Source organism: Chenopodium album, chromosome 15, assembly GCF_948465745.1.
Source record: "Chenopodium album chromosome 15, dcCheAlbu1.1, whole genome shotgun sequence".
Taxonomy (NCBI): Eukaryota; Viridiplantae; Streptophyta; class Magnoliopsida; order Caryophyllales; family Amaranthaceae; genus Chenopodium; species Chenopodium album.
Window position 1 is genome coordinate 38,318,081 of NC_137848.1, and position 72,089 is coordinate 38,390,169.

Sequence of the window (72,089 nt, forward strand, 5' to 3'; positions counted from 1 at the left end):
CAATTTTACCGTGACACGACAATTTCTAGGTTTATTTTCTTTGCGACGATTCAATTCTAGGGTTCCATGCTTCACCCCTCATTTTTTCTCTATAAATAGAAGGTTGATTTCCTCAGCTTCGGAGCACTAAATTATTGTCTCTTCTCTCTCTTATGCTCTAGCCTAAACACAAGCATACCTTATCCTTCCACAATACCTCCCTTAAGCACTTCCTAGAGTCCGTACTTTACCCGTAGTTCCACACTTAAACCAAGGCGTGGAAGGTAGAATAGTTTGAAGAATCGGTCCTAATTTAACAGTTTATTTTAATTTAATTCCATTATTGTTTATTATTTTCATTGAAGTTATTAATGCGTTTATTGTTTTATAGTTGTGAGCAATCAAACACTACTACAAAATGAGTGCTTTCTCGACACTAAACCCTCGACGCTAGGTAAGGAACGTCAACTAATATTCATACTATGCGTGTATTCGCGACGCTTTTCAGGGTCGAAACTAATTTTCAACTCTAAAAAGCGTCCAGAGCAACTAGCACGTGCTTACACGTATATAAAAAAACCCACGACTGCCGTATTTAGGGAAAAATGAACGGTTGAACATAAACACAAACCCTAACTATTCTTCTCTCTTCCATCAGAGTACAAACCTACTGATGGAGCCATGGATTTTAAATCCAGATCTTTGTTCCTATACTAATCAATCTCGAATGAGGTACTCTACATCAGTTTCAAATTCAAATGTTCGAATCTCTCTTAATCAATTTCGAGTTTAGATCTTTGTCCCTGTGATTTAATTTTGAAATAAGGTACATCAATTGAAATTTCAGATCTTCGTATCTCTGAATCAATTTAGCATTCAGGTATAGCAATTTCAAATCTAGATCTTCATCTACAATTGAAATCAATTTCGTCCCTTTTACTACCGATAATAATGAGGTATCCTTTCTTTTTTGGATTCGATTTTTTTTCTAGTTTCGTGGATTTGTTTTTTAATTTAATTTTTTAATAATGTTAAAAAGTTATGGTCATTTACGAGTTTGATTCATGAACAATAGATATTATAGGTTTTTTTTGTGCTACTTTTTTAATTCAATTTTTAAAAATTAGCCTTTTATTACAGTTGAAGCGCAATTTTGATGGGCTTAGTGCTGTTTGAAGCATAATTTAGTCGAAGTGCTTCTTTTCTATGATTTTTATATGTTTATTAGTTTTCTTATACTTAAATGTTATTAAAATTCTATGATTTTGATTCCGTGAGCTTACATTGCTAGAAATTAATGGAGCTTTAGTTTTATATAGATAAATCGTGTAAGAAGTTGTATTAATTAGCTTATTTGATCTTGGTGGCAATAGTTATTTGGGATAAGAAAATAATAAGTTCCTTGAACAACAACATATTATACGATTAGGTGGTGTAGTAGAGTTTTCACTACAATTTCCATCCTTAACTCAATTTATAAAAGTTCACTGTAGAAGATTTATACGTTCGATTAAGTTGTGCTTATTAATTGAATTAATATTAGTCTTGATTCAATCAACCAAATCTAGAGTGTTGGGCTGGTTAAGTTATTATTCAATGTGGCTTTGTTTCATATGGTTGGTGATTTAATGAGGATTGATATAATGAAGGGTTGTTAAATTTCTATGATCGATGGAAATTCGGATTATGTGTTAAGCCGTTATTATTTCAGTTGGCTATGCTAATTTTTTTTACTAATTCCCGTTTGATAGCTAGGCTTAATCATTCTAATTGGATAGAGCAGGTATACTTTGATTCGTTTCCACAAGAGGCGATTAGTTTGGTGGAATTTGATTGTATTTGACTGATATTTAAATTTCAATATGCTCACTACTTAACCCCTCTTATATTCTTTTACATAGAGTTTTTTCTCTAAATTAATCAAGTAAGTGTAATAGTTTTGCTTTTGCTACGTAGCTTAATAAACTTAATAGGTGATTAGGGAGTAGAAATATCTGAAATTGATATGAAACTTTGCTACAGTCCTTATTGCTACAATCCTTCAGTGTGGTTCACCATGTTTTGTCTGTGCAGTTGTTGGTTACATCCATAGGATATGTGTAGACAATTGATTGGTATCTCTTGAGTGGAGGCTGCATATCCCTTTACGTTAATGTTTTTGCATAAAGTTGTTTATGACATTACTTTATGGTTCTCTTTTATGAGAAGCGAGGAACTGAGATGTAGAATGTGACATGGACAATAGAGTGAATTTATTTTCTTGTAGCTAGTCTATGTAAGTTGTAGATGTTTGATCATAACTGCATTGGAGTAGGATCTATCTCTTGGATTTTGTAAAAAAATATTTTTCTTGCAAGAGCCTTGGTGGCCATATTAGAAAGGATATTTACTAAAGCCATTGTACTTTTTGCCTCTTGCAGGTGGTAAAGAAGGTTCGACTAAGCAAATTAATGCTGCACTAGCTTCGTGCACAACTTTGAAGCTAGATGGCCTAGTAATCATTGGAGGTGCTTCTAGAGCTCTAGTAGAAAGATTTTCCAAACGACTAAACTCAGCTTCTTGTAATGATTGTTTTCTATTTTTTTTTCTTTATTTTGAAGGTGTAACATCGAATTCTGATGCTGCTCAGCTTGCTGAAACGTTTATAGAGGCAAATTGCCCTACAAAGGTGCCTCAATCTTTTGTTTTCTCTCCCTTGAGTTAAATTTCTATCATCAGTTTAATTGCTAGTTTCTTATGCTTGAATACCCTTATTCTGAAACAAGAGGGTGGCTTCTAGTTATTGCCTTATAGTAATGCATATTTATATTACTATTTTAATTTCTATCTTCATTTTAAATGATTAAATTACCCAAAACTGATGTGATGCGCTGCTCCCAACACCATCACTTTTGGTGCTTCTTCAGTTCAAGGTTGATTTTTAACATAGATATTTGCCTAATGATTCAAGAGGGGGATCCTTCCTGATAAGGTAACCTGTAATTTGTTGCTTAGACCTTTGGTTTTTTAATTTTTTTTTATTTTATTAATGTGCAACTGGTCAACAATAAAGGCTTCTTCTTTTATAGGCATGATAGTAGTGAAGTTAGCAAACAAGTTTTAAGTATTAGGCTTAGCCTTGATGTATACATCTGAGTTTGCTGAAAATATGATATTTTGCATATAGTAATTTGTAGTGATATTGTGCTGTAACTATTTAAAAATTGTACATGTTATCATGTTGGCTATCTAGCTCTTTTTTCCTTGTATTTTATCTTCTGGAGTTGCGTTCTGCATACTAATGAGTCTAAGACTCAGTTTGAGCTGGTGATGAGTGACATTTATGTCACTCCTAGGATAGTGTTTATGCCTTGTTTTAGCTTGTCTTAGGGTGTTTTGTTCAAATAATGCGTGCATACATGTCTCGATGTGATTTTAATGAAATCGCGTATATTGTTGTATGCTTGCCTTCATTGCGTGTTTGCACCGTTCCCTATACCTTATTTCTTCCCTTGGTGTTTGTGCTTAGGTATTTGAAGTCTTGGATTGCAAAGAAGAAGCCAAGGAATCATGAGAGAAGAATCGAAGAAAGCAAGGTGCAAGGGCGCGAATAATGTGCGGGCGCGCAGCCCTGTGAGAACCCGCGCAAAATTGGCAAAATTGCAGAATCGAGGCAGAAAGTTTTGCGCGACATGTGCGCGGGCGCGCAGCTACGGTGCGCGGGCGCGCAGCCAGCAGCACGGGCGCACAAACCAAAGCACAAGCCGCGCAACCCACAAATGCGCGGGCGCGCAGCTACTTTGCGCGGGCGCGCAGGCTGCTGCGAGGGAGCGCAGGCCGCTGCGAGGGCGCACAGACCGCTGCGAGGGCGCACGCGCGGGCGCACAGCTACCATGCGCGGGTGCACAGATCCTTGCGCGGGCGCACAGCGGGTCCTGTTCAGCGTTTTTGCGCGATTCTTTATATATTGCGGGGCTTGTTTTGTAAGAAGAGGAACTTCATTCTTTTAGATATTTTTCCCTAGTTTTAGGAGAGCTTCTCTCTCTAGGTTTAGCTTAGGATTAGAGTAGTTTAGAGAGAGAAAGTGAGGGTTTCACCATTGTTGAGCTTGGATTTTGAAGAAGAAGATTGATCATCTTGTTTGTAGACTTTCATCTTCAATCAATGAGAATCTCTAACTCTCTCTCCTCTATTTTTATTGTTTTATTTTGATTATTATTTTTGTTGTTGGTATTGCTTGTTGATCATGTTGATTCTTGATTATTTGTTGATTAATCTTGTTATTATCATGATTAGTGAGTAATTTCCCCATTAAGGGGATGGTTGTGGTGTAGTTGGATCTTGAGCATGTTCTAGGTTTAGAGTTGATTTATTTGTGATTAAAGTCTTTATATGCTTGATATTCTTTAATCTTCTTGCAAGTGCACATTGTTGGTTGATTAAAGGTGAATCTTTGCTAACAAGGAACGGAAGTTGACTTAGTTAAGGTTCATTATAATCGATTGTTATTTAGTACTACCTCCTAGTATATGGTTCTAATGTGGAAACATAGAGGCTATGTTAGGAGAAGCCAATTGACCCCGGAAGGCGGCTAGATTGGATCCTTTATTTCGATATTTGAGCATGTTTAGTTCATAATTAATTCAATTTCTATGCCTTTGTTTATGTTCAAGTGAATGCTATTCCTAAACCATTTCCCTTAATGCTTTATTTCTTGTTTTAGCATATTTAGACTTTAGTTTATTTATCTCCTATTCCGGACTAGCTTAATTGTCGATAACATTTGGTGGTGTTTAACCGTTCTTTGTGGTTCGACCCCTATGCTTGCCTTATACTCGTATTAGGTTTGTTTAGGTTGTATAAATTGTATTTGATCTAGGGATAGACAATTGACGACGCGTTTATTCCTTCATCAAACTGGCGCCGTTGCCGGGGAACGACTTCCATTACCATTGTGTTATCTTATTGAGACTAGTCCAATGTGTATATTTATCTCTCTTTTTGTTGGTTTTTATTTGTGTTGCTTTATTTGAAAAAATGGCTTGTATTTCTATTCCTCAATTTGATAATGAACCGTTTTGGGTGTATTTTAATAGACTTGAGGATTTCTTGGATGGTGTTAAGGGTTTTACCAAGGGTGATTATTGTGAAATCATTAATTTGGGATTAAATGAGCATTTTAGAGGAGTGGTTGATAATATGTTAAATGGTGATCTTAAAACTATGTCTTCGGATGAAGCTTGGGATTTCTATTCATGGCTAGCTAGGGATAATTATGATTGGGAGAGGGCCAATCATGAGACTTATGTTCGGGATTCTCATGCTTTTAATGTTGATGCTAATTGTCATGATTTGTCTAATATAAATTCCCATGATGTGCTTGATGCTCCCCATAGTGACCATGTAATGCATGATTTCAACTCCCCTCCCTCTATAGCTCAATGTAATGAGGTACATTCTAATGATGATGAAGTGCATGTTCTTTCTCATATTGCATCCGATTTTTGCATGAATTCTAAAGGTGTGTCCCATAGTTCCCTAGATGATTCCAATGAGCAAGCTTTTGACTCGTCTATCCATGATGATTTGGACTCATTTAAGATTATGGCCCAAATATTTCTTGCATTTCAAACGAAAGCCCATAACCTTTTGAGTGAGTTCATTGATAATGCTTCATTAGAAAGAGATGAGTTTGAGAGGAATTTGCCCCCATTCACTCTTGGATTTGAGATGGTAGGACTTGAGAAATGTATGGGAGATGTTGTTCAAGATGATGAAGAGGAGGTTGAGGTTGAACCGTTTGGAGTTTTTGAGCTTGAGGGAGATGTAGATCATGAGACTTCTTCATTTGAGGATTCCATGATTGATTTCCATGCCCTCATTAGTGATGTGAGACCTTGTGGTGAGGGAATAGCTACCCCTTTTCCCCTTTCTCATACACCTTTCTCCCAAAGGTTTAACCATATCCCCTACTATCCTATGTTCCTCCCTTCTTTTCTCAAAGAACCGCTTAGGAATCCTCTTCCTATCCATGCTTCCGAAGCCCCCAACTCTTTTATTGTTGATGAGGAAAAGAGTTGTAATGCCAACCAAAAAGATTTTTGTGAGGATAGTTGGAATATTGTGTGTTTGTGTTGAATAAGCTTTGGGGAATGGCATTAGTGGTATTTTTGCTTGATATTTAGTGAATTCTTGAGTTATTTTTGAGTGTCGGCCGCACTTTTTGCTTCACTTAGGAATTATCACCAAATTTAAAATTTTTACCCCGCCTTAACCCTTAGCCTTACGTTACAACCAATAAAAAGACCCTTAGACTCTAGTGGGTTAGGTCAAAAGAACGGTGGAGGGAGATAGACTTCAAACCTATGGAAAGAGTATGCATAGTTGAGACGTCGGGATTACCTTCTCAAAGTTTTTCATTTCTTTATCTTTTTCCGGTTCCTTCGTGGAATCTTGAGAAGCTAGCTTAAGGGTTTATTTGAAGCTAGTGGAGAGAACGTGGCCCGTTTGGTTGGGGCTAGGGTGGATTGAGTCCTAAGTAGTTCTCTATGCTTAGCATGTGTTATGTTTCAATCAACCACTGACATCTTGGAACGTGCATACATTTGTCCATTTAGAAAGGTTTGCATTCATTAGTACTTGTCCTTATCTCTTGTCCATATATGAGCTTGTGTTTTGTTTTTTCTCTTTATGTTTCTTTTCCTTTTCCTTTTGTTGCCTTGCCTTGGTTTTTCTCAAGAGTTGTGGGGTAAGCTCTTAGGAAACCCTCACGAGACCTCACTCGTCCTCATAGGCGACTTTGGGGTTTTAAGGGCTTGTTGTAGCTAAAAACAACCGTGATTCCTACGATAGTGAGTTAGTGTACATTCTTTCTCCTTGTTTCTATTTTGTTTCTTTTGCTTTCAATAATTTCCTCTTGTTCTCTTTTGCTCTAGCTTTGCTCGAGGACGAGCAAAGGTTTAGCTTGGGGGAATTTGATGAGTGACATTTATGTCACTCCTAGGATAGTGTTTATGCCTTGTTTTAGCTTGTCTTAGGGTGTTTTGTTCAAATAATGCGTGCATACATGTCTCGATGTGATTTTAATGAAATCGCGTATATTGTTGTATGCTTGCCTTCATTGCGTGTTTGCACCGTTCCCTATACCTTATTTCTTCCCTTGGTGTTTGTGCTTAGGTATTTGAAGTCTTGGATTGCAAAGAAGAAGCCAAGGAATCATGAGAGAAGAATCGAAGAAAGCAAGGTGCAAGGGCGCGAATAATGTGCGGGCGCGCAGCCCTGTGAGAACCCGCGCAAAATTGGCAAAATTGCAGAATCGAGGCAGAAAGTTTTGCGCGACATGTGCGCGGGCGCGCAGCTACGGTGCGCGGGCGCGCAGCCAGCAGCACGGGCGCACACACCAAAGCACAAGCCGCGCAACCCACAAATGCGCGGGCGCGCAGCTACTTTGTGCGGGCGCGCAGGCTGCTGCGAGGGAGCGCAGGCCGCTGCGAGGGCGCACAGACCGCTGCGACGGCGCACGCGCGGGCGCACAGCTACCATGCGCGGGCGCACAGATCCTTGCGCGGGCGCACAGCGGGTCCTGTTCAGCGTTTTTGCGCGATTCTTTATATATTGCGTGGCTTGTTTTGTAAGAAGAGGAACTTCATTCTTTTAGATCTTTTTCCCTAGTTTTAGGAGAGCTTCTCTCTCTAGGTTTAGCTTAGGATTAGAGTAGTTTAGAGAGAGAAAGTGAGGGTTTCACCATTGTTGAGCTTGGATTTTGAAGAAGAAGATTGATCATCTTGTTTGTAGACTTTCATCTTCAATCAATGAGAATCTCTAACTCTCTCTCCTCTATTTTTATTGTTTTATTTTGATTATTATTTTTGTTGTTGGTATTGCTTGTTGATCATGTTGATTCTTGATTATTTGTTGATTAATCTTGTTATTATCATGATTAGTGAGTAATTTCCCCATTAAGGGGATGGTTGTGGTGTAGTTGGATCTTGAGCATGTTCTAGGTTTAGAGTTGATTTATTTGTGATTAAAGTCTTTATATGCTTGATATTCTTTAATCTTCTTGCAAGTGCACATTGTTGGTTGATTAAAGGTGAATCTTTGCTAACAAGGAACGGAAGTTGACTTAGTTAAGGTTCATTATAATCGATTGTTATTTAGTACTACCTCCTAGTATATGGTTCTAATGTGGAAACATAGAGGCTATGTTAGGAGAAGCCAATTGACCCCGGAAGGCGGCTAGATTGGATCCTTTATTTCGATATTTGAGCATGTTTAGTTCATAATTAATTCAATTTCTATGCCTTTGTTTATGTTCAAGTGAATGCTATTCCTAAACCATTTCCCTTAATGCTTTATTTCTTGTTTTAGCATATTTAGACTTTAGTTTATTTATCTCCTATTCCGGACTAGCTTAATTGTCGATAACATTTGGTGGTGTTTAACCGTTCTTTGTGGTTCGACCCCTATGCTTGCCTTATACTCGTATTAGGTTTGTTTAGGTTGTATAAATTGTATTTGATCTAGGGATAGACAATTGACGACGCGTTTATTCCTTCATCAGCTGGTCGGTGTGAAATATAAATGGCTGTGTGGGGATATCTGAGTGGAATATCCCATGTATTGTCTTGGTAATGCATCTCCACTATTCAACTAGATTTTGTCATCGATATTTCTCAACATCCTTGTTCCTTCTTAACACTTATAACACCAAAATTAGAACAATAAATTGTAGAAAGATTGATGTTGTTGTTGCAGGATGCTGATCACACTGTTGTCGCTCCACCTTGCGTTGTTGCTCCATAATATTGTTGCTGATGTTGTTGGTCCATGATGATGTTGTTGTCTGTCTTCCCGGGCCACACTAAATCACTTAGTTCCTACCGAATGATCTACAAACATCAAAGGGTGTGCTGTGAATTCAAGGCCAACAATGATTCGAAACAATATGAACTTTGCTTTACGCTCCTTGCAAGCAGATTAAGGAGCAGCTAATTGAAGATTGATGGAATTTTTTTTTTCCTTTTTGTGAAGAAATGAGCAGATTTGTTCCACTAGTACTAGTCTTGAATGAAGTATAGGTTGGAATTATATTTCTTGTACTACCTAATAGAAAACTCATTACAATGAGATATTGTACATGTAGTATAACATATTTATATGCAATAAAAAAAACTGGCTTTATTTTGCTGTGTATATATTGGTAATACTAGTAAATTGTTAGTGTGAAATAATTTTTTAGGTAATTATATTCTAGATATTTTTGTAAATAATCTGGACAAAAAAAGTCGCAAACAATGAGAAAATAGACAGAAATAAGCGTCGCCAAAATAAAATACATCTAATATATAAGACTATGGACACAATATAGCGTCGCCAAACTTGAGGTTTTAGACACAAAAAGCGTCGATAAACTTGAGAAAGTGCGCCAAAACTGCAAATTTCGACACTTCGTATAAAAATTTGGACGTCTTATAGCGTCGAGATTTGTGACGCTTTTTTATGACGTCTATTTTTCTCGACTCACATATTTTCGACGCTTTTTTGAGGCGTCGAGAAAAATATTTTCGACGCTTTTTAGCGTCGAAAAATAGCCTGAAAAGCGTCTAAAAAGGACGGATTTTCTAGTAGTGAAAGTAAGGAATCATGTTCCTTTGTTCTTATTATATTTCTAACGATTTTTGTTATGTATGACATATATTAATTGTTGGATTTATGGTTAAATTGCTTCCAATGTTAATATAGATTCTATTATTGATCACCATATTGCATGTTTAAAGGGAATATGTAATTGAAAATCACGCTTAATAAGATAATTTGGACGACCGGTTTAGGTTCCATATTAATCTTGTTATTAGTTAAAGTGATCACGATATTTTATAATTATCTGTTGCATTAATATTCAACCAATTTAGCCTAATATTAGTTTGGATCAAATTGAATCTTTGTTTGCATGCCTTTGAGATCACATGAAATACTTTTCACAATAAGAATCGAGTAGAGGCCAATACGGGCAAATGTGACTCCATGACTCACTTCGTACCATCATCCCCGATCCTCCTTTCGTGGTTCCGAACCATATGGAGTTAGTAATCTCATGGATTATGAATGGAGTGTAACATTCACGGGCCAATCATTGTTGCCTATCGTTGTCCCTTATCGTGGTTGCCTTATAATAATCCATGAACGGTTTACAAGTTCCTTAAAAACTTGTTGGCGGCTCCCAACTTTGCTTTGTCCCTAATCGTTTCCCTAATTGTATGTCAATTCCCACTTCCTATGAGTACCAAGCATATTCACTACATGCTTAACATAGGTGCGCTTCGACAGACGCCTACAATTTGGCGACTCCACTGGGGAGGATTCTTGCACAACTAAAAATTAAGGTTTTTGCGACCGTCTCAAACGGTCACTGAAAATAGCAAAAAGGTCACAAAATGTAATTGCGAACATTAACGGTTGTAAAATGACAATCGTAATTCACAATATGGTCACAAAAAAACGTAATTACGACCGAATGATGGACACAGATTTATTGCAACCATTTTTATTATTTTCAACGATCATTATCCAAACGGTCACATATGTTAATAATTACGACCGTCTTTTCAGTGGTCGCAAATCTAGAAATTAGCGACAGCTAGAGACGGTCGCTAAAAATTAAAAAAAAACAAAAAAAATTAAAAGAAAAAAGAGGCACCCAGTAATGCCAGTAGTTCACAACCAGCCACACCGCGGCACCGCCAATTCCCACCATCACCTCCCACGAAAATTCACACCTCCGCCACCTACCACGAAAATTCACTAAAAAAACACAAAAAATAGATCTAAAAAAACCCAGAAAAACCCACAAAATACAAACCTAAAAGAACCCATAGAATGCTTAAAAATTCGAACAAAGTTAACGAGAACTCGAAATCAAACCCAAAAACAAAGAAATTCGAACAAAATATGTACAAAGTTCATGAAAAATCGAACAAAATCAACGAAAACTCAATATCAAACCCAAAATAAATGAATTTGAACCAAAACTCAAACAAAAATAGAAAAAAAATCATATAAAACCAAACAAACATGGAAATTTGATTAAATAACAAAATCAATCCATAAAAATCGAAAATAAACAAAAACAAACAAAATTTTCAACAAAACAACATACCTTTTCCAATACTTCTTCCTCTTTAGGTTTATATGGTCAAATTCGACCATAAAAACTCCAGATCTGGAATTTTTATGGTTAGATTTGACCACGAACACCAAACTTCGTTTGTTGACGAAAATCCACACACCACAACTCATTTAATTAATGACGAAAAATATTAAGAGAAAGAATGAATGAAGAAGAAAAGGAGAGTGAAAATGGAGTAGATACGATGAAAAAGAAAGAAAGACAAAGGAAAGAGAAGAAGGAGAAAGGAAAGAGAAGGAGATGGAGGGGCGTGAGAAAGGAAGGAGAAGAGAGAGAAAGAGAGAAGAGAAAGAGATGTTGCGGCGTGTGATGAGTGAAAATAGATTAGCGTTTAGCGGTCGCAAATTGCGACCGATTCGTTAACGGTCTCCATTTACGACCTTTTTTGCGGTCATAAAGGTGATATTTTAATTTAGATTTAAAAAAAAATTGTTCAGACTTCTTTGCGACCATTTAAAAGATAAAAATGGTCGTAAATTTGAAACCGCTCGGTCATAAAATTGCGACTGTATAAAAATCGGTCGTAGATTTTATAATTTGCGGCCGTTTTCTTGACGGTCGTAGAAAAACGGTCGCAATTTGACCAAATTCTAGTAGTGTTGGTTACTTATCAATTTGAGTGATTAGTATTTAATTTAGATGAGTGGATGAGACTTGAAAGATTCCTGAATCGTATTCCTGTGATTAATTTGGCATTTTTGCATATGCATTGACGTTTTAACGTCGTATTTAGGTTCGTCTCTTAGAAAAAATAGAATAACCTGATTGCGAATGAAAAAATAAAGGCACAAGGTTAATTTCCTGTCTACCGCGCCACAGCAAGCTTGCCGTGTCACGGCGCAGTATATCGTTATGCAGCATTATGTACCGTGACACGATAATTCTGCCGTGTTGCAATAGACCTGACATTTTCCCAGTGGCTCTATAACTTTCTCGTTATTAATTAGCTTCCTTCGTTTTTTCTAAAAAACCGTATGTGTTCTACATACGTTATAGCCCCAAGGGATTTAAGCTCTATCAACCAAAAACGCTTATGATAATAAGGTTTCATCCGAGTTATTAAATCCACCCAAACCATGGAGTCGAGTTCGATTAATCACGAACTTCCGGAGCTGCCCGTTGGCATACAACTTCAAGGGAAGCTGTCTTGCTAACGCGTCCAAACTCTTAACCATGATACCCTTTTGACACCAAATAAACTTGACCATAGTAGAACATAAAACATGACCTTAGGTTGCGAACTCTTCTTTGCATCATTGTGCCTATGTGTGTATATTTGATCGTCTTGATCCTAACGTTAATGATCTTTCTTTGTCTATGGTGGTTTATTTTAAGACTAATTAATGCCAATCGACCGTACTCACTTAGTAATTAGCTCATTCTCTAAAATTGACAAAAATCTGGAAAAAATAACGCACAAACTAACATGGAACTGACCACCATGCCATGGCAAAATTGTCGCGCCACTGTAGTCAGCGTCAAGTCACGGCAGTCTTTACTGCACCACGGTAAAGATTGTCGTGCCGCGACAGTTGTATCGTGTCACAGACACAGTTTTAAGGTCCGGTGAGTCCATAATTTGGTATTCAGTTCTAATTTGGTCCTTGGTCAGTTGCTTTGATACCGTTTACATGTCTAGCCATGCGATCATACCACGAGTCTTATAACTGTAGGACTTTGGACTCTAAGTGGAATTGCTTGAATCATATTCATAAGAATCTAATAACCAAGATCATTGCATAACACATAAAGAGCATATAATTGTAACTTTGAAGCGTAAATCCACGTGTGATCGAGCAAGAACAATAGGAGATCAATAATCCCAAGCGTGATTCCTCTACTTGGTCCACGGGCACAGATTAAACCTCCACTAATGCTAGTTAGTTGTGATTGAATGCGTCAACCAACCTTCTACGGAGAAGAGAGACAAACTAACCACGAACCACTGAAGGGCGCCGGCCGTACTGACGTAAGGGAGAGGGGAGGGCCGTGAGTGAGGAGAGAGAAAAGGGAGATTAGGGTTTTGGGAAAACTGGTTGCCTTGTTTCACAATTCACTGATTGTTAATTGTGTCTTCTATCAACCCTAGGCATGGACTTTATTTATAGATAATATCTCTAAATAAAAGTCCATGTCAAGCCCAAAGTCCTAATCCTAATCAAACTACTCTAGCCCAACACCTTTCATGGTATGTCATAATCTCATTAGGCCCATTAATAGGCCTCTTACTTGTTTAACCCAATACCCTTGTGTGTGACCTTATAGGATTCATTATATTGGGCTTTGGACTATTTTACTAGCCCAAAGATCATTTATTATATCTAGCAACAGACAACGACGACCCAAAAGAATGAACTCATTATCTACATAATAGTGATCCTTGATATATCTAGTAATTGCACTTATCGGAGACATAATTCCTTCAATCTATATATTATACTAAAAGACAAGAGCCTCGATGTGAGGCCGACAAATGTCTCTTTATGATTTGCCGTCTTTTTTTTTTTAATTTTTTATTATACATTTATGTTTCCATATAAAAAATATTCTAAATAACTTATTCTAGATAACTACCTAAGCTATTATAGTAAAGTCTAGAAATATTATTTCTCAAATAAAAAGAAAGTGCTAGGATTATATTTTAGGAAATTGCCTTTGTCAATAGCTTACTAGCATAGAGTGATATTTCTTTGCTCATAATGTAATCAGTTACAATAATAGATGGTCGTGATAATGGTCATATCATCTATTATAGTAAAGTCTAGCAATATTATTGCGACATAATGAGCAAAGGAAAGATTTATACAAGTATTTCAGATTACATGATATGACCATAATGGTTAGAGCATCTATTGTATAGTGTAGTTTAGAAATATTATTTCTCAAATAAAAATAAATCTAGAAATATAATGGTAACATGATACGATAAAAATAAAATATTATAAAAATATTAAAATTAAATTATAATATTCAAATATTAAAAATAAAAAAACAATATTTTTTGTATTATCATACTACCACAGTTCCTGAAAGTTCGCCCCACTTACTATTCATGTGGTCAAAATAAAATAACATTGACCACATATTATGATTTATACAATGAAATAAATTAGTACAAGGGATCTTATTAGATTCCCCTTATTATAAAATTTTCAAATATCTACTTTTTACAATTTTCACTTATACATAACCGAAGATCGCACAAATGCAAAGTGAGTCAAACTTTTAGAAATGGAGGGAGTATATATAAATAATAGCCATGGTCATAGCCATATAAGTCTTTATAGTTTTCATTTCACGGTCATATTATATATCTATATTACGTAAAGGTTAATATATCACTCTTCAATATGACATTCACTAAGATATTTGACCTCACTCCTCTTAATAAAGAATAATGGTGAATAAATTAAATTAACTTATATTAAAAAAAATATAAATCTAATGTATTGTGATTATACAAATTAAAGTGAAATTAAATTAACTTAGATTTTAAAAATATATATCTAATGCAACATTTTTCCTAAATTAAATAATATTTTCCTAACAATAATTATGCCAAAAATTTATGCATATATAATGATTAAAGATTCCGTATAATTTTAAAATATTTTTTTATTAACATAGATTTCTAATGAACTTTTTATGAAGAATATTATCATTTCTATAACCATTAAATTTTCATATTTTCGTACTAATGTAATGCTAATATTCAAAATTTAAATAATTAGAGTATATGAAAACATGTCTGTAAAAAAATATATTATATACATGATTGAGTAGTTGATGAAATTTGTCTTTTATTCTTAAAAATCTTAATAAATATCTTTTATTCATACAAAAATTAACCAATATCCATATATATATATATATGGATGTTGTATATTCTATCAGTTGTTGTTTGGTTGTATAGATATTATGTAATTGTTTTTAACACAATGCTTTGCTTAGGGAAATGTATATAGTGGTGGGTCAAATATAAAGTTATTATTTTGTCTAAAAAGTTGGTGAATACGACGGGTAAAGCAAATATTCGATTGTATAGCTGTTGAAGTGAATATTATGGTAAGAAAATTTTAGTTTTTATCTACGAGAGGTAGGAAATGATTTATTCTACTTCTCTTATATAGTTATGTGGAGTATAATTCATTAATTTTTCAATTAAAAAAATAACATTATAAAAAAAATAAAAGGGAATAAAATAAAATATATACAAATGACATAATTAATATGTTAATGAAATGGAGCCCTTTATTACTAATTGAATTGTGTTAGTTTTTTTTTCCCTACATGATTAATAATAATGCTTTTTTTAAAAAAATTAATAAGTTGATTTATAAATCGTGTATCGCACGGGCACTATGCTAGTCTCCAACTATTCTAAGACAAGTGTGCAATATACAAATTCCTTAAGTCAATGTTTGTCGATTTGATAATATGATTGCATCTCATGTTGTGATCATATTAATCTAGTGTTGGGTTTCGGAAAGTCCGACTTTCCGCGGAAACAAAACCCGACCCCAAGACCCGATCACAATTAATATAACCAATAAGCATAATTAACAAGATAAGGCGAAATACAATATTACCCTTGATGCGCGCTTCGCTCGTTTTACGAGCTCTTACTTCAAAAGTTTCAAGTCCGGCAAGTGCGTAGACCTCCAACGGAAATCCACCCGCAACACGACTCGTCCGGTTCTTACTTGAAGTTTAGCCGAGCTAGACCAAAAATAAACTTACTCGAGTTTTTATGAACTTAAAGGTTTTCTAAATTTTAGAGATGCCTTATTGAGTTCAACTTAAGTGTATAATCCCATCTCCTAAGGTTGGTATTTATAGGCAAATGCTCCCAAAAATTTCAACCATAATCTTTCCATGTAGGAGAAATGATATGGTGAGAAAAGTAAGCTATTAATTTAATTCCAAATTAAATTAAATTAACCATGCAACAGTCAAATGACAAGTGTCAATATGTGGGAGGGAGTAGGTAAGGACCCTAAACCCATCCTTGGAGGGCAGGCATAAACTCACAAACCCCATGTGCATGGCACACTTGGTCAAACAAGGGATGATCAACCCCATGTGCACGACATTCTCCAAGCCTTGGGACTTAAGGTATGCCATGTTGCATCCTTGGCCCATCGGCTAGCTTTGCTAGCATGCCGCAAGCCCACGCGAGCTAGCGGGCTACTGCTAGGCTCACTTTCATGCTTGCGGGCTGGTGGTAGTTCTGCTAGCTCGCCCAGCAAGCTATGCTTGCACGGCCTCGCTGCTAGCTAGCTAGCTTCGGCCAGCATCCCCGGCCAGCGCACATGGGTGGCTGTTGGGCCTGCTGTTGAGGCTAGTCCATGGCTAGCAACCAAGCTAGCTAGTGAGGCCTAGTTCTCGATTGGCTCGGCCAATCCGAGGCTAGGTCCAATGACTTGTCATTTGAATTATTTTCTCGTTGTCTCGATTCATAAAATCGACTCGACTTGCGACGCTCGGTTTCGACGCTCTAAGTTCGGAATCCGACGTCTTTGTTCATAATACTCGAGCGACTCATTAATTCCTTTGGATTAATTCGTCGTGACGGATCGTTAGTTTGCTTGGGTGTGACACTAAGGGTTCAGTCAAGATTAAGCATTAATATTAATTATACATTAGTATTACTGATCGAAAGCGGCCTCCAACTAAGCATTCTGATCACTTGACCTCACTGAATAATTAGCTTTCTAATAATTTTGAACCCTTTATCGGAATAATACACTTTTTCGAAGGACACCATTCCTATCAATCTCCCACTTGTCCTTCTTGACAAGTGCACTTTAAGTGTATAGCCTATTTCCTATGTCACTTAATGTCTCTTCATGAACTATAAGGTAAGATTATTCGTCATCCTTATTACGTCCAGAATTGTTTCTCGAAATCTGAGCTTGACTGTCAATAAGCAGATGATTTCAAAAAAATCTATCAGAGCATGACCATGCATTTCCACAGTCTCGTTCTTCTAGAGGCCTTGTAAACAACAAAGATATGTTCCCTATTTAATAGGGGGACATTCCCAATCTTGTACTGTCAGCTTCTCTTACTTAGAGGACCTAGCCGCCCGAGTTTTGCCGTTATAATCCCCATGTGCGACAGACGTTTGACGAACATCAAAATGCACTAGTACTCAAACAAGAGAACTCACAATACTTATGGTCAAGGAAATAGGTTCCGATAGCCATAATGAGAGGTGTACTTATGACGATTTTTAAATCTCTTAAAGTATTCTCATAGGTTAATCCAGTATGCTTCTAAACCAATACCCGTGCAAATGATTTATGACAATCATGTCCTTGTAGCACAAGAAACGGTGCTATAATTTAAATGACCTTGATTAGGGGTAATTTTCGATTATAATATTCAATGTTCACTTAATAGGTGTTTCTTTTTCCAAGACTGGTCTTGATACCCTATTTTGAATATTCTCAAAATCGAATGGACTCATAATTTAATTCTAAACCACAATCAAATAATTTTGTGGAATAATTAGTAAAAAATTTTACTCTAGTATGAAATTTTTCAACGTTTCATCTTATGATAAATGGTTTTTCCAAATGTTTTAAGAGTAATAATCTTTATAAACATTTATAGAAATCACACCCATATTTAATATGCTTGATTTCTTTCATGCAATTGTGAATGTTGTCGTTCACTTATTGCATAGGTTTAGTTACGATTACTTTGCAAATCCTACCATCTTCATTATTGATCACTTTCATAATAAGATGATAAAATTTGAGAGTTATGGATTATATGTGATTTAGGATTTATCGTCCAAGTGATGGCTCCTACTCATTTTCATGATTTGATATCTTCAACTTGACAACCTACAATCATTAATGTTCAACAACGAACTTTCCATTGACAACTTTCTTATTATTGCCTTTAAGGCAAGAACAATATTCTTAACATATATTTCAGTAGACTTCCTAATGGTGCTTTGCTTGGATTTTATTCCAAACGGGTCACAGTGATTTGGGATACCCTAGTCACTTGTGATCATGGAAATTCACCTTAAATTTCCGCACATTACACATGGATGCACGTCCATGTTTACCATTCTCAAGCCGCAACGCGTTTTAGCTCGAGCTTATAAAATGGCTTCCTTGTTTAAGGATCTTGATCCTTCCTAAGGATGTGCTAGCAACATCAATTATCAAATTACATTTGTTTCCATGCGTCAAGAACCCATCCCTTTTACTTATCCAAGTACTTTGGATGTTCTTGATCATAATCTAACGATCCATGACTTAGATTTATTTTGATTGGTACTTTATTCTTCTCATGCTCTAAACATGTATTGTGTAACGACTCCATATCATACATGATGGTTTCAATTGCAGAATTATTCTCAATTTTATTCCATTCATGTGACCTTTTAGCTCATCCTATTTCACCGAGTCTTGCTAAACTATTTGCTATGTGATATGGTTTAAAGTCTCTATTAGAGTCTTTCTTGTTTGACTTAGTATTTAGCCTAGCTCATACTTAGTTCAAACAGTTACTTAGTTTTATACATATGGGTCAAAAGTCTTTCAAAGTCCTTCAATTCATGTTTAACACGGTAAATTCCTTTACTCGTTCAAACATTTTATTAAGTCTATACAATAGATCTTAATTCCGAATATGTACTAAGTGTCGCCTTTAGCTTGGTCCATTGTCGAAAATACTTTCAAATTTAAGCATTTAGCATTTGATAGTTAATTTACAATAGAGTTTGTAAACTTCTTGTTGGACCTTACAAGATTGACTTTTGCTCCTCTAAACTTCTTATCCATAAGAATTTCTATGTTTCTCCATAAGTCAATCCTTTTATTAACTTTATGAGAAAACACGTTCCAATTCCTTTATGCAATGCTTCCTTCAATATCATAATGGATTTCTTCAGCTTGCTTTCAAATCTAGCATTATTTAGATTTTCAAAACCCGTAGACTATTTTCATAGTCACTTCCAAAATCCTATTTTAAGAAGGCGGTTTTGGTATCTATTTTGCCATATTTCATGTGTGAAATTTTGCTAGAATGATCATATAGACACCTGATTGTGTCTCCCTAAAAACCAAACCTAGTGATGAGTACCTTTCACATCATTGAATATCGAGTAAGGTGAAATATTGAAGAGTCTCGTGAATTCTTCTGTTTTCTAAACTGTTTTAATAAAAATAATTCATTTCTGTTTTCGAAAATCATTTATTTCGTATCCTATTTATGAAAAAAGTCCAATCTAGTTTAGTTTGGTCCATAATCTGGGTACAATAACTATGTATTTGGATAGAGCTTGAAAATATCTTTCCAACTATATATTATAAGCCCAATTCCGAATTATAACGAGTAAGTTATGGTCAAAATACTAAACTGGGTCTAAAAGAGTTTTATGTGCGACCCAATGATCATGTGGAGGGTCCATCTATCTTAATTATATTTCTAAACCAATTAGGATTAATTAGAAGCTTCTATAAGTTTTTAAAAGATCTTAATTATCCTTTTTGAAAAGATATGATTAAAGAATTTGAAATTGAATAAAACTTCACTTTTTGAAAGTCCTAATTATATTCGAAATGAAAGACGTTCAAAGGCAGTCAGATATTATCTTTCTGACTCATAAATTTTATCCAAATATTAGATGGTTGCAAAACCCTTGAAATTATCTTTCCAATGATATATTATAATATTAATTCCGAGCTATAACGAAAAAGATATGAAAGAAATACAAAACAATATCTAAAACCGACACCCTTCCACTATTTCGGCCATATTTTTATTCTAAAATAGAGTTTAATCTGATTCAAATATTTTTGGAAAGTAGACTTCAATAGCTTTCCAACGACAGATTATACGTCTTATTTCGACTTCTGGATCAAAAGATATGATAAAAACAAAACCCGTAAAAAACTGTCTTATCGCACCGTGACAGTCTTTGTCGCGCCCGCGAGAGCTCTGTCGCGCCGCGACAGAACTAGTTTTACACTGATTCAATTTCTTACTCTTTTCTATCGTTCACGGATGATTTTTCTCTATTAATAGGGTCGTTATTCCTCGTTTTCAATTCACCAACAATCACCATCTCTCTCTCTTTAAGCTAGAAGCTTGTTCTTTCTCTCTTTTGATTTCTAAACCCAGCCTTTTCAAAACACCATACGTCCATCACGAGACTTAGACAGACCTAGCCATACTCGAATTTGCCTTCGTCCTAGACGTGAAAGGTTGATAATTTCGAAGGGTTTGGTCCCAAATCCCTATTTCAATTATTTAAATTAATTGTTTGATTTAATATTTTTATTGAAGTTACTAACGTGTGCATTGTGTTGATAGAAAGAGATACGAGGCAACAAAGTAAGTAGTTTTATTGCTCTATTTCTTTAGGAATCATGCTTAGATTATTCTAATTCCTAATATCATTTTAGGATGTCTTTATGATTCCTAGTATCATGTTTAGGGTATTAACTAATAATTCTAATATCATATATGTTTCTGGTATCATGCTTAGGTTGCTTCCTATTTCTTATATCATGTATGTTAGTATCATGTTAGGATTAAAGCTTTGATCTTTATTGTTTAGTGACATCCTAGGATTTGTTATTAATCATGTTAGTATCATGCCTAGGATCTTGCTAATAATATTATTATGCTTTATTGAGATTATTATGATGATGATGATTTGTTGTATCAATAATTTATATGTTGTTTGATATTATTGTTTTTGCTTGATCACACCCTCTCTTGCAGGTTTAAAGGGAATTTGTACTTGAAATCACGCTTAATAAGATAATTAATAATTTTATGCAGACTAATATGATTTTAATTCAAGGGATCGCCAATAATAGATTTGTTTATGCATTAATATCAACCAACATAGATTAAACAGGTTTAGGATTAATATATTGATTGTATGTTAGTCAGAAAGCGCGCATGAATATGAGAAGAATAAAGTAGAGGCCTATTTTCAGGGCAGGTTCAATCTCTTTTAGGTTGAATTTGTATCTTCATCCCCGAATATCCAGTTATGGTTCAAGACCATTATGGAGTTAGCGATCTCTTACATCGTGAAGGGGGTGTAACCTTCACCCTGTGAACGGTTTACAAGTTTCTAAAACTTGTTAGCGACTCTTTTGCTCTAGCTTCCTTCCTTTTGGACGCCACCATACTTAAGTGTATGATCACAATGGGGTTCAAGTGTGGGATGCTTGAAATAATTCCCTATAGATCACGAAAAGACTTGACCATTCCGATTGGTGAATAGGTTTTTATTAAAATCAACGTCGTGAATTTAATTATATCCTTTTCAACCAATCTAGCTATGTATGCGTATACATTTCCACATTTGTTAGTTTTCTCATTGAACACTTATTTGCGATTGATGGGTCTTTCACCCTTCATGCAAATTAATCAAGTTTTAAACATGATTTTCAAACATGGAGTCTATTTTGGATTTTATGGCCTCTAACCATTATTCGAAATTTGGGTTTGTCGTAGCTAATTTACAAGACACTATTCCTTTACCATCTAATAGTAAATAGTATGCTTGTAAGTCTTAGGTTTGTTTCTAACTTAATAGAAATTTATAGGATTCAATCCAAAATTTTAGTGAATTCTATACCTATACGGGGTAATTGCATCAAACACTGAGTTTCAAGGCGCTTTCAAAGTCCTTTGATTATGTTGATCTTACTCCATAATTTCTAATGTTTTGTGAGTATTGAATTCTCTTTTAAGGCACTTGTAAAGTCCTTTAGAGTATTATTGATCAATCATTCTCATGAAGCCCTTTTAAGTCTTCCGAGATTCTCAGTTCTAGTTTGTTGCTAAGCTCGATGGTCATTGAGTTCATTTTCCTCCCACTTGTCGTTTTGGAATTGTGTTACTTTCCAGAAAGACGCCACTTAGAGCAACAAATACTATGTCCTCAATTGTGTTGTGGAAGTGATGCCTGTAGTCTCACTTGAATGCTTACAAAGAGACATGTATATTGTGTTTGGGTAAAAGTTCGTTGTAAAACAAACAATTAGCTCTCATTTGAGCTATCTTAGCCTTTATTGAGCCATTATGCTCCCATTGAGCCTTAGACATATACTTGAAAAGAAGTTTAGAAGTTATTTCTATCCATAACTGAATATGGTGTCTTTTCTTAGCTTCGACATTTTGTTTAGTGTAACATTAGTCATTTGTGCAAATCTATAAGAGTTTTATAGGAAGGGATGTGATCCATCATCGTTCGAGTCATTTTCAAATGGCATCGAGGTCTCCATGAAGACATATTATGTTCTTTGTGGAGTTATTTATGAAAATTTCAATTTCATAACTTTGAGATGGTCACACTTGGCTCAAGCAAATATCGCTCGATCTAATCTAGATGTTTTTGATATCTTGCCAAATCGATTCTATACTTCACTGAACTTTTGAGCTATCAAGGTCAAGTTTGTTCACATTTGATGAATATATCCATATTCTTTCAAATTCTTGTAAAACATTGAAATAATTGAATCTTCTTTAGCTTTTGGAGTCAATTATCCATGCCAAGAACAATCGCTCTTTACTTTGTCGGTTTTTAACAAGTAAGACTTGCTTGTCTTAGAACAATTCCAAATCGATCAACTATCAAGAGCTTATATAGCCTTGAGTGCGTTCTTGTTAATGTGACATTGCTAAAGATGTTCAGAACACAAATCATGCCTATGATTTGAACTTTGTGAGTTTTCATGTTAGGGAAATGTTTGTTTATAATCAAGAATTCTTGACTCATGGTTTAGGCAACCATTCCATTCAAATAAATTCGCAATTATCGCTTTTACTTTGAATGCGAGTCTTTCTGTGTGTAAATGGATTGTTTGCGGATTATGAACATAATAATAACCATTATTTGTTCCAGCCCTAGTTTTAAAAGGTCTTTAAACAAAGCATACGATCTTACAACTGATGTAGAGCTTCTTGCTTCATTCTAAGCTTGTAAGTCAATAACTTAGCTTTACTTCAATTGTTTGAGGTCACTTTTAAAGTTAAACACTCAAGCAGTATCTGATACTTGTGAAGATAATGAGTTACTAAGTTAACTATAATAATATGAACTCTTTAGTAGAAATGGTATCTTATTCCTTTTCTGTGTTCCTTGTTTCATATATTTCTTATCATACTTCATCTCATAACCTTTAAGAACCGTTTCTTTAAGTGTTTTGACTTTTATACTTTGTTAGGCGTATTTAATCATCCAGTGCGCCGAAAAACAAAGTTCCATCTTTTTCGTTACTTCATACTAGAATTACTACATCAATGAGTTGTACTCCTTAGTGTATGAAGCGAAAAGATATGTTGGTTGTCAAGATTGACAATTTGAGTTTGCAACTCAATACTTCATGTTTATCAAAACTACCTAATTTTTTAATACATGATGTCCAACCGTCCTTACGGACTTAGTTTATAAAAGTCATTTATGAGAATTGTATTTTAGAAATGCCTTTCCTTTCATTGAGAACTATTCTCAAAGATTTCTTGTACCAATCATTGAAAACAATATAATTTGATTTAGAATTCTACAAATATAAGTGCAAAGTACAACCATTTATCAAGATAATACCATAATAAGTTCGAAATTTGAAGCATACATGCAAACTTTCAATCTTAATAGGCGTCTTATCCACGCATTAAATTTGTACCCATTTGGCGAGAATAAGGAGATTCCAAGATCCAAAGAATCAATGAGTGATTAAGCATGCTTTGGCTTGTCTTAACACTTATTACTCTAAGGTAAGCAACTCTTTGGTAATGGCTCCAAGCCACTCTTGGATAGATAAATCGTCGCATATAATGCTCTCGTGACAATTTATCTCTATTTCCACGACATTTTAGAACTCCATCACTCATATCGTTGAGTCTAACCAAAATCAACATGTATGTGATGTCTTGCTTTGGCAAAACCATCAACATACCTTACGTTCCTAGGGAGGTAGTGATGCCTAGCTTTGGCATAGCTCACCACTATGCACATTAGTTCGGTAAGTGTTATTTTGGAATGACAAGTTTTACTCAATATTTTAGGGGCCTAGGGTTTCTATGTTAGTTGATTTAAGTGAACTTAATTAATCATCGCAACATTCGAAATCCTAAACATGCATCTAACATATCATTCATATATATAAGCATAAATATGTATCGAAAACATAAGTAAATGATGCATTTGGCAACCAGCATGACCCCTTGAGTCTTCTGGTCTTGATTTACAACTTCATGGCTTCGTCTTCCAAGAAACTTCGTCTTTAAGACATAACAAAAATTATGATATGAATGGTGTCCTTTAAACAAGTGTATTATTTCGATAGAGGGTTCAGAATTATTAGAAAGCTAATTATTCAGTGAGGTCAAGTGATCGGAATGCCTAGTTGGAGGCCACTTTCGATCAGTAATATTAATCCATAATTAATATTACAGCTTAATCTTGACCGAACCCTTCAGGTCATACCCAAGCAACTAACGATCCGATATGACGAATTAATACGGTAGGAATTAATGAGTCGCTCGAGTATTATATATTTAGACGTCGGTAATCGAGCTAGAAGCGTCAAGACCGAGCGTCGCAAGTTGAGTTAAATTAATAAAAGATGAGACGGTAAATTCAAATTACCAAAATACCCCTAGCATCGAAATGCCTTGAGAAAACCGAGTGCTAGGGGCAAAATGGTGCTAGCACGCTAAGGCTAGCAATGCTAGCAAGCATGTTAGGAAGCGCAGCAGCTAGCATCACTAGCGCGCGCATCAGCTAGCAATGCTAGCTAGGATGCTAGCACACAAGGCTGGCGCGCGCATAACTGCTAGCAGCCAGCAGCGCTAGCTAGTGATGTGCCAGCGTGCTAGCACTGCCAACCTAACACGCGCATGCCTCGGCTAGCAGCCCGCAAGCATGCGTGGCTTGCTGGGCCGAGGCAGCATGCCTTCCGCACCAAAGCACGCACGGGGCAGCCTAGCCAGGCACAAGGGCAGCCAGCTGGGCGCGCCTTGCTGCCAAAGGTTGGGCACTATGTGGCGCTTTATGAGAGGTGCCAAGTGAGGATAAGTGGCGGTTGGGGAAGCTTGGGGAGGAAGGCAATGGTCCCCTTCCCTTGTGGTCCTCACCTACCCTCTCCTTCCATGCATGCCACTTATTGATTAATTATTCGTTTGAGTTTTCTTTTTATTTTTAATTTAAAAATAAAATGAGAAAATTGATTTTACCAACTCTCCCACATTGATGGGAGAGTGGAATTCTCATATGACATTCTCTATAAATATCCACCTTGGGAATTGGAGAAAATCACTTGAGTAGGAACTCAAAAAAGCATCTCAATTTGAGAGAAAACCTTTAAGTTCATATAACACTCGAGTAGTGTTTTGGTCCAACTTAGCTAAACTCCGAGTAAGAGACCAATCGAGTCGAGTTGTGGGTGGATACTGTAGGAGGTCTCTGGACTTGCAAGACTTGGCTTTTCAAGTAAGAGCTTCGGGGTGTGAGCGAAGCACGCGACAAGGGTAAGATCATCTTTTCTCTCTTTCTTGTTATTTATGTCATTTAGTTATATTAATTGTCAGCGTGTCTAGGGGTCGGGTTTTGTTCCGCGGAAAGTCGTACTTTCCGAAACCCAAGAACGATATTAGAGCCTTGCTCATTTATTTTTGTAACTATAATTTTCAAGGTGTTTAAAATGGATTTAATTTCTGGATATGTTGCTAATTAGATTAGTAGCTCGATTTTATTAATTTTAATCTCGTTTTATTAAGAATTTTCCTCTAGAACCCAGGTTTTCGCCTAAGACTTCTGAATTTTGGGTGGAATCAATATTCTGGAAGCATTCTGACCCTTTTAGGATTGTGAAAAAGCGAAATTCTGACAACAAATGCCTGTTTCGAGGGATTTTTCATTTTGACGAAAATTTTTAAATCTTTTAAACCTTGAATCTTAATGGCATATTAATTGTGATTATGCATTTGGTTCTTTCCTTTATGCTTTTGTAATTTTAGACCACTTTTTAGCATAATTACTTGGTAGTAATTGGTGCTTAATAGTTAGCTCAAATTTCACATAATTGCAAATAAATTGCTTTAAGTGTGAAAAGTTTGTATCTTGAGGCTCTTAAGTACTAAAGATTCAATCTTTAATTATTTTAAGTGATTGAAACTTTGTATTACTTAATTCCATGTATGTTTATTGAACTTTTTGATTTAATCATTTATTAAGTTAATTGGAATCATAAAGTTTCAAACTTATGATAGAATTTTAATTAATCTTCATATTGGAAGATGTAATTTTTCAAATATTCACAAGTTAAAGTTGAATCTTTATTTGAATATTTATGTTCATAATTCCAACTCTCTTTTAATTTTGTCAAATCTCATAATTAATTTATATTGGTTAAATTAATGGTGAGAATAGTCCTTTTTCATTTTATGTTGTATCAAGTTGAACCAAATTTCCTTAAAGAATAGTTCTTGGAATTAATTTGGTTTAGTGCACTTGAATGAATTTATTAAGTTGGACTTGTTATAATTTTCATTTTTGCTCATTAAATTGATTCTAAAATTAATTTAGAATTAATTATATAAGTCAAGAAAAAAATTCGGGAATTAATCCCAAGAAGCTTGCACGTAAACCAAGGCATAAGCCACGGATCAACCTTGGCTAGCTGGGCTGCACAGCAGCCCGTATGTGGCTGTTGAGGTGTGTGGTTGTGCGTTGGTGCGAGCAATGCACCATATGCGTGGCTGTGCGCGCAAGGCAGCAGCAGCTTGTATGCTATGCGCGCCATGCATGGTTTCTAGGCAGGACGAGTCCAATACAGCAGCGCTGCCGAGGCTTGGTGCCTAGTAAACCAAGCCTCATTACTTGGTGCTAAGCACATGAAAGCGTAGGGCTATGTTATTTTGCGCTTTTTGTTCATTTTAATTATTTTAATTATTTTAAGGCTAGGCCTGGGCATTGAGCGACACTTGCAAAAATTTTATTTTGACAAAATTTTGGGTTTACCGACTTAATTAATTGGATTAATTAATTTGGATGCGGGATTTAGTGGGAGATTTAATTTTTTTAATTGCGCTTAATCACATAATTGGTTAAAGAACTTTTACTAGTTTAAATTAGGCGCGTTAATTGGATTAACCACCATAATTAGTTACTAGTTTACGCGTGTTTATGTATTGTTACTTGTTAATCATTGTAAAATGCATGCGCCATTCACATATAGTGAATGGATGAATGGAATTTATATTCTCCCACAGGTTTTATAAAATGGCAACTAGTGAGGCCTTATTAGGGTAGAAAATACGGACTGCGTTCCGCCATGTATTTTTGTAAATCTAAATACGGTCTGCGAACCGTTGAGTATTTTTGTACCTTAATACTTAGATTAGTCCTAATCGTAGATACTAATATTTGCATTATTTTGGTTATGTCTTGAAGACGGAGTTTCTTGGAAGACGAAGCCATGAAGTTGCAAGAGAAGACCCTTGAAGACTTGAAGACTTAAGGAGTCATGCTAGTTGCCAAATGCATCATTTACTTATTCTTTCGATATATATTTTTTCTATATGAATGATAATTTAGATGCATGTTTAGGATTTCGAATGTTGTGATGATTAATTAAGTTCACTTAAATCAACCAATATGGAAACCCTAGGTCCCTAAAATATTGTGTAAAACTTGCCATCCCAAAACAACACTTACCGACCTATTGAAAGTAGTGATGGGCTATGCCAAAGCGAGGCATCACTATTACTCCTAGGAAACGTAAGGCATACCGGGTATACATGTTGGTTTTGGTTATACTCAACAATATGAGTGATAGAGTCCTATCATGTCGTGGCAAAGTGGATAAGTTGTTGAGAGAGCATTAAAAGTGACGATTTATCTAACCAAGAGTGGCTTGGAGCCATTAACAAAGAGTTGCTTACCTTAGAATATTAAGTGTTAAGACAAGCCAAAGCATGCTTAACTACTCATTGATTCTTTGGATCTTGGAATCAACTTATTCTCACAAAATGGGGACAAATTTTTTAATGTGTGAATAAGAAGTTTAAATAAGTTTGATGAATATGCATGAATTCAATCTTATTTAAGTATTATGAATGGTTTTTCATTTCAAATTATTTCAATTGTAGAAACATGTCTGCGAATAACTCAAACAACCAATTCTCGTTGCGCTCAATTCTCGACAAGGAGAAATTAAGTGGGCCAAATTTTCTTGATTGGAAAAGAAACTTGCATATAGTTCTCATGCAAGAGCAAAAGGAATACATCCTTGATGAGGAAATGCCCGAGACTCCCAATGAGGAAGTGACTCAGGCTGCCCTAAACCAATGGCAAACTGCCAATCGGGATGTCAAATGCATCATATTGGCCACTATGTCTCCCGACCTTCAGAAGACTTTCTTTTAGGAGACAACTTTTAAGATCATTTCTAAGCTTCAGAACATGTTCCAAGAGCAGGCCCGAACTGAAAGGTTTGAAACCCACAGGCAGATCCTTGAGAGTAAGCTCAAGAAAGGAGAGTCCGTCAGCCCTCATGTACTTAAAATAATAGGATTATTTGAGAACATGAAAAGGCTTGACGCGGGGTATTCAACTGAGATGGCCATTGACATCATTCTCCATTCGCTTCACAAAGGCTATGATCAGTTCAAGATGAACTATAATATGCACAACATGGAGAAAACCGTCACCGAGCTTCATGTAAGGTTGAAGCAAGCCGAGCAAACGCTCAAGGATGAGAGGAAGCATGATATACTCATGATAAAAAAAGGGAAAGCCGTTCAAACGCACGGGCAAGAAGAAGAAAGACTTCAAGGGGAAGGGTAAGAAGACCTTTCCGCCTAAGCCAAAAGCTACCAAAGATAACAAGGAGAAGAAGGTAGCATCTTCTAAATCTGATTCTGAATGCTTCTTTTGCAAGAAGAAGGGACATTGGAAGAGAGATTGCCTCAAATTCAAGAAAGATAAGAAGACGAAATCGTTGCTTCTGCATCAGGTATTAGATACCGGATGTGGCTCACACCTTTGTTCCAATTCTCAGGGACTAAGGAACACAAGAAGTCTAGCGAAGGGAGAGGTTGAACTCCGGGTCTACAATGGAGCCAGAGTTGCGGCCATATCCGTAGTAACTCTCAGTTTGTCTTTGCCCTCCGGGCTAGTTTTGGAACTTGAAAACTGTTATTATGCTCCTAATATTACAAAAGACATCATTTCGATTTTGGCGTTGGACACCAAAGGTTTTGAATTTCGAGTAAAGGACAATAAATGTTCGTTTTATCTCGATAATGTTTTATATGGTATTGCACATTCTGAAAATGGTCTCTATGTGCTTTCATTAGATAAACAAGTTTATAATGTTAATAACACCGCTTAAAAAGCTAAGACCATTGAAACGTACTTGTGGCATTGTCATCTTGGCCACATTAACATCAAACGCATCAAGAAACTTCTATAGGAAGGTGTTCTTAACTCATTCGATTTACAATTGTTTGAAAATTGCGAAGGATGTTTATTAGGAAAGATGATAAAACAACCATTCTCCAAGCTGGGAGAAAGGGCAAATGACTTGTTGGGCCTAATACACACCGATGTATGCGGACCAATGAGCACAACCACAAGAAACGGCCATCATATCGATATTTTATCACCTTCACAGACGACTATAGTAGATATGGATATGTCTACCTTATGTCGCACAAATCTGAATCGTTTGAGAAATTCAAAGAATTTCAGAGTGAAGTTGAAAATTAGCTTGGCAAGAAAATCAAAGCCCTTCGATCGGATCGAGGTGGTGAATACTTGAGCCAAGAATTCGATGACCATCTGAAAGAAAAAGGTATACTTTCGGAATTGACACCACTAGGGACTCCACAATGGAACGGAGTGTCCGAAAGGAGAAATGGAACCTTGCTAGACATGGTACAATCAACAATGGGTCTTAGTGATCTTCCTATCTCATTCTGGGGACAAGCACTTCTAACCGCGACACTAATGTTGAACCATGCTCCATCAAAAGCTGTGGAAAATACTCCATATAAATTATGGACGAAGAAACCTCTAAGGTTGTCTTTTCTCAAGATATGGGGATGCGAAGCATATGCTAAGACATTAATTTCTGACAAACTTCACCCCAAATATGACAAGGTTTTTTTGTGGGTTATCCAAAAGAAACCAAAGGGTATTACTTCTACAACAAATCAGAGAACAAAGTGTTTGTTGCTCGTTATGGTGTCTTTTTGGAGAAGGAACACCTTTCCAAAATGACAAGTGGGCGGAAAATCGAACTCGATGAAGTCGAGAGGATGAGCAACAAAATCAAATTGACAGTCAAAATGCTTAAACAGCATCTGTTGACGTTAGTCAAAATGTGCAAAGTTAAACCGACAATGCAAATGCTTAGTCCGTTACCCTACGTAGGTTGCAGAGGCCAAGGTCTCAACCTGATAGGTATCTTGGTGTCGTATTAACCGAGAATTAAGACATCCTGGTAGTGAATGGAGACGAACCGACAACCTACAAGGAAGCGATTAAAAGCAACAAGTCTGCTAAATGGCAAGAGGCCATGAGATCTGAAATGGATTCCATGTTTGAAAATCAATTATTGGACTTGATTGACTTACCCGAAGGTTACACACCTCTCGGATGTAAGTGGATTTTCAAATTGAAAGTTGTAGCCACCCAAATGTGTCTCCCCAAAAACCAAACCCAGTGATGAATACCTTTCGCGTCATTTGATTATTGAACGAGGTGAAGGTGTGGAAAGTTTAATGATGAGGATGTTATTATTAAAATATTTCTCTTTTTGTTTTCTAAAAATATTTCTTTTCTTACTCCAATTTTATGGAAAATAGCCAGTCCAATTTGGTTTGGTCCATAATAAAGGTCCAATAATAGTGTAGTTGGATTGGGCTCGAAAAGAGCTTTCCAATGATATATTATAGGCCCAATTTCGATGACTTATGAGGAAGTTATGGATTAAATTAGATTAGGCCCAATGATTTTCAAAGGTGGCCCGATGATCTAGAGGAGGGCCTATTAACTATTACCTAAAAAAAGGATGTTTTATTTAGAATAAAATATATTAAATCTAATTTCGAAAACTGCTCGAACGCGTAATTACCTGTAACCGGTGTTGAAGGTAATTACGCGTGGAAAAGCGCGTTGACTTTTGGACCAGCGCGAGACGACGGCGTCATCTTCAGGCGCTGACCTTCGTCGCCTGGCGACGGAGCTCGTCATTTGGCGCTGGCTCCTGTCGTTTGCGATAGGAGGAGTTTTATTCCGAATATGATTTTCTTCGATCCCTTGCTATTTTTCTGTTAAATAGGGGTCGTATCTCCGTGTTTTAAATCATCTACAATCATCATCTACATTCATCAACAATCATCTCTCTCTATTCTCTCTCAAAAAAAGCTAGAAGATTTCTTTCTCTCTCTCTTCTTTTTCTAAACCTTCCCTCTTACAAAATTCCACATACATTAGATCTGGACACACCTAGCCAAGTTTGAAGTTGCCTTCGCCCTAGACGTGAAAGGTTTATAATTTCTAAGGGTTTGGTCCCAAATTCCTATTCCAATTATTTTGTTTAATTGTTTGATTTATTTCTTTTTCGTTGAAGTTACTGACGCGTGTATTTTGTTATTAGAAAGAGGTACGAGGCATCGAAGTCAGTACTTAAATTGTTTTATTGCTCTTTTGATATAGAAATCATGCTTAGATTTTTATTTTGATTCCTAGTATCATGTTAGGATGTTTCATTGCTTCCTAGTATCATGTTTAGGATTAACTAATATTTATGATATTATTATGATGCTTCCTATTTCTTTCCTAATATCATGTTAGTATCATGTTAGGAATAAAGCTTTGATCTTTAATGTTTAGTGACATGCTAGGGTTTGTTATTAATCTTGTTAGTATCATGCCTAGGATCTTGCTAATATTATTATGCTTTGATGATATTGAGAATATTATTATGATGATGATTATTATGTTGCTTGATGCTTATTTATTTGTTACTGCTTGATCACGCCCTCTTTTGCAGGTTTAAAGGGAATTTGTACTTGTAATCACGCTTAATAAGATGATTAATAATCTTGTTTAGGGTTAATATGATTATAATTCAAGTGATTGCCAATAATAGTTTTGTTTGTGCATTAAATTCAACCAACATAGATTAAACAGGTTTAGGGTTAATTTAATGATTGTATGTTAGTCAGAAAGCACACATGAATACGAGAAGAATAAAGTAGAGGCCTATTTTTAGGGCAGGTTCAATCTCTTTTAGGTTGGATTTGTACCTTCATCCCCGAACTTCCGTCATGGTTCCAGACTTATTGGAGTTAACGATCTCTTGAATCATTAAGGGGCGTAACCTTCACCCTGTGAACGGTTTACAAGTTCCTAAAACTTGTTGGCGACTCTTTTACTCTAGCTTCCTTCCCTTTGGACGCCACCATGCTTAAGTGTATGATCATAGTGGGGCTCAAGTGTGGGATGCTTGAAATATTCCCTACAAAAGCCGAAAAAGATGGAAATGTATTCATTTACAAAGCTAGACTGGTAGCAAAAGGTTACAGGCAAATTAATGGTATTGATTATGATGAAACCTTTTCTCTTGTTGCAATGCTTAAATCCTTTCGGATCATCCTAGCAATTGCTGCATATTACAATTATGAAATATGGCAGATGGACGTCAAAACTGCTTTCCTCAATGGAATTTTGGAAGAAACTGTGTATATGACACAGCCTAAAGGTTTTGTCCACCAAAACAATGCTGGGAAAGTGTGCAACCTTAAAAAGTCCATTTATCAGCTAAAGCAAGCAAGCAGAAGTTGGAATCTGCGATTCGTTGAAGCCATCAGTAAGTTTGGCTTTATCAAGAGTCCAGATGAGTCTTGTGTTTACAAGAAGGTCAGTGGGAGTGATATCGCCTTCCTAGTCCTATATGTCGATGACATATTGCTCATTGGAAAAAGTATTCCGATGCGAGAGTCTTTAAAGGCTTGGCTTAGAAATTGTTTTTCAATGAAAGACTTCGGAGAGGCTAAGTACATATTAAGGATCAAGATCTATAGGGATAGGTCTAAGAGGATTATTGGATTGAGCTAGAGTACTTACATTGATAAGGTACTGGCTCGATTCAACGTGCAGGAGGTCAAGAGAGGTCACCTACCCATATCACATGGCATAACCCTAAACAAGAAGCAGTGTCCAAAGACACCTGATGAGTGGGAAAGAATGAATTAGATTCCATATGCTTCGCTTATTGGATCGATCATGTATGCCCATGATATGTACTAGACTAGATATATCGTATTCCTTGAGTGCTACGAGGCGATACCAATCAGAACCAAGAGAGGCGCATTGGACTACGACCAAGAATATCCTGAAGTACCTGAAAAGGAACAAGGATAAAGGAACATGGATAAATTCCTGGTATATGGTGGCTCAAATGAATTAGTTGTTGAAGGTTATACCGACGCAAGCTTCCAAACAGACAAAGACGATTTCAAATCACAGTCTAGATACGTGTTCTGTCTAAATGGAGGAGCGTTTAGTTGGAAGAGTGCCAAGCAGAGCACAACTGCAGATTCTACAACTGAAGTCGAATACTTGGCAGCTGTTGAAGCGGCTAAGGAGTCAGTTTGGATTCGTAAGTTCGTTGGTGAAATTGATGTTGTACCCTCCATCAAGGATCCAATAGCCCTCTATTGTGACAATAATGGATCTATTGCTCAGGCCAGAGAGCCAAGGGAACATCAAAAGGTCAAACATGTCAAGCGGCGATTTCACATGATAAGGGAATGGCAGTCAGAAGGTGAAATCAGAATTTGTAAAGTTAGAATGAACGACAATGTAGCCGATCTACTTACTAAACCTCTGCCTCAAGTGAAGCACAACAAGTACGTTGAGGCAATGGGAATCAGGCATGTTGGAGATTGGCTTGATTTCCCTATTTAGTGTTTTAATTAATTTTTGAACATTTTAATGTAAGACACTACGATGAATCGTTCAAGTTTTGGAGTAATTTATTTTATGCAATTTTATTACTTCGTTTCTACTAAATTGTGATTTAGGATTAAATATTGAGTCCATTCGATTATGAGAATATTCAAAATATAGTATCAAGACCAGTCTTGGATAAAGAAAGACCTATTAAGTGAACATTGTATATTATAATCGAAAATTATTCCTAATCAAGGTCATTTAAATGATGGACGATTAATGACCACTTGAGATTAGTGTGTAGTTTGATTTATAGCACCGTTTCTTGTGCTACAAGGACACGATTGTCATAAATCATTTGCACATGTGTTGGTTTAGAACCATACTGGATCGACCTATGAGAATACTTTAAGAGATTTAAAAATCGTCATAAGTATACTTCTCATTATGGCTATCAGAACCTCTTTCCTCGATTGTGAATATAGTGAGTTCTCTTGTTTGAGTACTAGTCTGTTTTGATGTTAGTCAAACATCTGCCGTACACGGAGATTATAACGGCAACACTCGAACGGCTGGGTCCTCTTAGTAAGAGAAATTGATAGTACAAGATAGGGAATGTCCCCCTACTAACAATAGGGAACATATCTTTGTTGTTTACAAGGCTTCTCAAAGAGTGAGAATGTAAAATGCATGGCCGTGTTCAGATGGATTTTTAGAAATCATCTGTTGCTAGCATTGCTAGCCTTAGCGTCACTAGCGCGCGCATCAGCTAGCAATGCTAGCTAGCACGCAAGGCTAGCGCGTGCATAGCTGCTAGCAGCCAGCAGCGCTAGCTAGCTAGCGATGTGGTAGCGTGCTAGCACTGCAAGCCCAACGCGCGCATGCTTCGGCCAACAGACCGCAAGCATGCGTGGATTTTTGGGTCGAGGTAGTAGGCCTTCCGCATCAAAGCACAGATTGGCAGCCCAGCTAGGCACAAGGGCAGCCAGCTGGGCACGCCTTGCTGCCCAAGGCTGGGCACCACGTGACGCTTTGTGAGTGGTGCCGAGTGAGGGTGAGTGGCGGTTGGGGAAGCTTGGGGAGGAAGGCAATGGTCCCCTCCCCTTGTGGTCCTCACCTACCCTCTCCTTCCATGCATGCCACTTGTTGATTAATTATTTGTTTGATTTTTCTTTTTATTTTTGATTTAAAAATAAAATGAGAAAATTGATTTTACCAACACTCCCATATTGATGGGAGAGTGGAATTCTCATATGACATTCTCTATGAATATCCACCTTGGGAATTGGAGAAATCACTTGAGTAGGAACTCAAAAAGGCATCTCCACTTGAGAGAAAACCTTTAAGTTCATATAATACTCGAGTATTGTTTTAGTCCGACTCGGCTAAACTCTGAGTAAGAGACCGATCCGGTCGAGTTGCGGGTGGATACCGTAGGAGGTCTCTACACTAGCAAGACTTTGATTTTCAAGTAAGAGCTCCGGGGTGTGAGCGAAGCACGCGACAAGGGTAAGATCGTCTTTTCTCTCTTTCTTGTTATTTAAGTCATTTAGTTATATTAATTGTGAGTGGGTCTTGGGGTCGGGTTTTGTTCCGCGGAAAGTCGGACTTTTTGAAACCCTACAAATTATACAACTACTAGTATCTACGATTAGGAATAATCTAAATATTAAGGTACAAAAATACGCAACGGTTCGCAGACCGTATTTAGATTTACAAAAATACATGGCGAAACGCAGTCCGTATTTTCTATTCTAATCGGGCCCCACTACTTGCCATTTCATAAAACCTGTGAGAGGATATACATTCCATTCATCCATTCACTATATGTGAATGGCCCATGCATTTTACAACGAAAAACATGTAACAGTGCATCAACATGCGTAAACTAGTAACTAACTTAGGTGGTTAATCCGATTAACGCGCCTAATTAAAACTAGTCAAAGTTGTCAACCGATTATGTGATTAAGCGCAATAAGTAGCTAAATAAATTCATGAAGCTTCCACTAAATTCCGCATCCAACTTAATTAATCCGATTAATTAAAACGGTAAACCCAAAATTTTGCCAAATTAAAATTTGCAAGTGCCGCTCAAAATCGAGGCCTAGCCTCCAAAAATTAAATAAATTAAATAAACATAAATAAAATTATTAAATCATCAAAAAATAGCAAAATAATAAAATGGAGAGAGTTTAGGTGCATCGGGTTGGCCAAGGCAAACATCCGACCACTCGCACGCACGCATGTGTTGTGCGCTGCCTAGCTGCCTCGCACACCATGCGTGTCTGGTCAGCCCGCACATGCAGCATGCCATGGCCTCAGCTGCTGTTGCTACGCCATGGCCCTCCCTCGTTTCCCCTTTCTCACACCAACCCATGCACTGCCCTGCACACCTAGCTCAAACATCGCACATGCACGAAGCATCAGCCACCACCCTTCGGCAGCCACATGTGGGCTGCGCAAGCAGCCCGACTGGCCGAAGGTGTGCACGTGACTATTGTTCCTCGTTTGTGTGCTCATGTTTTGGAAAATTTTCTGATTTTTGTGTGATGTTTCTAATCAATTCTAAATTAATTTTAGAATCAATATTTTGAGCTAACAAAATGAAAATTAAAACAAGTCCAACTAAATAAAATTCATTTAAGTGCACAAACCAAATTAATCCAAGAACTATTCTTTAAATAAAATTTTGTTTAACTTGACGCTACAAAATGAAGGGCTATTCTCACTATTAATTTAACCAACATAAATTAGTCATAAGATTTGACAAAATTTAAAGGGAGTTGGAATAATGAAAATAATTATTCAATGAAAAATTCCAACTTTAACTTGTGAACCCTTGAAAAAAATTACATCTTCCAACATGAAGATTAATTAAATTTCAATCACAAGTTTGAAACTTTATGACTTTAATCAACTTAATAAATGATTAAATCAAGAAAGTTCAATCATGGAATCTAGTAAGTCAAGATCCAACCAAATAAATAATTAAAGATTGAATTGTTAACACATTTTGAGGCTTCAAAATCACAAAATCACCATAAACATTCACATTTAAAGTAATTAGTTTGCAAAAAAGTGAACTTTCAAGTTTATGAGGAAAAATGAGCCAACCATTAAGCACCAATTACTACATAGTAATCATGCTCAAAAGTGATCTAAAGTTGCAAAAGTTGAAAGGAAAGAACCAAACACATAATCACAATTAATATGCCATTAAGATTCAAGGTTAAAAAGATTTAAAAATTTTTGTCAAAATGAAAAATCGTTCGAAACAAGCATTTTTGGGCAGAATTTGGCTTTTTTACATTCCTAAAAGAATCAAAATGTTTTCAAAACATCGATTCCACCCAAAATTCACTAGTCTTGGGTGAAAATCGAGGTTCGGCAACCAAAATTCTAATTAAAACAATATTAAAATTTATAAAATCAAGCTACTAATCTAATTAGTAACCACAACTAGAAATTAAATCCATTTAAAACACCTTGAAAATATTAGTTACAAAAATAAATGAACGTGGCTCTGATACCACTGTTGGATTTCGGAAAGTCCGACTTTTTGCGGAAAAAAAACCAAACCCCAAGACCCACTCAAAATTATTATAACTAATAAGCATAATTAACAAGATAATGGGGGAGACAATTACCCTTAATGCGCGCTTTGCTCGCTTTACGAGTTCTTACTTCGAATGCTTCAAGTCCCACAAGTACGTAGACCTCCAACGGAAATCCACCCGCAACACGACCCGTCCGGTCCTTACTCGGAGTTTAGCCGAGCTAGACCAAAAATAAACTTACCCGAGTTTTTATGAACTTAAAGGTTTTCTCACTTTTGGAGATGCTTTATTGAGTTCAAGTCAAGTGTATAATCCTAACTCCTAAGGTTGGTATTTATAGGCAAAGGCTCCCAAAAATTTCAATCATAATCTTTCCATGTGGGAGAAATGATATGGTGAGAAAAGTAAGCTATTAATTTAATTCCAAATTAAATTAAATTAGCTATACAATAGTCAAATGAAAAGTGTCAACATGTGGGAGGGAGTAGGTAAGGTCCAAAAACCCATCCTTGGAGGGCAAGCATAAAACCACTAACCCCATGTGTATGGCACACTTGGTCAAACAAGGGATTAGTGGATGACCAACCACATGTGCATGGCACACTCCAAGCCTTGGGCTTTAAGGTATTCCATGTTGCATCCTTGGCCCATTGACTAGGCTTGCTAGCATGTCGCAAGCCCACGCGAGCTAGCAGGCTGCTGCTAGGCTCGCTTTTGTGCTTGCGGGCTGGTGCTAGCGCTACTAGCATCAGCCTGCTTGCATACTTGCGCGCTAACGATAGCGCTGCTAGCTTGCCAAACAAGCTAAGCTTGCATGGCCTCGCTGCTAGCTAGCTAGCTTCGGCCAGCATCCCCAGCCAGCGCATATGCGTGGCTGTTGGGCCTGCTGCCAAGGCTAGTCCATGGCTAGCAGCCAAACTGGCTAGTGTGGCCTAGTCCTCGATTGGCTCGGCCAATCCGAGGCTAGGTCCAATGACTTTTCATTTGACTTATTTTCTCGTATTCTCGATGCATAAAATCGACTTGACTTGCGACGCTCTAAGCTCGGATTCCGACGTCTTTGTTCATAATACTCGAGCGACTCATTAATTCCTTTCAAATTAGTTCGTCGTGACGGATCGTTAGTTTGCTTGGGTGTGACCCGAAGGGTTCAGTCAAGATTAAGCTGTAATATTAATTAAACATTAATATTACTAATCGGAAGCGGCCTCCAACTAGGCATTCCGATCACTTGACCTCACTAAATAATTAGCTTTCTAATAATTTCGAACCCTCTATCGTTATAATACACTTGTTCGAAGGACACCATTCCTATCATTGACAAATATTTTCTTGAAACTAAGTTGGAATTATAAAACAAATTATTACTATATAATCCATTTAAGCACGGCCATATACTTTCTCAATTCTCCCTCTTCAAGGGGCCAAGACACATTCCTAACTAAATAGGTAGACTCAATCCAATCTTGTGGCAACCAAATCTCCAACTCAACTTTTGAAGCAACCAAGAAACACCATTTATAATCTCCTGTTACGGGAAGACCTTTGAATGTACAACATTTAAATCAATCATTGAATGAAATCAATGTTCCACTCATGTCAAAGGAATGTACTAATATATCTAGAACCTCTATACTTGAACTTCAAAGTAGGTCTATAGTTTGATCATGCATAGTTCATGCATATCCATGTGATTGACCGAGCATCACTATGCCCCTGTAGCCCATGAAACTGCGCTATCCAATCAACTTTACATGCTAGTTCATTTATTGAAATAGTTTATGTCCAACTAAATGACTTCGAACTTAAATAATGTATGAATTTAGTTCACCTATGGGGTTTCATTAACCAGGTAATCCAACTTGATGAGTTGATAGGTTGTTGTACACCAGTCAAAGATAAATTCGTAACAAGAATAACTAACAATGTAGTAGGGTAAGTAGGGTCGAATAAACAGGGATATGGTATTCAATCTAACCTCTAAGAAATTGGAGAAACTAAACAAGTCATGAAATTTGGATAGAAAAGTAGTCTAAATTAAAATAGGAATCAAACAATTAATAAAAAGAACTAGGGTTACGGTTCACCATGTTTATAGTTCTAAATCTATCAAATATCAAAAACAATTCAATCAATCAATAATCTAGAGCAATTGTTAAGCCCACGGTCGCTAACATAATCAGAATTGCTAATTGTAGGCAAGCCTTTAAAAGTAAGATCTTTCGATTCAAACTCTCATTAAAAATAATTAAGCAAACAATTGATCAAGTTACATGATTAACAATAAAACATTATCAATTAGAGAAATCAATAATCAAAATATTAAAATTATCAATCAAGATTCATCATATAAATATGGATTCCCAAACTCTAGAAATAAACTACTCTAGCATGAAATAAATAATTAAAACTAAATCTAAGGAATAAAACATAATTAAAAGCAGGAAATATAAATAAAAATACCTCAAATTAAAATAATAAACCCAAGAATCATTTATAGAAGAATCCAGAAATTCTCGACGACGCAAGACATTGGGGCACGTCGTGCTGCTCATATATTTACTAGGATAGGATTTGCCATATCTAGAGGAGTGGAGACCTAGATTGTATCTCAGCTACCCACTAACTTTTTATAGGTTGTATGACTTTGTCTATTTTTGAGATATAATAATAATAATAATAATAATAATAATAATAATACTAAGGAAAATTTAACAAGAATAATCCAACCTTTGTCTCGTTCTCCCATAACAATCCAACCTTTTGATTAACCTGGAATAATCCTATGTTTACTACTTATTCTCTTATACCTAAAATTCAGGCAAATTGTTAATTTTTTTTTTTATTTTTATTTTTTCCCTCCTTCTTTCTCTCTTCTTCAACTCCATTACAGGTTCAGCCACCACTTGAACTTCAGCCACCACGACCTGCGCAACCACAATCTCCGCCTCTAAATCCCTTTGCCCACTCCTACCCAGACTCAAAACCACCAACCCCACCTAGCTGAAACCACCAGCCCCACCCATACCCCAAAACCCCAACCCCACCTACCTAGCCCGAAATCCCAACCTCACCTCCCTGAACCTTCCCGTCACCCCTTCCCCTCCCTTATCAAACTCCTTTTACTACACCTCCCCGTCAAACCTTAATATTTCTTCTCTTCTCTCTCTTTCAATTGAATTTGGGGCTAAATTGGGCATGCGTCTTCAATTATGGGCTGGAATAAGCAGGGGTTATTTGGTTAGTGTTAATTGCGGCGCGCTGTCGTGGGTTGTCAGCGGTTGTAAGTCGTTGATGTTGTGGGTATTTGTTTGCGGCTGTGTCGTGGGTTGGTCGTGGTTGTTATATTGAGTGGTGATGTTTTTGTATTAAGGTTGTGGTAGGTGGTGGTGTTGGTGGTGGTCATGGATGGTGTGTTGAGTGGTGTTAGTGGGTGATAATGGAGGTAGGGAAAAGAGAGAGAAACCAGTAAGAAGGGGAATGTGAGAAAAATCTTTAGTTTTTTTTTTTTTCAATTTTCAGAATTTTAAAAAAAAAATCAAAAATTGGCCAATAAGGAAGTGCCACGTGGATGGTAATCGGCAGTAAAGGGTTGGGTGACCTGCTAAGGTTACTAGGAGAAATAAATAGTAAAGTTAGAATTATTCAGGGTTAATCGAAAGGTTAGATTATTTTGGGAGAACGAGGCAAAGGTTGGATAATTCTTGTGAAATTTTCAAACAAAAATACCTCAATGTATTAAAATAATAAACCCAAGAATCATCCATGGAAGAATCCATAGAGATGCCATGAGAAACTAAGGTTAGAGAGAAAACTAAAAAGAATGTAAAATAATAAAAGGCATAAGGGAAAAATAATATCCCTTGAGTATTCATATTATCCTAGAACTAATCTAAAAATAAATAAAGAAAAGAAAAAAGAAAATAAATATTAAATAAGTTGAATTATTATTAGACGATACAAGATGACGTGGACCATAAAACCACAAGCGAGGTCGAGGACATGAGCTACTCATGGACAGCTTTGACTGCTCGCCAAAACCTGTGGGCGTAGGGCTGGTGGTCGTGCCCTAGCAGTAGTTGTGGCTTGCCTCGAGTGGGCGCAAGGTTGCCGACAGCAATATCCCGCGGGTGGTTAACTCCATTGCTTGGATTCAAACGTCTATAACTTCTGTTCTAGGAAGCTTCTTGGGATGTGTGACCTATCATTGGAAATCTCTTCAAGTGTAACTTTCAACACAACTTAAATCACTCCACTCTGATCTCTAGAACTGAAGTTATGATCAAAAGAGTGAGAAAAGGTCAGTTTTGACATATCGTTCATCATCGTTTAAATTCGTTTCTAACTCAAATTTATTTTTAAAAGATGCATAGCGACCTTTGTGAATGCTATATTCATTCCTTATGCTTATAAATCTCAAAATCAACATCCACGAGCATGAGATCTTCTATTGATAAACTCAATTCACCGGCTTCCATCTAAATATCATCCGAATCAACTCCAAACACTTCGAAAGCGTCCAAATGACTATGAAATCAAATGAAACATTAAGAAAAACACAAATAGAGCGTAATAGAGTACAAAACCAACAACTTATGCATTTGCGACCTAAAAAGCAACAAAATAACCAAAAAACAACTATAAAACTAGCAAAAACGTGTCTATAAATCCTATATAAAAGTGATTCATCAAATTCCCCAAGCTAAACCGTTGCTTGTACCCAAGAAACACTAGACTCAAGATGGAGAAACAAGACAAATAAGACTCCCATGGAACCAGAATAAGACCGACTGGAATCTCGAGCAAACAATCAAACTAAAGTTAGCGATACTGAAATCTGGCTCAGATACAAATAGATACACGCAACATTCATAGTCCTGCAATTAACTTACCAATCTAGTCTTTTTTCAAGCTAGTCTTCGACGATTTCTTATAGATATGCTAAAGTCGAGCACGAGAGGTGCCCCAATTAGCTTAAGGGTATAACAAATAGTCAACCTACACCATGTCGTCTCCGAATGCAACAAATATTCTTTTACTTTTGACTCAAAACTTGATCCACTGTACTCAATCATAACTTATGCATGACGATCAAAAGGTCTCTACAAGGGTTATAATGGGCTTAGGGTGAGAGGTAGGATAAACATTTTGGGATATGTGAGAGATGACCTAGTTAGGAGAGTGATAATGACAGTACACAATAACAACATAACCGAATGCATGTCAAAGATAAACTCGTTTAGCATCTCGCCTCACCATACACCATAAAAGCCAAATAAAAAAAATCACTACACACCAAAGTAATTCGATTTCCTCTTATTCCCTTCAACTATTTTTTTTATTTTTTTATTATTTTTTTCATTTTTTTCATTTTTTTTTCATACACCATTTTTTCGGCTTTTTCTTTTTTTTTCTCTTTTTTTTCTTTTTTTTCATTTTTTTGAATAATAACCTTGAACTTCCATTCAAAATCTCCTTTATTGCACCACAAAGCAAATATTTAGCTAAAATAAAAATCACAAATCACAAGATAGACCACTCCCCCAAGCTAAGCTTAGGAATAGTAACCAATTGAGGCCGAAGGCTTGTAATATGGCTAATTCAATGAAAGGTAAAGCTCAACATCGGTAACAAATAGGAAGAAAATGTACAAAAATAACTTTTGGAGGCTCAAAATAATAAATAGAAAAGACCTTTATTATTTAATCATGCACTCATCACAACCAAATTTTACGAGTCTCAAGGAAAAATTAAGATCAAAGTTGCACCAGGAACTATCACACATACAAAAATATAGACTATTTTAAATATGACAGTGAATCAATCAGGTTTCAAAAACTCACATGGCTTGGGGTCTACAAAATCTCGACTAGCTAGACTAAAAAAAAAAAGCAAACATCTTACCACGCACAAGCCCATAAATCGCAGGCTACATTGCTACGCAGTTTTCAATGTATAAAGCACACTGACCGAATTTCAAAATCATAACTATGATTAGAAGAAGCTCAAGAGAGTCTAATATAATCCGCACACGATTTGAAGTCAAAATATGGAAGATAGGTACAAGAATGCAGAAACAAAAACAAAACTAAACTAAGAAAGCAATGAATTCTTTTTCGTTGTACGTAAACTCCCACTCCTAATGAATGGTGCAAACCATACATTACCTACAGAGCAGAAAAAACTAAACTAAAACTAACATAACTAATATGCACAAAAGTAATGATGATAATCATCCTCCCCCAAGCTAAATATCACATTATCCTCAATGTGAACACAAAGGAAACTAAAGCATAAATAAAGGAGAGGCACAACTCACAAAGGGGTGGGTAAGGGAAGGGAGCATCAAAAGGTCTAGACACTTCCACCACGATTGGTAGTTGTAATACGATAGATGTCCAAACTAAGAAATTTAGTTACGCATGTACCTGACATGAGACATCATCATTTTATCACACATTAGTGTAGTTACTCATAAAAAAATATATTAAAAAAAAAAGATTAAAAGTCAGGTTGCCTCCCGATAAGCATTGGTTTTAAGGTCCCGTAGGACCATACTTAAATCATCATTCAGAAGAATTTAATACCTAAAGTAATTTATCATATACTCCTGCAAACATATCATTAGGAACCACATATGGCTTGATAGAAAACGCATCAATTTTCACAAACAGGGTGTTAGAATAAATATTAGTAAAATAATCGAAAGAAGAAAAGTTAAAATAAAAACAAAAAAGAAGAGTATGTACAACTTACCCTTGCTTGCTCCTTACGCAATGTAGACCTTCTTGAATGATCATAAAGGTCCACACGGCCAAATGTATCATGGAAGGGAGACATTTCAAAAAAGTGTGAAGGATTTGACATAGTAAATGAAGGAACTCGATCAAGCCTCTGGGAAAACGGGATATAAAGGGGAGATGGGTTAGGCTTAACATGAATGTTTTTACCTTCAAATTCACCCTCGTGAATAAACTTGTTAACAAGATCTTCGACTACCAAAAGATCCAAATCCAATGTTTTTTCAACCAAGCATTTCACGATAATTGGTTGTTCTTCCTTCTCCACTACCTTTATATCGTCATTCTAAAAACTTTCACCATCAGAATCATAAAGAGATGGGAAATTTTTCTCCTCTATTATACTTTCATTTGATGAAGAATAAATATCATGAGTCAAATTAACGCTTTCCTCCACTGAAATACAATCCTCAAAACCAATATCATTATTATCATGTATGACTTGTTGGTTAGTATAATGTTACACAATAAGTAATTCAATAGATTTTGAAACACGTTGACAATCATGCATCAATTCGTTAAGTTCTTCTTGCTGATTAACAATAAACTCATTCATCATATTTAAAGTTCCTACACTCCAATGAATTGGGTTAAGTATAATTATCCACTTGGGGTTGGTACGAGGAATTAAAATCATGCATATAAGACTCACTAGGGTAATAACATTTTTCACAAGAATTCATGCATATATTTCGTAAATTTTGATAATCATATGATGCATCAAACATAGAAACATTAGCATTACAATACCTGGAATTGTAATCATATTGCCCCTGAAAAGTAAGATCATTCATCCCATACGAATTATAATGATACCACTCCATGATAACACAAAAAGAGTAAAATAAAAAGTAAGTACATACAAAATAAAAATAAGATAAAATATGTATACAGATTAGTCTCACCAAATAAGAAGCTAAATAAAATTAAGCCGTCCCCCCGGCAACGGCACAAAAATTTTATAGGTTGTCATACACCTGTCAAAGATAAATTCCTAACAAAACCAACTAACAATGTAATAGGGTAAGTAAGGTCGAATCCACATGTAGATGGTATTCAATCTAACCTCTAAGAAATTGGGGAAACTAAACAAGTCACGGAATTCGGATGGAAAAGTAATCTAAATTAAAATAGGAATTAAACAATTAATAAAAAGACCTAGGGTTACGGTTCACCATGTTTATAGTTCTAAATCTATCAAATATCAATAACAATTCAATCAATCAATAATCTAGAGCAATTTCTAAGCCTACGATCAGGTCTTAACGCTCTCAATTCAACATATGTAGTTCGGTCGCTAACATAATCAGAATTGCTAATAGTAGGTAAGCCTCTAAAAGTAAGAGCTTCCTATTCAAACTCTTATTAACAATAATTAATCAAACAATTGATCAAGTTGCAAGATTAACAATAAAACACTATCAATTAGAGAAATTAATAATCACAATATTTAAATTATTAATCAAGATTCATCATATAAACATGGATTCCCAAACCCTAGAAATAAACTAATCTAGCATGAAATAAATAATTAAAACCGAATCTAAGGCGTAAAACAAAATTAAAAGCCGGAAATAGAAATAAATATACCTCAATGAATAAAAATAATAAACCCAAGAATCTTCCATGGAAGAATCCATGGAGATGCCATGGTAAACTAAGGTTAGAGAGAAAACTAAAAAGAACGTAAAATAATAAAAGGCCTAAGGGAAAAATAATATCCCTTGAGTATTTATATTATCCTAAAACTAATCTAAAAATAAATAAAGAAAAGAAATAAGAAAATAAAGATTACATAAGTTGAATTATTATTGGACGATAGAAGATGACGTGGACCATAAAACCGCAAGCGAGGTCGAGGACATGAGCTACTCATGGGAGGCTTTGGCTGCTTGCCAGAACCTGCAGGTGCAGGGCTGGTGGCTGCGGCTTGGCAGTAGTTGTGGCTTGCCTCGAGTGGGCACAGGGTTGCCCACAGCTATATCCCGCGGGTGGCTGACTCCATTGCTTGGATTCAAAAGCCTATAACTTCTGTTATAGGAAGCGTCTTGAGATGTGTGACCTAAAATTGGAAATTTCTTCAAGTCTAGTTTCCAACACAACTTGAATCACTCCAATCCGATATCTGGAACTCAAGTTATGATCAAAAGAGTGAGAAAAGGTTAGTTTTGACATAGCGACCCTTGTGAATGCTGTATTCATTCCTCATGCATATAAATCTCAAAATCAACATCCAAAATCATGGGATCTTCGATTTATAAACTCAATTCACCGGCTTCCATCTAAATACCATCTAAATCAACTCCAAACACTTCAAAAGCGTCCAAATAACTATGAAATCACCACAAACATTAAGAAAAACACAAACGGAGTGTAATAGAGTACAAAACTAACAACTTATGTATTTGCGACCTAAAAAGCAATAAAAGACCCTAAAAGCAATTATAAAACTAGCATAAACGTGTCTTTAAATCCTATGTAAAAGTTATTCATCAAGGGCCCATCAATCTATAATTATTTTGGACATTTTATTTAATGTCAAAAAACATAATTAAATAAGAAAAATAATAAATCTCTGAAAAAACATAATTTTGCAAATGAATGTATTACATATGTAATAAGTTTTTCTCAAAAACAAATATAATTTAAATTACATTACTTGCTTCAATTTAGTTGCTCTAGTATGAGTCTCATGCTTGGGCAATGGAAGGGGTTTAGTAAGCGGATCAACGAAGTTCTCATCCATATGAACTTTGCACATATTGACATCTCGTCTGTCAACGATCTCTCGAATGAGATGATACTTCCTCTCAACATGTTTGGAATTGAAGTGTGACCTTGGCTCCTTTGATTGAGCAATGGCGCCATTGTTGTCACAATACAATTCAATTCCTTTTTGAGCACCTGGTATAATGTCTTGCTTTGTAAGGAACTTCTTGATCCAAAATACTTCCTTAGCTGCTTCAACCGCAGCTAACTACTCTGATTCTATCATAGAGTCTGCGACACTACGTACTTTGCTTTGAACCCTTCCAACTCAATATCCTCCATTCAGAAAGAAAATGTACCCTGATTGGGATTTGAAATCATCTTTGTCTGTTAGGAAACTCGCATCCGTATAGCCCTTGACAACCAACTCGTCTTCTCCATTAAATACTAAAAACATTCCTTTAGTCATTCTCAAGTACTTAAGGACGTTCTTGGCAGCTGTCTAGTGTGCTTCACCTAGATTTTCATGAAATCTTCTACACATGCTAAGAGAATATGAAACCTCCAACCTCGTACATATCATGCCATACATAATAGACCCTAATGTAGAAGCATAAGGTATACTAGCCATACGTCTCATCTCTTTTGGCTAATGAGGGCACTGAGATTTACTGAGCGTAATGCCACGAGCCATGGGGAGAAATCCTCTCTTGAGTCTTTCATCTCAAACTTGTCAGGAACCTTATTAATATAATTCTCCTGACTTAGTCCATTCATCATTCGAGACTTGTCTCGATTGATCATGATTCCTAAAATGTACTCAGCGTCATCCAAGTCTTTTATGGAGAAACAACTCTTCAACCATGCTTTAACTAACTCCAGCATTGGTATTTTATTCCCCATGAGCAGTATGTCATCTACATATAAGACTAAGAAAACTAAGCTGCTCCCACTAAACTTCTTACATACAAAAGGTTCTTCTTCGCTCTTGAGAAAACTAAATTGTTTGATCGCCTTATCGAAACGAAGGTTCTAACTCCTTGATGCTTGCTTCAATACATAAATGGATTTATGAAGTTTGCATACCCTTCTAGGATTTTCTGGATCTTCAAAACCCTCAGGTTGTGTCATATACACATACTCCATTAAGAACCTATCCAAGAAGGCGGTTTTGACATCCATTTGCCAAATTTCATAATTGAAAAATGCAGCAATCGCTAGAAGAATCCGAATGGACTTAAGCATTGCCACTGGGGAAAAGGTTTCATCATAGTCAATACCATGAATTTGTTGGAACCTTTTTGCAACCAGTCTTGCTTTATAAATGTAGGCATTTCCATCTTTGTCTGTCTTAATCTTGTAAACCCACTTGCAACCAATAGGTTTTACCCCATTAGGCAAGTCTACTAGGGCCCACACAAAATTTTCAGACATTGATTCCATTTCGGACTTCATGGCCTCAATCCATATCTCTAAGTCAAGGCTTGCCAAAAGCTTGCTTGTAGGTTGTGGGTTCCTCATTCTCCAATAAGAAGATTTCAGAATCCTCAATTAACAGAACATCATCAAATAGTTTATTTCTGATTTTTATTGACCTAAGTAGGGTAGGAGCAACAACATAAATTTTCTCTTCAACTCTTTGAAGATTTTCGCAAGAATTAGATTTAAGTGGGACGATAGGAGTCTTGCTTCCGACACATGATTTGTCAAATTAGCTGACTTATGCGCCCTCGCCTCTGATGTAGTGTTATCCACATCCATTTGTTACTCGTCTTGAATTTCTTCGAGAACCACTTTGCTCCCACTTGATTTTGTAGAAAGAAATTCTCTTTCTAAAAACACACTTTGTTATCTGCGCGATTTTAGAAGTACTACCCTTTAGTTTCCTTGGGATAACCCACGAAGAAACATTAGTCTGATTTAGGGCCTAGTTTGTCGCCTTGTAAACGTTTTACATTGGCTTCACAACCCCAAATCTTAAAATAAGACAACTTTAGTAATTTTCTAGTCCATAACTCATATGGTGTCTTCTCAACTGCTTTGGACGAGCTTCTGTTTAGTATGTTCGCAGCCGCCTCTAATGCATATCCCCAGAACGACATGCGTGCAAATCAGTATAGCTCATCATGGATCGAACCATGTCAAGCAAAGTTCAATTCCTCCTTTCTAACACACCTTTTAACTGTGGTGTTCTTAGAGGAGTTAATTGTGAAAATATTCCACAATCCCTCAGATGATCATCAAACTCTTGAGTCAAATATTCACTACCACGATAGGAATGTAGTGATTTAATTGTCTTCCCAAGCTGGTTTTGTACGTCATTCGGGAATTCCTTGAACTTTTCAAAGGATTCCGACTTGTGCTTTATTAATGAGATATAGCCATACCTACTTAAATCATCAGTAAAAGTAATGAAGTAGTTAAATCCACCTCTAGCTTTCAAACTCATTAGTCCACACACATCTATATGTATGAGGCCCAAAAGGTCACTAGCTCTTTCACCCTTTCCTGTAAAAGGTGACTTAGTCATCTTACCTAACAAGCTTGACTTAAATTCTCAAATGATTCATAATCAAATGAAGTTTGGAGTCCATCATTTTTTAATTTCTGGATGCGCGATTGGTTTATGTGACCTAACCTATAATGCCATAGATAGGTTTAGTTTGATTCATCAGTTTCGCGCTTTAACTGCTCAATGTTGTAAACATGGGTTGTATAATCTAGGTCATACAAACCATTAATCAATTTTGCGTTAGCCTATAACATAACATCTTTAGAAATAAAACAACTCTTGTCTCTAGATAGGAATGGTGCCCTGTGAACAAGTGTATAATTTCGATGGAGGGTTCGGAATTATTAGAAAGCTAACTATTCAGTGAGGTCAAGTGATCGGAATGCCTAGCTAGAAGTCGCTTCCGATCAGTAATATTAATGTATAATTAATATTACAGCTTAATCTTGATAGAGCCCTACGGGTCACACCCAATCAAGTAACCGATCCGTGTCGACGAATTAATCCGAAAGGAATTATGAGTCGTTAGAGTATTATGAGTACAGATTTCGAATATCGAGTTAGGAGCGTCGATACCGAGCGTCCCAAGTTGAGTCGGAATTATGAAACGACGCGATAGTAAAATCAAGCAATCAACAAAGTCATAAATAGCCCTAGCATCGGAATGTCCCGAGCAAATCGAGGCTAGGGGCATGGCAGCTAGCACAACAGCTAGCATGGTAGCATCACCAAGATGAGGCTGCTAGCAGCATGCATGCTAGCATTACATGCTAGCAGTGCGCTAGTGCTTGGCTGGTGCAGGGCATCGCGTGCTAGCCATGTGCATGCTAGCAAGGCCAACAGCTAACAAAGCTCGCTAGGTCTCGCTAGCTGCTTTGAGGCTTTTTTCGTTTTAATCGAAAAATTTTAAATCTTTAAACCTTGTTTGTTTAATGACATATTAATTATTAATTATATGTATGATTATTGTAATTAACCTACTGCATATATAAGCCTATTTTGAGCGTGATTATTTAGTATTAATTAGTGCTTAAAAGGTTGGCTCATTTTTTTCACACATTGCAAATTAATTGCTTTGTATGTAAAAAATTTGTGTTTGAAGGTTTCAAGTATTAAAGTTCTAATCTTTAATTATTTAAGTTGATGGGAACTTTATATTACTAAATTCCATGATTGTTTATTGAAATTTCTTGATTTAATCAAATGTCCAAGTTGATTAAAGTCATAAAGTCTCAAACTGGTGATTGAAATACAATTAGTCTTCATATTGGAAGATGTAATTATTTCAAATGAACACAAGTGTTGGAATTACTTTTTATTAGATGATTATTTTATTTCCAACCTATTTTAATTTTGTCAAAACTCATTATTAATTTATGTTTGGTTAAATTAATTATGAGATTAGCCCTTATCAATTTTGTGGCATCAAGTTAAACCAAAATTATTTAAAGTTTGGTTCTTGAATTATTTTTTGGTCATGCACTTAAAATTGAATTTATTTGAGTTAGACTAATTTTATTTTTTTTATTGTTTTCCCAATATTAGTTCTAAAATAAATTTAGAATTAATTACTTTTGTTGCACAAAAATCAGGAATTAAGAGCCCCAAGCATGTTCTCGGCCAGCCAGGCTGCTTGCGCAGCCCATATGTGGTTGCCGAGGCTGCTGGGCGCCTCGTGTGTGCGCGTGTGTGTGCGGGGGCATGTGCATGCTTGGTGCTGCATTGATGCGTAGGGCATATGCTACGGATAACCATGGCGCAGCAGTAGCAATAGCAGCTGCGGCCGTGACGCGCCTTATGGTGCGGGCTGCCAAACAACACCCAGCAGCAGCTCAGCATGCATGGTATGCGAGCTGCTAAGCAGCACTGTAACACCCCAATAATTCTCCCTTTTTCCAAACTACTTAATTTAAATAAAATAGTGGAGAACCATTGGCATGTTACCGCCACGTGTTAAAACGTTAAGGCTTTATCAAAGTATTGCAGCGGAAATCCAACTCAAATCTTAAAATAATATAATTTAGAAAACCAATAAGTCAAAGCTTACAAATTGGAACCATAAAGGCCCTTATTAAACCAAACTAATATTTAAAATCCCAAAACATAATTGAAATAGTAAAACATAGATAAGTTCAACACAAAGAACGAATACTCTCAATCACACCAATCCCTTGACAATGCGTATGTCAAATCCCCGAACCTCACATCATCAAGCTAACCTGTGCAATACTGATCCCCAATAATACAAGTGTAATAATTGGATCGTCACAGGGTCATTGAAAGGCGAAGGCCATGACCAAAAGAAAACACACAAAAAAGTACGCAATCAGCAAAGCTGAGTACATACAAGCTACAACGTACAAAACCTAACATGCTCAATTAAAGTAAATAAACATACAAAACGAATTCATTGATCAAGACTCCACACTTAAACAATTCAATTGACTCAACATACTTAGTAACCAGTTCCAAACACTTGACTCTTAATATTTAGTTTGATTAATTTAATTTGGAGTAAGCAATAGACGAGGTTGTCCAACCCACCAAATCATTTTGGTCCCAAATGACCATTTAATATAAAAGTTTAGCGCAATGCAAAAATGGGCGCGACTCCATTCTCACAAAGTTTGTCTAGGATCCCATCTAACTTTCATTATAAAATAAAAATGTAAATACCAAAAGAGAAGAGGACATGTTGATCAAACAAGCCTCGAAAAGCCACAGGCTACCACTGTGTACCCCAACCCATAATTCCAACCCATAATTGTCAATACTCTAGAAGTGCACACTTTCCAGAGTTTATTGCTCATCCTTGTTTCACTTTACGTGATTACAATTCTAATTAATAGCCGACTCATTCAAGTAGACCATACATAACAATCATACATCAATTCACTTTTAATCTTATTTAGGACAATGGTGATCACATCACAAATTGACCTTTAATTCCTTTAAACGTCCAAATTATCCAAAATTGTTGAACATAGTCAACCCACCTAGCCATTTCGGCTTGATCCACTTTTACTCAACATACTAACAAGTCATGCTTGAGTAATAAATAAAATAATAATAACCTTGTGGAATAATTAATAAATTCATTCCACTTAAACCATTCAACTCCAATCCTTCAATAATCCAAATGTAGTTAATAAACCAATCCAATAAAAATATGCTCGTATCAATATTCCATACAAACAATTAATCCAATATAATTCAACATGCTTGCATCCATAATTCCATACAAACATAATCAATTCACCAAAACATGTCTCATAAACATAAGCACATGAATTAATTAAACGTATAACCAAACAATTTCCATCCAAGTGTTCTCTAAACATGAAACTAAGTTCTTTCTTTTTGGTACCTAAACATGATACTACTTACAACGAAGTAGACATGTACGTACCTCGTATAAACAATCCTTTGTGCCACTTTTAATCACTTAAAAGTTTCCTAGGGAATAATCACTTCCTAGAGAACAACCAATAACAATAAATTAATACTCAATCAATTTTCCAACAACTTAAATTTACTTTAGACTACTTAAAAAAAATCTGAAAATTATTTTAAAACCCCTAATTAAACTCCTTTTTAATGGGTAATCACACCCTTTAATTAAAATCACAATTATACAACTTTAAATAAAATTCCAGCATTTTAAAATAATCAAAAACCCTTTAAAACTCAAGGATAAAATTTAAAGCATAAAAAAAACTTCGTTAAAAATCAAAAACTGCCCGAAAATCATATTTAGAGGCCGAAAATCACAACATTGTTTCCACATGGAAAACACTACTTTTTTATCAAAATCGGATGAGTTTAGAACCTAATCGGGATTAAAACGGGATTACTATTAACGAATGGAAATCTAAGAATTAAAACACGAATTTACGTGTTCAAAATATTCTGGGATTAAGTTAAACTAATCAGTAGTTATAATCACCAAAATTTCAAACATCATTACTATAAAAGCCCTAAATCAATTGTTCGTAAAAACCCTAAAATCGTGATTTTCAATAATTAAAAACCTTAGGTTATAAAATTTACAAAATCTGAAAATTATGATATTTATAAAATCTGAAATTATAAAGTTTAATCATCAAAATACAATTTGATACTAATTAAATTAATTTCAAACAATAAAATCAAAACCCATAAATCAATAATTACAATTACACAAATTAATAAAACAAAGGAGAAAATAAGACTAACCTTTTTGTGTGGGGAAAATTTTGGGGATGTATGGGGTATTTATAGGGGAGAGAGTTGTAGGGTAAGTAGGAGTATTGGGCCTCATTAAATTAATGGGCCAATTAGGTAAATGAAATGGACTAGGCTTTGTTTGTATGACATATATTGTAGAATGAAAGCTCATAAAATAATTTGTACTAAAATAATTTTCGACCCAAATTAATAATTTGAAACTTTTTAAAATAAAATCCGGAAAAATACAAATAAATATTATAAATAAAATAAATTTTCATTTATAAAATATTTAAAAATATGGGCGATTACAAGCACGCAGTACATGCGTGCGTACGAGGACTCGCACTGCTTGCCTTGGCCAACCCGAAGCACTTAAATTCCCTCGATTTTATTATTTTGTGTATTGCTGATTTAATTATTTTAATTATGTTTAATTATTTTAATAAAAAATGGAGGCTAGGCCTCGGTTTATGAGCGGCATTTGCAAAATTTATTTGGCAAAATTACGGGTTTACCGGCTTAATTAAGTTGGATGCGGAATTAAGTGGGAGCTTCATTGTTTATCGCGTTTAATCACATAATTGATTATCAATTTTGACTAGTTTTAATTAGGCGCGTTAATCAAATTAACCACCTAAATTAGTTACTAGTTTACGGGTAATGTTGCATTGTTACTTGTTTTTCGTTGTAAAATGCATGGGCCATTCACAAATAGTGAATGGATGAATGGAATGTATATTCTATCACAGGTTTTATGAAAATGGTAACTAGTGGGGCCCGATTAGGATAGAAAATACGGGTTGTGATCCGTTATGTATTTTTGTAAATCTAAATATGGTATGTGAACTGTTGCATATTTTTGTACCTTAATATTTAGATTATTTCTAATTATAGTTACTAGTAGTTGCATAAAGGATGGTAATGTCTTGAAGACGACGTTTCTAAGACGTTGAAGCTATAAAGTTGCAATGAAAACCCTTGAAGACTTGAAGATTCAAGGGGTCATGCTTGTTGCCAAATGCATCTTTTACTTATATTTTCGATATATATTTATGTTTAATTATATATGAATGATATGTTAGATGCATGTTTAGGATTTCGAATGTTGCGATGATTAATTAAGTTCACCAAAATCAACCAACATAGAAACCCTAGGTCCCTAAAATATTTAATTTGCCATTCTAAAATAGTACTTACCGAACTAATGAGAATGGTGATGGGCTATGCCAAAGCGAGGCATCACTATTTTCCTAGGGACGTAAGGTATACCGGGTATACATGTTGATTTTGGTTAAACTCAACGATATCAGTAAGGAGTCCTTAGATGTCATGGCAATGGAGAATTGGAGATAAACGTCATAAAGCATTAGATGCGACGTATTATCAAACCAAGAATATCTTAGTGCTATCAGCAAGGAGTTTCTTACCTTAGAATAATAAGTATTAAGACAAGACAAAGCATGATTAATCATTCATTCATTTTTGGATCTTGGAATCGTTTTATTCTAGCCAAATGAGGACAAATTTAATGTGTGTATAAAATGCTTAATAAGCTTGAAAATTGCATGAATGCTTTTAAACTCAAACTTATCGTTTCATGAATGGTTTTTCATTTCAAATTATTTCTATTGTAGAAACATGTCTGCTAATAACTCAAATAACCATTTTTCGTTACGCTCAATTTTCGACAAGGAGAAACTAAGTGGGCCAAATTTTCTTAATTGGCAAAGAAACTTGCGTATAGTTCTCATGCAAGAGCAAAACGAATACGCCCTTGATGAGGAAATGCCCAAGACTCGCAATGAGGAAGTCACTCAGGCTACCCTAAACCGATGGCAAACTGCCAATCGGGATGTCAAATGCATCATGTTGGCCACAATGTCTCCCGACCTTCAAAAGACTTTCTTTGAGAAGGAAACGGCTTTTGAGATCATTTCTGAACTTCAGAATATGTTCCAAGAGTAGGCCCGAATTGAAAGGTTTGAAACCATAGGCAGATCCTTGAGAGCAAGCTCAAGAAAGGAGAGCCAGTCAGCCCACATGTACTCAAAATGATCGGTTTATTTGAGAACATGGAAAGGCTTGATGCGGGGTAATCGACTGAGATGGCAATTGACATCATTCTCCATACGCTACATAAAGGCTATGATCAATTCAAGATGAACTGTAACATGCACAGCATGGAGGAAACCCTCATTGAGCTTCATGGTATATTGAAGCAAGCGGAGCATACGCTCAAGGATGATGGGAAGCATGATATACTTATGGTCAAGAAGGGCAGGCCATTCAAGCATTCAGGCAAGAAGATGAAAGGCTTAAGGGGAAGGGTAAGAAGACCTTTTGCCTAAGTCAAAAGCTACCAAGGACAAGAAGGTAGCCTCTTCTAAATCTGATTCCGAATGTTTCTATTGCAAGAAGAAAGGACATTGGGAAAGAGATTGCCTAAAATTCAAGGAAGATAAGAAGAACGGAGCCGTTGCTTCTAGATCAGGTATTTTCGTTATGGACTTAAACTTCACTAGCACAGCATCATGGGTATTAGATACCGGACGTAGCTCACACCTTTATTCCAATTCCTAGGGACTAAGGAAAACTAGAAGGCTAGAGAAGGGAGAGGTTGAACTCCAGGTCAGCAATGGAGCCAGGATTACGACCGTATCCGTGGGAACTCTCAGTTTTTCTTTGCCCTCCGGGATAGTTCTAGAACTTGAAAATTGTTATCATGTTCGGAACGCTACCAAAAAAATCATTTCAATTTTGGCATTGGACACCAAAGGATTTGAATTTCGAGTAAAAGACAATACATGTTCATTTTATCTCGATAATGTTTTTCATGGTACGGTATATTATGAAAATAGTCTTTATGTGCTTTCTTTAGAAAAACATGTTTATAATGTTAATGATACCACCAAAAGATCTAAGATCGTTGAGTCAAATCAGACATACTTGTGGCATTGTCATCTTGGCCACATTAACATCAAGTCCATCAAGAAACTTCTACATGAAGGTATTCTTGACTCATTCGATTTACAATCATTTGAGAATCGCGAAGGATGCTTATTAGGCAAGATGATAAATCATCCATTCACCAAGTTGGGAGAAAGGGAAGGTGACTTATTGGGCCTAATACACACCGATGTATGCGGACCAATGAGCACATCCGCAAGGAATGGTTATCGATATTTCATCACCTTCATGGACGATTATAGTATATATGGATATGTCACTACTACAAAAAAACCCCTAATAAGTCGGACTTTTAGAGTCACCTGTACATAAGGTGCGACTTATAAACATATCGAGTCGCCTCATATTTATTCGGCGACTTGTTAAGTTGGGGTTAAAATCAACAAAGCACCTAACGAGTCACCAAATATATATGAGGCTACTTGATAGGCTAACAAGTCGCCCCATATATGCATGCGACTCTATAACCTGACTTGTTTGGTGGTTAAAATTAGATTTTCAAAGTCACATGTATATAAGGTGCAACTCGAAAACCTGTCGAGTCGCCTTATACATATTAGGTGAGTTTTGTTAGCTATGACTCTCACCTAATAAGTCGCCTAATATGTATAAGGCGACTTAATAGGTTAATGAGTTGCACCTTATATGCAGGTGACTTTGAAAATCTAATTTTAGTCACCGAATAAGTCAGGTTATAGAGTCACATGCATATATGATGCGACTTGTAAACCTATCAAGTCATCTCATGTATATTAGGTGACTCGTTAGGTGCTTTGTTAATTTTAACTCCAACTTAACAAGTCTCCTAAGTAGTATGAGACGACTCAATATGTTTACAAGTCGCACCTTATATACAGGCGACACTAAAAGTCCGACTTGTTAGGTGCTTTATTATATGACCATTACCTAATAAGTCGCCTAATACGTAAGACGCGACTCGATAGGTTGATTCTTACAATATATTTAAAATAGTTACAATATATATATATATATATATATATATATATATATATATATATATATATATATATATATATATATATATATATATATATATATATATATATATATATATATAAAGTAAATTTGGCACAATGGCAAGAACTTCAACCCTCCAGGCAAAGAACCAGAGATCAAGCATGCTAAGTAGCACAAACATTGACATTATATGAGCTAACAAAAGTAGTTGGAAAAAAATATTGATTTTTTTACATGTCGCCTCTTTCAACATAAGCAACACCGTAGATTAACCTATTGAGTCGCCTCTGTCAACACAAGCGACACCATAGATTAACCTATTGAGTCACCTTTGTCAACTCAAGTGACACAATAGGTTAACCTTTAGAGTCGCCTAACAACTAATAAACGACTTATATAAAAGCTATCGAGTCGCCTCTGAGGCGACTCCTAAAGTTGAAAGCTATTGTGTCGGTGGCTGTAGAGTCGCCTTTGAGGCGACTCGTTAGGTCATTTACAGGTGACTCGATAGGGGTTTTTTGTAGTAGTGTGTCTACCTTATATCAAACAAATATGAATCATTTGAGAAATTCAAAGAATTTCAAAGTGAAGTTGAAAACCAGCTTGGCAAGAAAATAAAAGCCCTTCGATCGGATCGAGGTGGTGAATATTTGAGCCGTGAATTCGATGACCACTTGAAAGAACATGGCATTCTTTCAAAATTGACACCTCTAGGAACCCCACAATGGAACGGAGTATCCGAAAGGAGAAATCGAACCTTGTTAGACATGGTATAATCAACAATGGGTCTTAGTGATCTTCCTATATCTTTCCGGGGAAACACACTTCTAACCGCGGCGCTAACACTGAACCGTGCTCCATTAAAGCTGTCGAAAAGACGCCATATGAATTATGGACGAAGAAACCTCCAAGATTGTCTTTTCTCAAGATTTTGGGATGCAAAGCATATGTCAAAACATTAATTTCTAACAAACGTCACCCTAAATCTGACAAGTGTTTCTTTATGGGATATCCAAAAGAAACCAAGGGGTATTACTTCTACAAATAACCAAGGGGTATTACTTCTACAAATAATCAACAAGTGTTTGTTGCTCGTGATGGTATCTTTTTGGAGAAGGAACATCTTTCTAAAATGACAAGTGGGAGGAAAATCAAACTCGATGAAGTTCGAGAGGACAAGCAATAAAGTCAAATTGACAGTCAAAGTGCTCAAACAGCATCTGTTGATATTGGTCAAACTGTGCAAAGTCAAACCGACAATGCAAATGCTCATTCCATTACCCTACGTAGGTCACAAAGGCTATGATCTCAACTAGATAGATATCTCGGCATCGTATTAACCGAGGATCAAGACATCCTAGTTATGGATGGAGATGAGCCTACGACCTACAAGCAAGCTATGACAAGCCCCGACTCTGTTAAATGGCTAGAAGCCATGAAATCTGAGATGGACTCCATGTTTGAAAATCAAGTATGGGACTTGGTTGATTTGCCCGAAGATTACACACCTATCAGTTCCAAATGGATTTTCAAGATGAAAACCGACAAAGATGGAAATGTATTTGTATACAAAGCTAGACTGGTAGAAAAAGGTTACAGGCAAATTCACGGCGTTGATTATGATGAAACTTTTTCTCCAGTTGCGATGCTTAATTCTGTCCAGATTATCCTAGAAATTGCTACATATATATTACGATTACGAAAAATGGCAGATGGACATCAAAACCGCCTTCCCAAATGGAATTTTGGAAGAAACTGTATACATGACACAGCCTGAAGATTATATTGATCCAAGCAATGATGGGAAGGTATGCAAGCTTAAGAAGTCCATTTATGGGTTGAAGCAAGCAAGCAGAATTTGGAATCTGGGATTCGATGAAGCCATAAGCAAGTTTGGTTTTATCAAGAATCCAGACGAGTCTTGTGTTTAAAAGAAGGTCAGTGGGAGTGACATCGCTTTCCCCATCTTGTATGTCAATGACATATTGCTCATTGGAAACAGCATTCCAATCTTAGAGACCGTAAAGGCCTAGCTTGGAAAATGTTTTTCAATGAAAGACTTGGGAGAGGCACAGTACATATTGGGAATCGAGATCTATAGGGATATATCAAAGATGATGATTGGATTGAGCCAAAGTACTTACATTGATAACGTACTGGCTCGATTCAATATGCAGGAGGTGAAGAGAGGTCACCTACCCATGTCACATGGCATAACCCTAAGCAAGAAGCAGTGTCCAAAGACACCTAATGAGCGAGAAAGGATGAATCAGCTTCCATATGCTTAACTTATTGGATCGATCATGTATGCCATGATATGTACTAGGCCGGATGTATAGTATGCTTTAAGTGCTACGAGCCGATACCAATCAGACCCAGGAGAGGCGCATTGGACTGCGGCCAAGAATATCCTAAAGTACCTGAAAAAGAACAAGGATAAATTCCTAGTGTATGGTGGGAGTAATGATTTGGTTGTTTAGGTTAAATAATTTTTTGCTCGTTTTAGAGAGTAGAATTCATTTTTTCAGTAGTTTTTAGGTTACGTTTAGGTTTTTAGAGAGAGAAAGTGAAAAAAAACAATGGCTTTCATGGATTTTGGATAATCGAAGGAGGAATTTGATGATTTGAAGAACTTCATTCTATATAAATGAGCATTTCTTACTCTCTCTTCTCTTTATGCTTTATTTAATTGCTTTATTCATCATGTTTGAGTAGTTTCCCTTCTACTAGGTGTTGAGTGAAGCCTTGTAATGATTAATTGAGTTATTTGAGATAAATTTGATGATAATTGTGTGATGATTAAATTGATTGAATTGATGATGGCATGTTGTTTGTTTTAGATTGGATTGATCTCCCATGATAGCAAACTTAATTGCATTTCGGTTTTAGTTTAACAAGGGATTGTGAATTAGAATTGATATATTTGATTGCATTTTGGGTAAATTTCTTCTATACACCTAGTCAATGAGGGATCTAGGCTAGGAATATGAGAGATTGCTTTTGAGCATAGTTAATTCCCATTTTAATTCTTTCTTTGCATGATTGATTATCAAATGAATTCTCATTAGCTTATTAATTGTTCAAAATGGATCTTTGCCCCTAGTAGACTTTATAATACCATGTTCTTTATATGTGTGTTAGTGTAGATGTAGTGTCCTCTATCCATAAACTGACTTCAACGTAGCTTAAGCATTAGATAAAAAATTATCAAGTATTACCGTTCCTTGTGGTTTGACTCCGAACTTACCACTAGACTAGTTTAGGGGTTAGTTTAGAATTTATAAATTTTTTTGACCATGAGGAGGTTAGTCAACGACCTAATTTCCCCGCGTTCAAGGAAATTATGGGAAGTGGCAAGACCACCTACCGTAATAGAAGCACTTGCTTCCTTCTTTCTTCAAGTACTCCTCGGTGTGGTTGATCAATAAATCGACAAGCGTCACTATCAAGCCTTCATCATCATGAATTAGCTTGACGAGAGCAAATCCGACATGGAGTGAAAATAGAATAGTGTCATGTGCAGAGTCATCATCAAACAACCTCCCTAAGATGTCCATCCGATTGAGTAAATTAATCGGTTCCTTGATATGGGTCTTAACTGACTGACCATGATTGAGTTTCTTAGCCATTATCTTACAATGAATATTGTAAGTCTCAAACCTTACACTCTCAGTCCAGGAGTAATATATTTGAGGAATTGAATCAACGACATCCCTGACATTCTTGTCATTAACTTCTCCACTTCCTAATGCCCCAATGCCACCTCTATAAATATCACGTAGACATTCTCGCAGTGAGGTTAACTTATAATTCTTAAACCTTCTCTTCCAACAAGTTGGAATAGAGGCTAATATGAGATCCCAGATTTTCTCTGCATTTGAAACATCTTTCGCATGCCTTTTCAGTGTGAAACCCATTGTGAATTCGCTTTCAATGGGAATGAACAACCAAGCTACGAGCTTGTGGCTCTTAAGAACATTTCTTAGCTCATCTTCCCATTCCTTGAAATTTATGAGATTAAGCCTGTTTTCAGTTTAGTTGGCAAGTTAATGTTGTCGTGAAAGTTATTCATCTACAAACAAAATCAAAACGAGGCAAAGTTCAATAATTATGTTTAATAAGATTTAAAGTACCATAAACGAATTAAATTTGGTTACTTTAAAACACTTTATTCATTGTAAATGATCCCAATTTGAACTAAGTGATTCCAACACCCTTTATTTGTGCAATAATTGACCGGACTTTGGCCCTACCATTAACCATTACATTTTCAAGGTGAGTAAACTCTTTACTGATTACAACTCTTATAACTCTTGGTTGAATAATTAACTATCACATGTTTAATTATTACCCTTTGCTTCAAGGTTCTAAACTCTTCAGGTAACCTTGTTGAGTATAACCAACTAAAATTGTAAAACTTGATTTACCCCAACTCACCTAAGATATATGACACCCGGCTTTAGCATGACCTATCATAATTATCATAGGATTGTTGGGTTTTCAATTAGAAAAGCAAGCTCAATATTACCAGGACCTAGATTTATTATATTGTGATTATTTAGTGAACTCTAATGCATCATCACAAGCATAAAAAAAATCTAACATGCATAATATACTAATGCATAAATAAAACATGACGTAGTATGACACCTTAATCCTAAGAAAACTAATAAAGCAAAAGCTCTCAATTGAACCTTCATGGATCTCATCCATATTGCTCCTTTAGGCCTTCACTCCATTGGCTTCTTGGATCAAGCGCAACTTGTAATACTATTCTATTCTATCTACTACTTAAATAACATAAAATAAATTACAAAATACTTAAAAGAAAGCAGACCGTATTTAGATTACAAAAATACGTCACGATGAGTAGATCGTATTTAGAATCTATGGGTCATACTAGTTTATATATAACAATAAATAACATCATATATTTTAAAATGCCATATAATAAATCACTCATCATGCTTTCCTAAACTACAACATTGAATGTTGAAAATTAAGGAAACATGGCACCTAAATATCTTATATTTTAATTACTACAATCAGATAATATCATATATTATTCATGACCAATTATAAAATATCATATATTCAAATTTAGGCATGAGATAGAATCAAATCATATTTTAATCTTGGAAGATAAATCATATTTATTCTCCATGACTATCCTAACTAATTTACGAGATTCTATCTTAATTGCCTAGCCAATTACATAATTTTAAATCAATTATATCCTAAAATAAATATGGGATAATCTCATTATTTAATCAATTATTATCCATAAAAAATCTTTTGTTCAAAATTATCCAAAGTTTATCAAAATTAACAACTTTACTTTTGACAATTATCTTTTCAAAATTTAGAATCTAATCTTTTAAAATCTGATTTTGTTAAAATAAAATAAAATAAAATAATAATTTTTTTTAAAAAAAATTGTGTCAGCAACTGTGGTGTGGCCAGCCGAAACTAGAACGGTATGGTGTACACTACGTGTGCAGTGGCGCACAACAACAACAGCACTGCCGCACAACTCTTGCACAGTGGTGTTGTAGCTGTCCTTCCTTCTCGGACCTACTGCCCCGCCCCATCCTTTCTCTCGGACCACCACCTGCGGCAGCTGTGGTGGCTACGCCACCCAATCGTGGCTGCCACCTAAACCTTTTTTTTTATTTGTAATTTAAATATAACAGTTCTTTTGTGAAAATTAAATTAAATTAATATGGTCCAATTAATTTTATAATAAAATCATATGCAATCTTAAAATTAGGGTTCTTCGTGCAACTAATTCCCAATTCAATTTAACTCTTAAATTAAATAATTTGATCATAAAAACTTCATAATTTATAAATCATATAACAATTGAATTAATTCATAACCAAAGCAAAAAAATCAAAATATAAGGGTTAAGGTTTCAAAATATTCGAAATTAGGGTTTTGGGGGTCGAAAAATTTGAACCAATTAGGGGCAAATTTTCGGCCATACTAGGCTATTTTCGAGCAAATTAAACAACTTTTAATTATTCCATATGTTAAATCACATTTAAAATAATAATTGACCCATAATTAAATTATTCTTGCTCTTAATTAAATTAAAATTGTTGACAACAAATAATTAAATTCAAAATGTGTACATGCATAGGCTAACTGTTACCACTGTTGGACTTTAGTCTAAGTGGAAATGCATGAATCATATTCATAAGCATCTAATAACCATGATCATTGCATAACACATACAGAACATATAATTATACCTTTGAAGCGTGAATCCACGTGTGATCGAGCAAGAATAATAGGAGATCAAGAACCCCAAGCGTGATTCCTTTACTTAGTCCACGGGCAGAGATTAAACCTCCATTAATGCTGTTTAGTTGTGATCGAATGCTTCAACCAACCTTCTACAGAGAAGAGAGACAAAATAACCACGAACCACCACGACAAACACCATGAGCCACCACCGAAGGGCGCTGGTGGTACGGACATGAGGGAGAGAGGAGGGCCGTGAGTGAGGAAAGAGAAGAGGGAGATTAGGGTTTTGGGAAAACTGGTTGCCTTGTTTCACAATTCACTGATTGTTAATTGTGTCTTATGTCAACCCTAGGCATGGACTTTATTTATAGATCTTATTTCTAAATAAGAGTCCATGTTAAGCCCAAAGTACTAATCCTAATCAAACTACTCTAGCCCAACACCTTTCATGGTATGTCATAATCTCATGAGGCCCATTAATGGGCCTCTTACTTATTTAACCTAACACCCTTGTGTGTGACCTTATAGGATCCATTCTATTGGGCTTTGGACTATTTGACTAGCCCAAAGATCGTTTATCATATCTAGCAACAGACAACGATGACCCAAAAGAATGAACTAATTATCTCCATAATAGTGATCCTTGATATATCTAGTAATTACACTTATCGAAAACATAATTCCTTCAATCTCCCACTTGTCTGAGACAAGTGCGCAATATTCAAATTCCTTAAGTCAATGTTTGTCGATTTGATAATATGATTGCATCTCATGTCGTGATCATATTAATCTACAAATCTTTTCTTGAAACTGAGTTAGAATTACAAAACAAATGATTACTATATAATCCATTTGAGCACGACCATGCATTTTCTGAATTCTCCTTCTTCAAGGGGCCAAGACACATTCCTAATTGAATAGGTAGAATCAATCCAATCTTGTGGCAACAATATCTCCAACTCAACTTATGAAGCAACCAGGAAACACCATTTACAATCTCGTGTTACGGGAAGACGTTTGAATGTACCATAGTTAAATCAATCATTGAATGGAATCAATGTTCCACTCATGTCAAAGGAATCCACTAATATATCCATAAGCTATATACTTGAACTTCAAAGTAGGTGTATAGTTCGATCATGCATCATTCATGCATATCCATGTGATTGACCGAGCATCACTATGCCCCCATAGCCCATGAAACTACGCTATCCAATCGATGAATCACTTTTATATAGGATTTAAAGGCACATTTATGCTAGTTTTATAGTTTCTTTTACGCTATTTTGTTGCTTTTTAGGTTGCAACTGCATAAGTTGTTTGTTTTTACTAGATTACCCTCCGTTTGTGTTTTTCTTAATGTTTTAGGTGATTTCATAGTCCTTTGGACACTTTTAAAGTGTTTGGAGTTGATTCGGATGATATTAAGATGGAAGTTGGTGAATTGAGTTTATTAATCAAAGATCCCATGCTCGTGGATGTTGATTTTGATTATAATGTGCATGAGGAATGAATTTAGAATTCATAAGGGTCATATACATCTTTCGAAAATGAATTTGAGTTTAAAAAGAAGAAAAATGATGTTTTAAAAAGTGGCAAAACTGACCCTTGCTCACTATATTTGATCATCACTTGAATTCTTCATATCATATTAAAGTGATTCAAGTTGCGTTGGAATCTAGACTTTAAGATATTTCCAACGATAGGTAACACGCCCCAAGAAGCTTCCTAGAACCGAAGTTATAGGCGTTTGAATCCAAGCAATGTAATCAGCCACCCGCGGGATATTGATGCGGGCAACCCTACGCCCACTCGAGCCAAGCCGCTGCTACTGCCAGCTCGCGGCCATCAGCCTGCGCCCGTAGGTTCTAAGGAGCATCCAAAGCAGCCCAAGAGTATCTCGTGTCCTTCAAACTCACTTACGGTATTATGCCACGCAATCATCTCTTATCGTCTAATAATGATTCAACTTATCTAATTTTTATTTTCTTATTTCTTTTCTTTACTTATTTAGATTAGAATTAGGAAGTTTATAAATACTCCTAGGGAATTTATTCTTCCCTTATGCCTTTGAGGCCGTTTTTACGTTCATTTCTGAGCCCTAGTTTTCTCATGAGCAACTCCATGGATTCTCCATAGATTATTCTTGAGTTTGTTACTTTAATTAATTAAGGTAATTTTATTCCTCTATTTAATTATGTTTTATTTCTTAGATCTAGTTTTAATTATTTATTTTATGTTTGAGTAGTTTTATTTCCAGGGTTAGGAATTCCATGTTTATATAATGAATCTTGATTGATATTATTAATATTTTGATTATTGATTTCTCTAATTAATAGTGTTATATTGTTAATCTTGCAACCTGATCAATTGTTTGATTAATTATTGTTAACAACAGTTTGAATCGAAAGATCTTACTTTTAGAGGCTTATCTACAATTAGCAATTCTGATTATGTTAGCGACCGAACTAAACATGTTGAATTGAGAGCGTTAAGACCCGACCGTAGGCTTAGCAATTGATCTAGATAATTGATTGATTGAATTGTTATTGATATTTCATTTATTTAGAACTATATACATGGTAAACCATAACCCTAGGTCTTTCTATAACTTGTTTCATTCTATTTTTGATAAGACTATCTTTCTATCTTGAATTTCATGACATAGTTTAGTTTCTCCAATTTCTTAGAGGTTCAATTGAATAGCTATCTCTCTGTGGATTCAACCCTACTTACCCTACTACATTGTTAGTTGTATTTGTTAGAAATTTATTTTTGACAGGTGTACGACAACCTATCACATTTTGGCTCCATTGTCGGGGAGACAGTTTGATTTGATTTGACTTTTATTTTTGGTTGAACTAAACTTGTATATAATTTTTATTTAATTTTGTATATAATTCCTTTTTGTTTTACTCTTATTGTGTTATCATGGAGTGATATGATTATAATTTGTATGGGAAGAATGATATTATTTATCAGGGGCAATATGGTTATAATTCTGGGTATTGTAATGCTAATGTTTCTATGTTTGATTCATCATATGATTATCAAAATTCACAAAATATATGCATGAATTCCTGTGATATTTCTTATTACTCTAGTGAGTCTTATATGCCTGACTTTAATTCCTCTTACCAAACCCAAGTGGATAATTATACTCAACCCGGAGTGTAGAGAACTTCTTAATATGATGAATGAGTTTATTGTTAATCATCATGAAGAACTTAACGAATTGATACATGATTGTCAACGTATTTTAAAATCTATAAAATTACTTGTCGTGCAACAATTTACTAACCAACAGGTGATACATGATTACATTGATATAGGGTTTGAGGATTGTATTTCAGTGAAGGAAAGCGTTAATTGGACTCATGATATTTACTCCCCGTCGAATGAAAGTATAATAGAGGAGAATAATTTTTTTATCTCTTCATGATTTTGATGGTGAAAATTTTTGGAATTACAATATAGAGGTAGTTGAGAAGGAAGAACAACCAATTATCGTGAAGGCCTTGGTTGAGAAACCATTGATTTTGGATCTTTTGGTAGTTGAAGATCTTGTTGACAAGCTTTTTCATGAGGGTGAAGTTGAAGGTAAAAACATTTATGTTAAGCTTAACCCATCTCCCCTTAATATTCCGTTTTCCCAAAGGCTTGATCTAGTTCTTTTATTCACTATGTCGAATCCTCTATGCTTTCTCAAAATGTCTCCATTTCATGATAGACTTGGCCATGTGGACCTTGATGATTATTCAAAAAGGTCTACATTGCCTAAGGAGCAAGCAAAGGTAAGTTGGATATACTCTCCTTTTTCTTTTTATTTTAACTTTTCTTCTTCTGATGATTATTTTTTCTAACCCCCTATATTTCAATATTTGTGTGCTTATAGTCAAGCCATATGCGATACCTAATGATATGTTTGCAGGTTAGTATGATAAGTTACTCAAGGAATTGAATTCTTCCAATTAATGATTTGAGTAGAGTCATGCGGGACCTTAAAAACTAGCGCTTATTGGGAGGCAACCCAACATTCTTTTTGGTTTTTTTTATTTCTTTTTTTTTAGTTGTTTAGTTTAGCTTTTATTGTTTTGTAGGTGTTGTATGGTTTGTACCATTCATTAGGGGTGGGAGTTTACATACAACGAAAAAGAATGTAATGCTTTCTTAGTTTATTCTTAGTTTTTTATCAATATTGCATAATTGTGCATGTCTTTCATATTTTTGACTTCGAACAGTGTGCTGGGTTTTGGGGTTTTTTGAACGTACCCGAGAGGAGGGTGTGGCCCTGTTTTTTTGAGCTTCTGGGCAGAGTAGAGCAGAGCAGGGGTCAGCAGAGCAGAGCATATTAAATTTCAGCAGAGCATAGCAGATTTAAGGATAGTAGAGCAGAGCAGAGTCGAGCCGAGCAAAGAAAATTTCAACATTATTATTAATACTATTATTAATGTTATTACTATTACTATTACTATTACTATTACGATTACTATTACTATTACTATTACTATTACTATTACTATTACTATTATTAAGTGCATATACCATTGATTTAGGTGAGTGAAAACATAAATAAATGTGTACCGTATTTAACATATGTTAATAGTATAAAGATAAAAGACAACAGTTTACTTATATTCATTTCACAAAAATTTTAAAATAAAATGATTTAATGAGTAGTAATGATTTTACTTATAAATATGTCTTAATCATATATTTTTAACCCTCAAAATAATAATGATGTATAAAGTACTACTTGAAAACAACCTCTTTTTTTTTAATTCTTAAATTGTATGGAAAGATTTGAAAAATAATTCAACTCAATGAACTAACAATCAATACCCACATAAAATGTTTCTATACATTGTGATTCTAAGATCAAATGTTTATAAAAAGAAATTGTTATTATTATTATTTATTGTTTTGAAAGAATTGTTATAGTTATTAAAAATTATTAATTAATAATATTATTAAATATTAATTCTTAATAGTTTGAATTATTAAATATTATTATTGATAATTATTATTATGATTAATAAATATTAATTATTATTAATATTAATAATTATTATAATTATTTTTAATATTAATAATTATTATAATTATTTTTAAAATTAATAATTATTAAAATTATTTAAAATAATTAATTATTATCATCAATATTTATTGAATATTAATTATTATTGTTATTATTAATTATTATTTGAAAATAGAGCAGAGCAGAGCAGGGCAGGGCAGAGCAGAGTAGAGCAGATTTCTTTTGAGCAGAGCAGAGCAGAGCAGAGTGGCTTTAAAGAACGGGACTTGTGTACGTCCTGCGGGAGACAGATCCGCAATGCAACACTCGAAAGGCCTGGTCACCTACAAAAGTCCGAACCTCCAGTGTGCCAGAGGTTCGCCTCCGACGATCAAGTTAGTGATCGGAAGAAGGTATTTTAGAGAGAAAAAGTAGAGAAAAGGAAGCGTAATTTTGGGAGTCATTGCACTTGGAGGATATTGATTGTATTCCAACTGATGTAAATGATCAGTATTTATAGTGCATTGGGACATGTGCCTTTTAGGTTATTTAACCTAAGTAGATTGGCTTTCCACCATTTTACGGTTTCTAGGGTTATGGGCATAAAGCCCATTTTTACCCTTCTATCATTGAGTGACACGTGTCATGCACTAATTGGCTCATTAAGTGCTGAGCTTAGGGACATGTGTCGCTGTGGCACTGGTCCACATATCAAGGGTATTTTTACCCAAAACATTAGCCCTCAGAAGGAGTAATTTCTCTTTTAAAAGGAATTATTCCTTTCGAAATTAAGGCTTTATTTTCCATTGCTCAAAGTCTCTTTTGTCGACATTTGTCTAGTTCAATAAAGGAGAGATTTGATTAACTTGGAAAATTTGATACCTTGAACGGTATGAGATTTTCTAAGGTAATCAATCATAATAATGATTGCCACTGAACTAGACAGATGTCGACTCTCATTTCTTTTAGCCCCACTATGGCGATCATATGACCTTTGGGCGGCGTAGAATATTCTTGAGACATTTGATTAGCTATTAAGATTTTGCAAATAGTATAGCCTTTTTAGGTGTTATTTGCAAAATTCAATGGAACTTAAGTATGTTCGAAATTAAGACCCAATTTAATCTTACAGACACCCAGCTGGGGGTCGTCTGATATCCCACAGGGCACGCGACCTCCTTTACCGTTTGTGTTGCGTTTTAGCAATTATAGACGGCTTAGAGTGATTTGACTAGACTTAGTTAGTTTACTCAATTATGAGACTTAACCAAGTTTTAATTTTAGGCCAGGTGCAAAATGCCGCCTGATATCCTAAAGACAGGTGGCAAATCTGATATTCCATAGGGAATGAGGCAAATGGCCGCCTGATATCCCAAAGGCAGAAGGCAAATGGCTGCATGATATCCCATAAGACAGGAGGCAAATGGCCGCCTAATATCCCATAGGGTAGGCGACTTATTTTGCCGCCTATGTTGCATTTCTACAATTCCTGACAGCTTGAGCCGGTTAACTTAGTCGGTTTTGCTACTGTGAGACCATACTAAGTTGGCTGATATCCATAGGATAGACGGTTAATTAAGCCGTTATAGTCCCACGTTAGACTTTGCAATTACAAAAGACTACGACCTAGTCCTAATCCAGACAGTCGGTTAGGCCACTTATTTTTGAGTTTATAGAGCAATATACCACCCAAATGGGAGACGCTTTCTGCGACAAAATCATCCGGATTTCGTCCATCATACAGGTGGGTAGACCGTTGGCCCCCAGGAGGCTCAAGTAGTTTTTAATGAACTCTCTTTCTCACCGTCTGGGGTGTTTGTAATCCAATTATAAACTCAATGTCCTTTTGCCCTATTTGGATAGAGGTACATAATTTCAAGATATAATCTAAATAAGAACTTTGCTTGAACACCGGTTGTGCCTCTAGGCACACAGTTTCATTATAAGCCCGGTTGCGTTCCTCTTAGATTACTTAAGTCAGACAGCTATGAGTTGGCCAATTAGGTCAATAAATTTTTGCCGTCTGTATATATTTATAGAGTAATGTGCCACTCAAATGGGAGATGCTCTCTGCGAGGAATTCACCCAGATGGGTGTCTGCGGACTCCGTACTCATGTTGGAGCAGACGGATTGGTTTAGATCTTGTCGCCTGCACAATGCACAGGCGGTGCTTCTCCCATCGGGAGACATATCTATCATTTATTGGATGTAAAAAGCCAGTTTAACATACTTTTTAAACCTTTTTTGGCCGATATGCTTCCCTTGAGGGAGACTTAATCCAATATTAAATGATTCAAGAAATCAAATAAGTTGAACAGTCATTTTTAGACCGTCTAACTTTTCTGAAGTTCATTTTAGAACTTCTCAATGGGTGTTTGAACGGTCTTTTTATGCCGTCAGACTTTATTAAAATTCAATTAATGAATCAATAATAATAATAATAATAATAATAATAATAATAATAATAATAATGAAAACTATTATTATTATTTTAATGCATCAACATTATTAGTGGAGGATAAATCAATCATATTATTTTGTTACCTCCAATATTCAATATGCCGGCCAAGTGCACTACTTGAACCGGTAACTTTCCTGGTTGCCGTTTGGGAAGTTCTTCAAGGAAGGTTGGACGGTCATGGCTTTAAAATCCCATAGTAGCTCAAACTCAATGTTGCCTTTGAACCGCTTTTAAGTTCTAGGAAACTGAGCTCAAATAATGAATTGGCGCTACAGTTATTTAGGCGGCATTTATACCATTCAAATGTTCAATCCATGTAATTGAGTAGCTTAGCCCCTTTAATGGTAGACGGCTTTTAGAGGTACGTATCAGCCTCTTTTTTGAGTGACCTTACACACGGCACCACCCAACTTAATTGAACTTTCCGCTTACACTAATGGCGCTAGCCGCCTGGCCTCCATTATGTGAGTCAGCATATATGCCGCTTGACATACCTTGGCTCTTTAAATGCCTCACTAGCATATGC